This window comes from Lipophrys pholis (genome assembly GCF_963383615.2).
Source record: "Lipophrys pholis genome assembly, chromosome: 10".
Lineage (NCBI taxonomy): Eukaryota > Metazoa > Chordata > Actinopteri > Blenniiformes > Blenniidae > Lipophrys > Lipophrys pholis.
Window position 1 is genome coordinate 27297132 of NC_137640.1, and position 72089 is coordinate 27369220.

The 72089-nt window shown below is 42.9% G+C and overlaps 2 protein-coding genes across 4 annotated transcripts; one reads left to right on the forward strand and one right to left on the reverse strand.

The window, feature by feature from the left end:
- The first annotated feature begins 4506 nt into the window (after positions 1 to 4506).
- Positions 4507 to 36962, forward strand: tp63 (tumor protein p63). 3 transcript variants are annotated; one of them, XM_080472895.1, is made up of 14 exons: positions 4507 to 4790; positions 9489 to 9620; positions 9724 to 9853; positions 20303 to 20560; positions 27815 to 28001; positions 28113 to 28228; positions 29801 to 29910; positions 30019 to 30143; positions 30390 to 30472; positions 30581 to 30705; positions 33039 to 33184; positions 33522 to 33669; positions 35516 to 35609; positions 35733 to 36962. In XM_080472895.1, exons 1-14 carry the CDS (start codon positions 4738 to 4740, stop codon positions 36015 to 36017), a joined length of 1992 nt encoding a protein of 663 aa, XP_080329021.1. In that variant the 5' UTR covers positions 4507 to 4737; the 3' UTR covers positions 36018 to 36962. The 3 variants fall into 3 exon arrangements, with proteins under 3 accessions (XP_080329021.1, XP_080329019.1, XP_080329020.1); XM_080472893.1 differs by lacking the exons at positions 4507 to 4790; positions 9489 to 9620; positions 9724 to 9853 and adding an exon at positions 16051 to 16248; XM_080472894.1 differs by lacking the exons at positions 4507 to 4790; positions 9489 to 9620; positions 9724 to 9853; positions 33522 to 33669 and adding an exon at positions 16051 to 16248.
- A 4452-nt stretch (positions 36963 to 41414) lies between these two features.
- On the reverse strand, positions 41415 to 51395 carry zbtb11 (zinc finger and BTB domain containing 11). Its single transcript, XM_080472891.1, has 10 exons — positions 50872 to 51395; positions 47438 to 47685; positions 47119 to 47350; positions 46043 to 47037; positions 45579 to 45878; positions 45082 to 45499; positions 44318 to 44435; positions 44066 to 44224; positions 42655 to 42830; positions 41415 to 42560 (listed from the first exon to the last, which is right to left on the reverse strand). Exons 1-10 carry the CDS (start codon positions 51179 to 51181, stop codon positions 42031 to 42033), a joined length of 3486 nt encoding a protein of 1161 aa, XP_080329017.1. The 5' UTR covers positions 51182 to 51395; the 3' UTR covers positions 41415 to 42030.
- Positions 51396 to 72089: the final 20694 nt, after the last annotated feature.

Consider the following 72089-nt stretch of genomic DNA (forward strand, 5'->3'; position numbering starts at 1 on the left):
TAAATATCAGATTTAATGACATGTTGAGGTCAGTTTGTCCTTGTTATGTGGAGCGGTGGACGCGTTCAATGCTATATTGTGTGTAAAAGGTTTATTAGAGAGAATTTATATGTCTACATATAATAAACACCACAAGATTTTACAGGAGACTTTTTATTGTAGTCCATCTTCAGTCTTCGCTTTATATGCTGGCAATCATAATATAACATAACTTTTAACCAAGCGATTAACAATTACTTGTATTTCAAGTGAAGCATTAAGTATTTTGGAATTGTTCCTTAGTCATGTGGAAATTTACTGTTGTTGTGATATATTTTGGTCTCTACTTTGATTTTTCTGGAGTATTGCCAAAGAATGTTGTGAAGTCTAATATTATTTATGATAAAATAGATATTAGATTTATTATTCAAAGACAACAATCAGAAGAAATAAATTTAATTTTTAACAATTCCACTCAAATTCATAAGTGTTGGTTGGTTGGCTGGTTGGATTCCATTTAATTTTTTGATAGATACTATTGTGCCTGAAATGCCATTGTATCTACAGAAGGGATTATAATAGCAACCCCAAGAGCTACAGATTTGACCCGAGCTTTTTCAGTTTATTGTTGTTAATATGATCGTATCTCAGGAACATCTTGAGTGAACTTGACAAAACAAATGTTTCTAACTGAAGTAGGATTTCATAAGCATGTAATTCAGTCAACATCCCCGGCTGGCTCAGTTGGTAGAGCATGAACATGTGATCTCAAGGTAGTGGGTTCATGTCCCGCGCTGGGCGCCACCTTCCCGTGGGCTCACCACCTGCAGGAAAGGTTCTTAATCGGTGCAATCGGTGATCTGGGTGACGGTGCTCAGACTGCGACCCGGAAATGGATAAGTGGGAGAAAATGGATTGTAATTCAGTCAAACTTTTCATTTTTAAATAAAAAAAAAACATATAAAGGGAGCTTTTTATTTTTTTATACCAGTCTTTCTCTATATACTCTATACTATAGAGTACTATACTTTATCTCTACCTCGGTGCTTTTTGAGAGTTCCTCCCAGTACTAGAGAGGATTTTTTTTTCCTTAACTACGTTGTTCTCGAGGGAAGCGCTGAATTATGGTTCTCCATTTAACTTTACTGTAAAGTCTACGACAATGTAAAAGACTCTGGGATGTTCTGGTTTGACAATATTCCAAAGCCGGAATATATGAAACCACAAGGCTGTGGTTCCTTTCCAAAAAAAGAAAACAATAAACTAATGCTGTCAAACGATTGAAACGCAGCATGGCGCACTGGTAAGTCTACTTGCAAAAACTTCCCAAAATGCATTGCCAGATGCTTTTCCGGGATTTTGAGTTAGAATTGTTAATGAGGTTAATCATGATGATAAATTAAACCACAGGATAACATCATGTTTTGAGAGGACAAAGACGTTTGGTTCAGGATTTTGTTTTGTTTTGTTATGATGATATTTAGCTCATTGGCTCCTAACCAGCAATCCGCCCACCTGAGACCACAAGGGGGCTTTGATGCTTTCATTTTTTTTAAGATTCAGATCAGCAACATTTTACGACTCACTGTAAAATCTAGACCTGTCCATTGCGCTTTTGTTTGTTTGTGAGTGTCGGCCATTCAGAAATTAGAGCGATTGGTCTGCAACTGTTTTTTTAAAAAGTAAAACTAAGGAGCTCCATGAGGAAAAAAAGGGTTGGTGGCACTGCTATAGAGTATTGGTGAGTTTGTAGCATTTGAAAACAATTTGAGACGGTTTAGCTGTTTTGATTCACTCATCATTGTTCTGTTTCACTGAAGAAGACAAAAAATTTGCTGAGTTAATTGAGGATTAACACTGATTAATAAATAAGATTGGACAACAATTACTAAAATGTAAGTGTGTGTGTGTTGCTCCAGTCAAGGCAGATTCAAAGGCTCTTTTCTTTCTCAGTGAGCATTAGAGAAATCTGTTTTCTTAGATGAAGATTAGCACTAAAACTAGTTCACAAAAATGATAAGAAAATATATACTTCAAATAGCCTTAATTAGCATTTATAATACATGTCCTATAATCCAAAATTTAATTTTTAATACGAAGATGTTCTAGGTAAGATTTCCTTTTATATTGTTAATGTGCATAGATTACAAAAATAACAAGTTTTCTTTAATAAGAGGTGATTTACAGCCTTTTCTTACCACGATTCAATAATAAATGAGTGATTGAGACGGCAGTGAATTCACCATGTGACTGATTAAGTATGATTACATCACTACAATACATAATTGACAGCTGTGTGGAAGTTAACAAAATAATTGAAGTTGGTATTTAAAAGTGACACAAAAGTGAGTCTCACAAAGAACTTTATTCACAGTTTAGTACGACGAGCAAATTGATGGTCAGGCGGCGGTGGACGGACGATTCTTAACCCAGAGAAGGAGCTGGTCTAACGGGGAGGGTCAGAATCACTTGGGGTGGAAAGTAGCCGCTGCTGTCTCTCTCTCTCTCTCTCTCTCTCTCTCTCTCTCTCTCTCTCTCTCTCTCTCTCTCTCTCTCTCTCTCTCTCTCTCTCTCTCTCTCTCTCTCTCTCTCTCAACTAGGGCCCAAAAGATTGAAGCAGTGATCAAATGGAAGTTGTCTTTGCCAAGTTACCACTGTGGTACAGTGGTTATGTTTGTTGCCTGCTTTGGGGGAGTCCGGAGTCGAATCCTAATTAATCTATTTAGACATGGTTAGTTCATTCTAAAGACAAAGTCTTGTTCATTCCTTTTATTTTTGATCTGCCGTTCCCTAGTTTCTTTTATATATAGTAAAAGACATATATGAAGGAATATAAAACATTATTCATCAATTACAGGGTTTTTTTTTTTTTTTTTTTTAAAAGTCGCACAAAATTACTTTTTCTTGAGAAATTTTGCATTGCAGGTAAAAAGAAATCAACAAAAATCAAACAGATTTCGGAGCAGACTTCCTGGTGAAGTTGCTGAGGGTGACAATCCCAAAATGAAATCTTAAAAAGATTTTTATTTTTGTACGATGGATCTTAAAAATAGCAGCGGTGTGACCGCAGTGTCTCGTCACTAAGTCGGCAAACAGCGTGCGACTCTGCTGTATCTGCTGCTTCTCACAGGTGCTCAGCTGGCAACCACACAGGGGCGAGAGAGAGAGAGAGAGAGAGAGAGAGAGAGAGAGAGAGAGAGAGAGAGAGATTGTACATCTTTATTAAAGGTACAAGACAGCAGCTTAGAGGTTTGTGTTCCCTGGATACACCACATCTATTTATTATCTTTCCCCCTGCTGTGACCCTTTTATTTTGGCATGCTGATTCATGCACTGCTCATCTCCCTGAAAACCACACAAGACCTCTAGGTTTACATTGCCATACTGCTGGGGTGAGAGGAGAATCTGGGTTGGAGGTACATGCCAGGATGTGGCACGATGTCTGTGCGTGCCTAAATCAGCATTTATGTAGGCTACTGTAAAGATGAAGTATTCCTGTCTGGTGCCTGTTTAAAGAGGCTTCTCCACTTTGGTCTGGCAGTACTCCTCTCTTCCTCACAATCTAATCCTGCAGGACATTTATTTTGTGAGGGCTGCATGGTGGTGTAGTGGTTAACACTCTTGCTTCATCACAAGACGACCTCCTGTTCAAGTCTGAGCTTTGGGGGTTTACATGCTTTCCCTGTGCACTTGTAGGTTTTCTCGGACGTTTCCCAGCTTCCTCCCGCCGCTTGAAGGAAAACAGCCCGTAAATGTGAATCTGTGTGTCTCCGTCTTTTCCTTTGCTCTGTGTCTGCTGACCTGTCCAGGTTGTAGCTTAACATCATCCACGAGTTCGACAAAGCTGTATAGGAGATGGATGGATGGACAGATGGACACATTTCTGCTGACTCTCTGTTTTACTTTTCCCGCTGAATCAGAACAGAATCAGCTATTGATGCTTTTTCGGGGGATATTTTTAGCACGCCCTGTCCCTCCTGGAGTCTCAGCGAGAAACTTTATGTAACACATGAGCCCTCAAACCCTAAAATCCACTCAGGTGGAAATATTAGCACAACCACAACACAAGTTGTGTGTCTGTGTGTTTGTTTTACCTACATTGTGGGTTCCTAACTATGTTAATGTACAATATGGGGACCTGCGTGAAATTAGGGGACAAATGCAGACATATTTTAAAAGTGTCACTGTGTTTAGGTTAAGGTCAATGTTAGAGTCAAAGTTAGAGTCCGTTATTGTCAAAGCAGAGGTACAATGTCCCCCAAACTGATGAAAACACAGCTGTGTGTATGTGTGTGTGTGTGTGTGTGTGTGTGTGTGTGTGTGTGTGTGTGTGTGTGTGTGTGTGTGTGTGTGTGTGTGTGTGTGTGTGTTTTGGATCGGAGGGTGGGTGGGTCGGAGGGAGTGCAGGGTCAAATGTAGTTGCTTGATATCTATATCCTAGCAACTAAGACTGAATGACATCTTGTACAACTGGCAGGTGATTGGTTTGAGAGCCGGCCTGAAGCTCCTCCCATTTGTTGGGTAGCCATAGAAAAAATACCGAAATTCAAAACATCTCTCAAACTTGCTCCACTCTGCACTGTACCCTCTGGCACTTTAATTAAGGCCTGTTTGTTTATTTATTTGTTTGTATTTATATGTTTTGTTCTTTTGAGTTGTATTTATTTTTGTAGCTCAAGCACGGTCATCGATACATGCCTGTTTATGTCAAACCCATCAGTTTGAAGACTTCAAGAGAGTGAAGTTTGGCATGACAACATGAATTCACCCTACACAGCTGTGCAGTGTTACCCCGAGTTTCCCTTTCACCGGTAAGTACATCAAAGTTGTACAAACTGATTACTTACAGCAAGAGTTCTTCTGTGATTGTTCTAGTTGTCGTTCCCATCTCAGTTTGTGGTGCCGTTGCTGAGCGTTTTGTGCAACGGTATTTCTCAATGTGTTTGGATTGACTCTGAGGGGCTGGAAATCTCCCTACTCTTGTCTGACCGGCACTTTTATTCTGCAATCTGGGGGTCCAGAGTGACCCGACAACAGTTGTGTCTGCCTGGATCCTCAGCTGCTGCTGGCTCTCAATATATTTATAAGCCTGGCATGCTTCGGGCAACAAAGCCTGTTGAGGGGGCAAACGGGTCTGATGGTAGACACGTTACATGACATCCCACGGTCATCTTCTGACCCTTGCTGTTAAGGAATATGTCTTTAGATAATAAGTTCCAGTTTTTACTTTGTTAGAGAACTCGCTTTGGGAAGATGAATATCTCTGAGTTGCTGCATGACATTTTACCTCCTGTCTGTCTGACCCATAAATACTCATTACATTACATTACATTAGTCGTGGTTGTAACATCAAGTTTCTTTAATGCTTTTAGCATGCAGAATAGATAATGAAACACACAAAACAAAGAACATTAAAAGATTAAGCCCCAAACGTGCAGCTCCACCGTTTGACAACGCAAACCCTGAATCATTTACTGTCATTGCAAAAATGTGGAAGGACTGGGTTGGGATGGGTTATGCAAAACACACAAACTAAAGAGTGGCTCAACTCTTTGAGGACTGTTGTTGGTCATTTTTGACAAATAGTTTTTAAATACATTTTCAAACAACAACAAAATTAGTACCCAAACAAATCAAATCCAATTAATAAGGAAGTCTTTCAGAAAATAAACATCTATCTATCTATCTATCTATCTATCTATCTATCTATCTATCTATCTATCTATCTATCTATCTATCTATCTATCTATCTATCTATCTATCTATCTATCTATCTCTCTATCGTTTTCTTGTCACACCATCCTAGGTGTTTTGTGTAAAATCATTGCTAAATTGTGTTTTTGGTGGTTTTGCAAACAAAGTGGTATCAAAGATGTATTTTATTTGATCGATTTCATAATTCTATTGTTGATTTTCCATTTTAAAAAATGTGCTTAAGGGAAAAAAGAAGTTCTAGAATAGAATAGAATAGAATAGTCCTGTATTGTCCCTCTGAAGCAACGTTGAAACGCAGTGTCAGCAGCGGTGAAATGTTGTGACAGCAACCTCCGCCTTCTAACCTTCTAATATTGTATTTCAACAGTTTTCAGCATCCTCTGAGATCTTTCTAGAAGTGTGGGTTCATATGGAAATGAAACAATTCTCTTGTTTTTTAAAAGTTAGAATTGGTTAAATTAGATTTGCAGGTGATCACGTTGAGGCTATTTGCTGCAGGTTGAAATCAAAATGGTTCTCGTGGTTCTCTCGACGCTTTGTGAACTTTTAAAGTCTTATTAAGCTCACGTGTATCAAGGTTTCCTTTTTCATCCTCTAATTCTCTCCTCCTGCCTCATTAGGGGTGCATTCCAACCCTTAAAAGAATCAGTGATCGTCCTTTTGCCCCAGAGGCTTCAGACTGTTTCACGTCTATAAAAGTAAGGTGGGGATAAGAGAAGGAGGAGAAACTGTGGGGCTTTCTATTGTTTGGCAGTCATGTCCCTCTTGCAGCCGGGGCTGACAGATGTGGGGGGATAGAGGAGGGCTTAGGCCTTTGAACGAGTGATTAATAAAGACACTGGAGAAGGGCCCCGATCGGCCGGAGCTGTTTGTTTTGATTGCATTTTCATCGGCCGGTGTGCCCAACCTGCGAAGAGACAATGGGCGTCCCTGTTTAGTGCTGACCTCTGCCCCAGTCTCGTCTGGAGGCCCTGTGCTGTGTTTAAGTGGATGCAGAACAGCCTTCGCCTCGGGCTGACTGAAACACTCTCTGAGTAATCAGACACCCACTAACAGCCAAGCAACAGGCAGGAAAAGAACAAACCCAGGGAGCTGAGGGCATGTTCTGTAAAAGCAAAAAAAAAAACTAAAAACTGAAAATGATGATGAAGTTTCAGGGATTTAAATCAATCACATGTAAAACATGTGCGTTTTCATCTTATCATCAGAAAACACTAATAAACCGAAATCAAACTGTTGTTTAAGAACGTCAAATGTCAGTTTCCTACTTCATTGTTAAAATTATGACAAGTATTAAAGGCTCAGTCAGCAGTAAACACTGAACCTGATATACAGCTTTGGAGGTTAAACTCTTGTTACTGATTGGTCAACCAAGCTCACTTGCTGAGTTGTCCGTTAAACTAGTTGTGCCTATTTAAAGAGGAAAATCTGTGCCAGAATCAAGAGCAATGAAATGAGGCACAGATCACTTAAAAGGCCACACCTCAGTCTAAATCCTGCCTCCTCTTTAGAAAGGAGAAACGCCACACCTTCTCTACCTGCAGTCTTTACGCGCCATTTCTATCCAAGATTTATTGTTTCTCCTTTTGTCTGTGCATTTCTTTTAATGTCATGATGTACTCATGCAGGACTTCTGCAAGCCACTATTTTTTGATTGATTTTCTCCCAGTACGCCGCTAAATGGATTTGAAAAAAACAGCTGCAGACGCACTTACTACAGATGATGCTTAATAATAGTTTTAAGTAATATGTCTTCATTTTCAGGATTAATATGAAGTTGAAATAGGCTGTAGAATGAATATAATATAATGACAGAACAACAAAGGAAAGCCTTCCCTTCTGTATTTCCTAAAATGTCTTGTATCGACTGTATAGAATAGAATAGAATAGAATTTATTAATATAGCACCTTTCCCAGACATGAGTCACAAGGTGCTTAACAGCACTAAAAACAGAAAAAATTAAAATAAAAAAATTTAATTAAATCATCATTAAAAGTGTAGAAGCAAGAAAAAAGAAAAACATACATGGTTATACAACAAGAGCAACATCGAGCAGCTACAAGACGAAGGCCTGCCTGAATAAAAACGTCTTTAACTGCTTCATAAAAACACCACAGGAGTCGACACATCTCAGCTGAAGTGGAAGAGCATAGGTGTATACATGGACAGACAGACAGACAGACAGACAGACAGACAGACAGACAGACAGACAGACGGACAGACAGACAGACAGACAGACAGACAGACAGACAGACAGACAGACAGACAGACAGACAGACAGACCTAAACCTAACCTTTCAAAAAAGGAAAAAATAAACTAAAAAGTTGAATCAATACTCACCTGCCATATCAGTTGATGAAGGAGCTTCAGCTTCACGAACCTCAACATTTAGGATAAATGCTTCTTATTCGTTTCCGTTTTTAGGAAAGTTGAAAGTACAAACAAACCAGTTACAGCTACAAACGCTGAGGTGATACACAGTGAAGACAGAGATTTAAGAAAATAGAGGAGCTGTTTCCAGATGAAAAGCTGCATCTGTAACTAATCTCTTATAGATATGAAAGTAATTTGGTTATTTACTTTCAGGACAATGTGAATATATTCACTTGTTCTAACCTCTCTGTGACCTTAATGGAATTTGATCATATTTTCTTAACCAGAGCTGCTGTTGTTCATTACTAACCAACGTGTGCTCACACAAGTTACTTTTGTTTTGTGTGGCTTTAACGTCGGTATCACAGAAATGTTTTTAAAAGCATATAATGGATTTTTCTTGAGTTTCTGTATTTAGCTTCACTCACTATATATAAATGTGATGTAACCATCCTGGTCTGCAACAGCTTTTATTAATGTGGTTGACATGAATGATTGGCAGCTGTTAAGGTGTAAAACAACAGCAAATCACAGGAACAAGCTTGACTGTAACTGTAATGCCTTTTGTTGTAAGTCTTTACTCCTCCTCATTACAAAAGATAAATAAGATCGGAAGATAGGCTTGATGTCATTAATCAGTAGTACTAATCCTTGACATCACATTCGTAACATTTCCAGAGCATCTTTGTGGCAGCTCATCTTTATTCCCCGGTTTCTTGCGCTCCCTCTGGTGAGACTCCCACATAAGTTGAATTATTTGCCTCATTAGATATGCCTGTGTTTGTAAGTCAAGTATTAATATCATTCATCACGCAGAGTTGGGGAATTCCAAAACCTAAAATAGTGCCAGCTTCAGATTATGGCCGCCCCATCAACCAGCCTGCCACCACCACCACCACCACCTCCTCCTCCTCCTCCTCCTCCTCCCGAGCTCGTCCAGCTGTACACATACCAGGAGTCGTAGCGGTGCTATCATATAGACTGCGGGGGGAATTCCGCCGGTCTCAGACTGCAGCGTGCGCCACTTCAGCAGGAACAATGGCAGGCTGGGCTGTGGAGCAGGTGTAATGTTTCAAGGGAGCAGGTCAAAGTGCCCCTGTCTGAATGGTGCATAATCACCATTATGTGTAGTACAAATATTCAGTATTATGCAGGCTGACTTCTTCACAATGGAAGTGCTCCCCATGAATGGCTGCCAGCAGGACTCCTCCTCCTCCTCCTCCTCCTCTGCCGGCTGGGTGGCCAAACCTCAGCTCTGCACATCAACATTTATGTTGAAAGTTTGCTGACGTTGATGCTTTTAAAACTACCCATTAAAAACACTTGTGCAATCTTTTCACCCCCCCCAACAAATAAAAATAAAATGCCTGCTCTAAATGATCTGGTGCCTATTGGGAATATGTGCAATCAACTTTGCAGGCTCAGGGACCCCTCATCTCGTTTGTCCTGGAGAGAGAGCGCATTCCGCTCCATGGCCCAGAATCAGTCGCCGCCAGCACCCGACTTCTTCAGCCAAGAAGTATTCAACCAGCTGTTCGACATCCTCGACCAGTAAGTGAATACGACGACCAAAAGCAAGGCTGAAACTTCCGCGAATCTCAAAAATGTGCATTACCAATATTTTTCAGTCTTGCTTGTTTTACTCGGCTTTCAGATCGAGCCTTCACTCAGTGCAGCCCATCGAGCTGGACTTTAAAGAGAGTCCAAGAGATGGGTCAGCAGGAAACACCATTCAGATCAGCATGGACTGCTTAACCATGCACGAGCCAGCGGACAATGTCTCTGTGAGTACAAGACAAAAATATTTACATACACGTATATATATAAGCTTTTGATATACATTGTTTAAAAACATGTTTATTTTTTTTATTTACATTTTATGACTTGTATCAGGCTCCTATAAAGTTTTTAGGGCCTTTTCAACCAAAACAATTGAAACAGGAAAAACTATCACAAGACTGCTCTACGAAAAACAACATGTCAACAATCACAAGGAATTTGGGCATATAATGCTGGTTTAGTGTTTCACTGTCCTGCCTGAGCTGCATATATTCTAGAGTCATAAAATAATAAGTCAAAGTTAAGCATAAGGTCTGGATTGTTTGACTTACATAACCTAACTTATTTCACCATGAACTACATATAAAATACAAGTTTTCTTTCTTTGTCATAAGTCAGAAATATCATCCCATTACTTGCTTTTCACCCCAAAGCTGCACTCAAGACAAACCGGTGAAGACATTCAGAGTGAATGATCCAACAATGTGTCTCTGAATCACATACAAGCTGGAAATCCAACAGCGATTTAAATCTGTTTTTCCTCATTCAATAGTTGTAACCTCTGACATTACTTTCATTCTGAGTTTCTGAGTCTTCCAGGGATAAATTTGATATGTTAAAAAAAAAAAACGCAAATCTAGTTTCAGTTTGTATCCGAACAGTGGAATTTCCCTGGGACAGTGGTAAAATGTGGTGCTGAGCACTCCAACGTGCCAGTCAAGGAGGCCTGTTTTCAGTTTTTTTGTCTGAGATGTTGTCTGTGAGGTGATGATATCATCTCATTTTAGCCTGAGCTGCGCTTGACCCGGACGGCCCTGCAAGACTTCACTTTCCAGTCTGGTCCCGTGTGGCGTCAGCTCTGGGGTTTCACATTAGAAATAGCATGGAGGACCTTTGCCAGTGCAGCGAGTTTTGCTTCCTTTAAGTGTTAATAACACACTGGAGGACAATCCCTTTACTTTGTTGGCATGAGGAATCAGTTACTAGGTGACCAAGTCAGTTCAGACACTAAAAATGATGCTGCGCTGTTAGAAATGAGCAGCCTGACCTCTCTGGCGTTCTGAGCGACGCGTCTCCGTCAGTGCTGCTGCTGAAATGATGTGCACGCTCCCCTCCCAGCGGAGGAATGTCGTTGTCCAGCCAGGGTGGAAAAAAATAGCAAATAAAAATTGGGTTCAAGGAGCTGAGTAATGCTACCCTGCGCATCCCCCCAGGGGGGCCTGTGCTCTCTTGAACTGGTGATTAATGGCCCCACCCCCCACCTCCACCACCCACTTTCCTCTGCACCAGGGAGGGGCGTGCCACGGTGATTGGCACGCCAGCAGCTCAGGCCGAAGCTCCTGCAATGGCCACTTGCCAATCACCAAGCCCTAGTCGTTAAGCGCAACGTCAAAAGCATGTTTTGATGAAAAGCTGCGGTGGGCAAACGGCCCCCTCACCCTGCTTCCCTCTCCTGCCCCCCCCCCCCCCCCCCCCCCCATGTTGAGGTGTGCTCTTTCATGAGTCATGAGAATGTAGCTCACTGTTTGGTGCCCCGGGGGACTTATTTGTATTGTGTAGGGTTTATGTTTAATCTGAAATTCCTTTTTCTTCTGGATTTTTTTTTCTTTTTCTTGTAGCTGCAGGGCAGCAATTTACTGCAGCACCTGCCTCTCTCGCAGAGGTCCCAGCTCTCATCTATCAGTGCATGTCTTCTCTGTGTAAAGGTGTGTGTGTGTGTGTGTGGGGGGGGGGGGGGGGGGGGGGGGGGTGCTAGAATAACATGAAGGAATGCAGCAGGAATAGTACCAGGAGAAACGCTATATCCCACCCCAAACAGCTGATTTTACACCTGATCAGCTCTGATCAGCTGAGCCTGAAAGACTCGGGGACTTGTGTTGTGCGCAGAGCACCTGAGGTGGTTTTTAGTCCCAGGTTTGTTCTAAAGACTCCGCTGTGGCGTAGCTCCATCGGCACTCAGCTTCTCTGATTACCTGTTTGTGTTTGGATTGGTAGTTTGTTTGGGTTTTTTGCACACTCTTCATCCAATGTGTGAGTTCTCTGTTGTTCAGCGTTTGCGCAGTGAATAATTGTCTCATCAGGTTTGTAAAGTTAACGTCGTCATGCTGCCCACAAAAAAAAAAAATAAAAACCCTGTTTGCCTCATGTAAATACCTCTTTTTTTTTTTTTGGTCTTTTTGAGCACAAACAGTAGCAGCTTAGCTTAGCATTTGAGTCATCTGGGTTTTTATTAACTCTGCATGCTGACTTTTTAAGAGTTCTCTTACTCATTTTGAGTCATTCTACAACACTGGTTTTACTTTTTTTGAAACAACCGATATGATCTTAAGCTTTAACTTTGATTATTCTCCACTACCTGTTGCTTTAGTCACTTCAAAGCACGCCCGTGAACGAAATACCAAAACATAATAAGCTCTTCTTTTATTTTTCACTGCTCCACCAATGTGCCTCCAGCACATGAAGTGATTTGAAGTGTCTGAATAACTGTTGAGTCAGTAGGTGAATTAAAAGCTCCTCTTCTGAACAAAGACTTAACTTTTACACCTCAGCACTCGACTGAAAAACTGGCCATGGCCACACGAATTAAATGGTCAGTAAGAGCGCCTCAAATATCTTCTGTGATAATGATTATTAACAGACTTTTCAAAAGATGCGCTTGAATGCAGATGTTGTGACCTTGTGAAAAGGTCTCCCTCTGTTGTGAAGCACTGTGGCTCACATGGCATCACAGAGGCACTTAATATGGAACATGGAACATCTGATTACACTATTTACTGCTGTTTCTGTTGGATCTTTCATCAGGTGGCTGAAGAAACTAAACTTGGGAATTAGCAGCTGAAAGTTTCTTCCGTACGTTAAATGAAATTGCGGCGATCAATAAAAACGTTATCTTTTTGAGATTCAAGTTTAACTGGATGTTTTATAGCAGTTGCACTGACTGAATTGGAGATGATGTGTTTTACAGTATTCATTGTTTCATCTTTTAATGGAGAGAAAAGTCATATTTAAATCCTCTTTATCTCTTCTCTATTGTGTTTTGTAGATCAACTTTCCTGCTATTTTTAAGTCCCATAAAAGTATCAACATGAGTGTATTATGTACATTGAGTATAATAGATACACTGCATAGTTATTCTATAAATAAATAAATATTTATTTAATTTAATAAAAAAAAGAAATCGATAAATAAATGAATAAATAATTAAATAAATAATTAAATAAATAAATACATTTTATATATGATATAATATATTTTATTTATAATTTATTATTTTATTATTTTATTAATTTATTAACTTATTTATGTCACTAATTCATGACAGAGGGAATAACATGCACATACAAACGCAGTTCCAGCCTGCTAACCTAATGAAAATGAGTTTGGACCGAGGGCGGAAGCTGGGAAAAACAAAATCCTCCACAGGAGCAGGAAGAACATAGAAACTCCCCCATCTATCCTCTCTCCATCTTCCATTCATGTTTTCCAGGTCAGTGAGCTGATCTCTACGGATGAAGGGAGGTTACACTCTGAATAGATCGCCAGCACAATCAGACACACTCACATTAAAACCTACGGGCAATTCAGGGTCACAAATTTACCGCACATGCAAATTTTATGGGGAGAAACTAGATTACCTGGAGAACGCCCAAACATCCCCACAGAAAGCCCAGAGTAGAAGTTCAAGAAGCTGCTGAAAACTTTTAAAGCAAAATGTTCACAAGAATAAAGTGTAATCTGAAGCCATACTTGCCAGTGTTTATCAACATTTGGGCAAAATTCTGTCCTCTTGCAGGATTTCTGCAGCATTCAGCATTGCCTACTTTCACAAACTCACCCTCATCATAGTACTTCGACGCAGAATATATCTTGATAACAGCTTCTTTTATAGTGTTACACTGTGTTTGTTTTTCTTATTAAGACGGAGCGCCTGTGGAAATGATAAGAAACAGAAGTCCTTTTTATTAAAAAAGTTAATATCTGTTAAATTCTTAAACACATCCTAGTCATCAGGCAGGCCAGGGTAAACTCTCTTATGAGTCAGTTTTCACTCCTGGGCCACATGTTTCACATCCCTGCTAACTTCTGGATCTTCACACCTTCTTGTATTACAAAGTTTTCTGATGAAGTCATAGAAGAGAAAATAGAACTGCATGTGAAGTTGTGTATTTCATGATTATCGGCGGATTTAAGAGCTACTGGTTCACAGTTGTGATTCAGTCATGCAGTCATTAGTAGGAACCGGGCTGCATACCTCACTCTGTCGTTGATAAATCACTCATTTCCTCTGGAGGTTTGAGGAGTTGCCACCCAGGTGATGCTCTCTGTCGCTCCATTGACTGCTTGCGTCTGTCAGTGTGGATGGGAGCCTCCTCTGCTTTTAGGTCAGGTGTCTGTGCCTTCCCAGCCACTGCAGCCTGACACCTGATACTAAACTAATCTAGAGGACTTTAGGAACAAAGTCTTTAAAAGGAAAAACTTTAGCAAAGCCTCTTTTGTCTGAGCCCCTGGATCTGCAGACCTTGAGCTGCAGCCTGGCCGGGCTCAGTTTCTCAGCGCTGTGGTGCTTTGGGAAACAAAGTTAATAGAGATGTGAGTTTTCTCACTGGGTTCACAGTCTGGGATAGCTGAGTTTTCTGTTACGCCTGTAAATGTCTTTTTCTGCAGCACTTTTGCTTGAATCAGCGAATTTGTTGGTACAGATTTTCTAGATTTTCTCTTTTGATTACCAGACCCTCTTCAGGACTCCCTTGAAAAAGAGGTTTTTAATCTCAACGGGACTTTCCTGGTTAACTAAAAAGGTTAATTAAAAATGGAATATTAAAACCACTTCTCAGTGAGACCGTGACACCGAGTACTCAAACTTTTTTGATGTCAGTGTTGTTTAAACATAATTAGACGTTTGTTTAGCTGAACTAATTATCACCCTGAAGAGGTTGGGCCTTGCCCTGGCTGAAGCCGCGCTCCTCGGGAGGCCTTTGGACTGAGCTCTTTCAAGTGTTGATTTGCTTCTTCTTCTTTTTTTTTTTGCCAGAATGTCCTGTGGGCCGCGGTCTACTCAGGGTGTGGCTGGTGTTGGGAGATACTGGCTTCATGGTGGAGTTGTGCTCAGGGCAGACCTTTACGTACTGTAGGGAGGTCGGTGCGTCCTGCTCACCAGTCTGGTTCCTTGTCATGCAGCAGTGCAACCAGAAACATCTTATTATTCTCACATCTGCAGGATGATGTGATCCTGTATTTATTTCTGTTTAAATCTCTGATCCCTCATATTTTATTTCCATAGACCCATGTTTTTTTGTTTTTTTTTTCCGTTCGGCATAATTTGAGGGCCACAAGACGAAAGAAATGTAAACGATCTTTATTTCTCACCTTCATCCCAAACAACTCAGCACGGCCATGCAGGGAGCTCTGTTTGCTCACCAAAATATTGCAAAATAAATTGCAGGTGGTGTGAGTACAAGAAAATTAACAGTCGCCCCATCATTCCCTCTGTTTCCAAAACAAACCTGGAACAGTGGCCTCTGATAGATACGAGCAATCAACAGGAGTCACATTGTTCTTGTGGGGCTTTAGAAGGTGAGGAGACGAACAATTCTCATGCAAACTAGTGGCTGGAGGTAAACCTTGCCAACGTCACACAGTAACTCTCACTTTGCAGCCTGCCTGCCTCAGTGTTTTATTAATCCCCTACGAATCAGGTTTTTGCCGTCAACTTATCCTCGTCATCATCGTTCACATCATTTTTCCACTCCGTAAAGCAGCAGTCATCATTTACTTGAAGTCGTCAACTCTTCTTTTTTTACTGGCAGAAATGAAATTGCAACATTTGTTGTAATTTTTTTCCAAAGTATTACCATTATATATATATAGAACAAACATATTTGTGAGTTTGTAAATATTGTTTTTTTTTTGTTGTTTTTTTCGCTTCACTTGATTAAGAAATTCTGCAAATTTTCGTAAAACATTAGAAAGACGGAAAAAAACCAAAAACAAACATCCAATGCCAGCATGCAAGAAAATGACCAATTTCTTTTATTGAGCTAATCTGTGGGGGTTGCTGAAGTATTTTCTTTTTTCCTGATCAACTTCTACCTCCGAGTAGTTCTGCAGAAGAAGAGTAAGCAGAAGCTGCTTCTTCTGGTGATGGGTGTGGACTCACCTATTGGCCAGGTAGCTCGGTAGAGCCCTCCCCTCTCTTCCACGTATATATGATCTTACCAAAGATTCCTGGAGAAGCCCCTGCTTGTCCACTCTGCATCTGTAGCCTATATCACTCATTTTAGAGTGAGAAAAAGAGATTTGTGAAATCCTGGAGCCAGTGGAGCAAACAGCGGCAGCTCTGCTCAATCTCAGCGCCAACATGTTGTACCTGGAGACGGGGAGCACAACATCCTACAGCGAGGTAAGACCAGCCGAGGTCCTGGTAATGGGGGCACCAGCAGTCCCTCACATTCCTTCGGTTGGCCCATCAGACGCTCCGAGATTTAAAAGACACATGAGTATCGAAAGGCCTCGCACTCTGAAACATACATATATAGTTAGCGGTTAAATCAGAAGCTGAATATTTGTTTTGGTTGAGAGAGTAACAGCTCCTGGCGGTCAATGAAAATCGGTATTAAAAAATACACTACTTTTTCCATTTTAAGTCATGCGACAATGCATAAGTATGATTTATCTGGAGGGGATTATTTAGCGTACGTTTGGTTGTTTTGACTCTCACATTAAGCGTGTGTCTTTGTTTATTCGACGTGTGACAGTCCAGAGAGCAGCGGAATTCAAACACCTGGACAGTCTGTCTTCCAATATTTCTCTGTTGAGCTACGCTTGTACAACCTGACCAAACACAGATTCAGTCCGAGGCTGTGATTTGCTTTCAGTCTGGTTGTTGTTCAACATGGGTTGACAAAAAAAAAAAGGAAATCTTAAAAAATAAAGTGATCAAAACGTTAAGAGAAGTAAGCTTTAGTTTATCTGTGAGTTTTTGTTCTTTGCAACAAGTATTGAAATGAAATGGTAGGACAACACGTGAGAATATGTTTCTATTCCTGTTACAATCTGTTATGTTAAAAATGTAATCGTGAGAATCTAAACTCAAGCTACAATGCATACGAATAGAAGACTTTCCATCTGCATATTGTGAGCTGAATTCTTTTTTTGCATGTAACATGGTTTAAACCAATCGCTCTCTCTTGGAAAATATCTTTTAATGCACCAAACTGTTGTGGAAACAAGGAGCTTAAAAACATTTTTCTCACTGTGAGACTGCCTCTGTAATGAAGGTTTACCAGATGAAGACGATGACATTGATGGTTTTAAAAGATAACGAATCAGATCTATTCACTTTTCAGTAAAAAACAAAAACAAAAAACAAACACAGCGTCCGTGTCGTTTCACTGAATGTCTCTTGCACATGCTCTCATAGTGAGAAGAAAATCATAGAATTGGGGTGTTAAAGTATTTTGAAACTGTCGTGGATGAATTGAATGTGAGGTTGTAAATTGTAATGTTTCATTCTAAAGCTCTCGTTTTCACCAGCCGTACGTCTTGAGGTTTGTTTTTCACACCAACTAAATTCTTCATTCAAACTTAAAGGCGCGCAGCTGATAGATTGTTTGCAGGTTGCAGATAGCAGGTGTGTCACTGGCTTTCAAAGTTTTTTGAGAAGGGGGGGGGGGTCTTTAAGTGATGTCCAGCTCCAGTGTGTAAGCAGTATCAGGTTGCCCCCCCCCCCCCCCCCCCCCCTCCTTTACACCCCGAGCTCCCCTCTGTCACCGTCCTCAGTCTCCTGGGAGCCGCTGCAGCCATTAGAATGTGGCTGACCAGGCGTTGCTGTTCAGTGCCGAGTCGTAATTGCTTTAATGGCATGTTGATGTAGATACAATCACCTGCTCTGCCCACCCCAGCAGGTATAAGCTGCAGATAGACCACAACTCTGCCCCACCTCAACCCCAACAACCCCCCCAAGCCCTGTTGAGCCTTTAACGCCTTCCTCCCCCATCCTGTGGTCACTCATCATGGCCCTTCTAAACGCTCATTGAGCAGGTCACCAGAGAGCCTGGAATGGGAGCCGCCAAGCCCCCACCACCCCCGACCCTCAGGCCAGGTCTGCTGTGGTTCCTGTCGTCTCTCCGTCGTTCATGTCCAGGTCTTATCAGTGGTGTCACTCCGTGACAACACGACAGTGACAGCAGAATCTGTGTGGGACTAGATAGAAATGATCGCATTCCTTAGTGTGAAACCGTTTGTAAACAGAGCGGTGTCCATTGCTCGCAAAGAAAACAGTTTGTCCTTCTCTGTGTGGCGCTGCTGTTAATGATACCCCAACCCATTAATCACTCCGTTTATTTTGTCATTAGCTGTGGAATAAACACATGACACAGTCATTTGAATATGTTAGTATTGCATACCAAATGCCATTGAATGATTCCTGCCATGAAACTATCTCTGACTATGTGATGTAGATAAATCTCATTCTTGCATTAAATTGGCAATGAAATCAGCTCGCCTAAAATGGCAACCGCAGCATTTATGTTGCACAAAGAGAGGCTGGCAGACCTGAGACACACAGCATAGCCTTTCCAGAGCTTTATTAAAGGCTGTCGAGGATGTCAAGGCGACTGATTTACTGTGGCTGTGCTCCGCGGCGTGACATCCCAAAGGCCTAAACCCGGTCTGCTATAAACAGAAGGAATTTTTAGGAGCTGCTAAAGTGGTTATTAAATGGTTGATGTATTATAGTGGAATAAGAGCTGATTAAAGGAAATGGGGAGAAAACCTGAAACTCCCTCGCACAAATCCCTGCCCCAACTCCCTTTTTTCAGTTGTTAAAGCTGATATCCCACTTCCAGCCAATTAAACATTAAGACACGATGAGCTGAGATGAGACCCTGCTTGAGCCTCGCTATCTGGTCGATTACAGCTTCGTACTTAAGTCGTCATCCTTGATCCTTTTATTCATTTAGTCGATGAGAACTATTATGCCTGGGCCCTGTACTTATTGTTAAATCGTCTATGTCACCCATTTCCTTTGTGTCCCCGCTTCTTTTTTTTTTTTTTTACCTGTGTTTGGTCGCTGGCCAGCATCAACCTTTTGTCCAGAATAGTAATCTGGCTTTGGTAATTGGTGCCTGTCACTTCCAGCACAGCAGCCACCAACACCAGGTACTGGGGAAGCTGTGTGTCTCAGACGAATTGCACCATAGTTGGAACGAAACAGTCCGATGTCACGATTGCTCACCCGTCACTTACAGAAAATACCTTCAAACTATTTGTTCTCACAGCAAATGTCGTTTTTTTTCTCTTTTCTTTAAATCCAACTTTCCCACCAGTGGAAGTCATACCCATGTCTTCCTCCTCTGAGATCTGATGCACAGGGCCCCTCTTCAGCCCATTGACTTTAGACCTTCATAATACATGTGTGTAATTAGCCCTTTGTGAGTGAACGTATGTTTTGGGGAGGCCTTTCTCAGCTGAAGGCCAAAAGATCTCCACCACCAACGTTCCTTCTTTTTCACTGTGCACGCGCGTGTCTGGTCCCTTCACAAAACACTTGTCTCCTAACACCTGCGTGCACGCCATAATTGTTCTCCAGACAAGCTCTTGTAATCTCTGGTGTCAATGTTTCCGGGGGGTTAAGCAGCCTTGCCCCGACACACACAGTGACCCTCATCCGAGTCGCTCGGTCCCCTGTGGCGCTGCTCTTGCACAAAGAATGTGGAGGTTGACTCGGATGACCTACCTCAGGGTTGTCTGTGTGTGTCTGTGTGTGTGTGTGTGTGTGTGTGTGTGTGTGTGTGTGTGTGTGTGTGTGTGTGTGTGTGTGTGTGTGTGTGTGTGTGTGTGTGTGTGTGTGTGTGTGTGTAAAATAACGCTTCCCTATTGATTCATAAGTCATTACCTTGACTACTAGTTTTATAACATACCTCGGTGGTGTTTTTGTCGCTCATCTGGCACAACACACACACCTGGCGGTGTCGCGGGTGTGAGTCGGACAGCTGTGGTCAGCCGTGCTTGAAATAAACAAGAGGCCCTGAGGAGATTAATAGCCGTCTAAAGAGCGAGAGCCATGGCACCTCGTCCAGGAATGTGCCGTTTATAAATGGAAAGGAATGGGGTGAATGGCAATGCGGAGCAAGCAGGAAGGAGCTGGCCGTGACCCAGCCGTGTTATAAAGACAGATCATTTAAATCCCTTCGATCTGCCTGAGCAGTTTTATCTGCCAGAAAGGATAATATAGTTAAATTGGATTCTATGTTTGCTTTCTTTTTTCATTGCAACTGAGAGCAAGAGTTTTCCACTCAAACACTAATCCTTCGGGTCTGTTATAAGCTTCCAGAAATGTAATAAATCACCAGATTTTCCTTTCTCATGAGTGCATTACATGTTTGTCATATTGAAATTCTCAGTGAGTTATCATTGTTTCCCTTTCGCCCCATTTCCTCCACGTCTGTCTGCAGTCACAGTATACAAACCTGGGGCTCCTGAACAGCATGGATCAGAACATCCAGAATGGCGGTTCAACTTCAACCAGCCCCTACAACAATGACCATGCACAGAACAACGTCACAGCTCCATCGCCCTATGCCCAGCCCAGCTCCACCTTCGACGCCCTGTCTCCCTCACCGGCCATCCCATCCAACACAGACTACGCCGGGCCCCACACCTTCGACGTGTCCTTTCAGCAGTCCAGCACAGCAAAGTCTGCCACCTGGACGGTAAGCTCTTCTCTCGTAGTTTGTTTTGTGGGTCATGCCTATGGTTCGTTTGATTCCTCCTCTGTACTGCATGACAGGGGGCCCAACTCATGACCCTGATGCACACCTCCCTGTGTACCAGGCCACATTTATAGTTCAGTGGGTTCTTTCAATAAGTTCAATTATGTCCACGATGGTTTCTATATTTACTAAGAAAGATAAGTGTGATAAGAAAAATCAGTTTATTGACAGTAAATCACAGCTACACTGGTTCATATGAGGCAACAGCAGGTCAGCATTGCCGAGTTTCACATGAGTCTTATTCAGTTACAGAAGTGTAACCACAAACCTACATGGTTTGTTGTAGGTTTGTGGTTACACTTCTGTCATGTTGTCCTGCATTTTGATGCAAAGTTGGAGTAAATACGTACAGAATGAGGATCTATGTGATCAGAGTGGACGCTGGACGTGTCAGAAAGAGCAAATTGACACGAATACTCAGCATTGGTGTAAATGTAAAAATGGAGTCAGGTTTGATCATTATGTTGTTCATTTCTGATCCTTGATTCAAAGCTGCGTTGGGTTTTGGTGATTAGTTACAACTTTTTGGAGATTTTTACATTTGTCCACTGACTAAATTCAACCTCATAAAATCTGGACCCACAGACATTTTAACGTGCTACTTGTCATCATAACAGGTTATCATATGAGGCAGTGATTTGTCAGTCAGAGAATTTAAGGAGACACTTTGACCCGTGAACCTCTTATCTGAATGTCTTATGCTGCAGGCCTATCTAGGTGTATATTACCTAAAACTCCTGCGTTGCACAACTACATCTGGCAGTGAAGAATGTCACACGAGATGTAGAGCTTTAAATCATGTCCAAACCTCAGGCGATTTTTAACCTCTTTAACACGACGCAACATCAATCCATCCGCCTTCTATACCGCTTTATCCTGTTCAGTTCAGATTCTAACACTTCATATATATAAATATAACATGGAGGAAGTGTTCGGATCAGTTACAATGTCCGCGGTAATCCTTTTCAGCTCATAAGCTTCCAGTTTGCAAACTACCTGTCCAGTGTTTACTGGCACCCTGTTGATGACAGAGGTAAACACATTGAGTCGTTGCTCCAGGTGTGGTGATGCCCCGCGCAGCGAGATGTCACCATGTGTTGCTCAGTAAACCTACACAACCAGCTCCCCGTGCTCTATCATTATGCATGACAGAGCTGAGGGACAGCTGTTGCATCAATGCCCCACCTGCTCAACTGTTGTGTATGTGTCTGATGTGCACGGCTCGGTACAGACACTGTCACAAGCCCTGCCAGTTCAGTCTGTTAATGCACCCTGGCGGACAACGCAGGTGACGAAGTTCTGGTCCCTATTTGTGTGACGCTGCGCCGTTGAGAGCACAGTTTTGAGAGGACATGAGAAATGAGCAAGCTGGAGTATAAAGAGCAACAGCAAACATGAACTAAATCAATATGAGTATGTCAAAATCACAATTTGAGCTATTTTTATGTTAAAAAAAAAAAAAAATCGAAAAACTATCCAAGAATCCTTTGTCAAATATATATATATATATATAGATATATAGATATAAAAAGTCTGAGCCTGAAGCAGTGATTTTATAGCGTCATGATTTTATAGCGTCATGATTTTATAGCGTTATGATTTCCTAGTAAAGTCAGGGAGTGCTCGGCGATCTCGTCTTATTTCCTCGTCCCACCAAGTGTGGGATTGTGACATTTACCCAATTCCCACACCGCCTCACTCATCCCTCTCATTTTCACAGTCCCAAAAAACAAAAGTGTTTGTCTGGTGTGCAACTGTGAGACGGCTAAGAGTGTGGTTTGTGAGCGGCACGCCCCAGAGCCAGCTTTAGGACGCATCCCATCATAGACACATGTAGTGAAACAGACTCACAGTCACAACATATGATGCAAGACTGGTTTGATTGGTTGGACTTAGCGTGGAATAGTAGTGGATTGCTACTTATTGTTTTTGGCACTCGGGTAATTGTCTGTTTACCACTTTATAATTACAGATTTTTTTTTAAAATTTCATAATTGAACTAAAATTTTCAGAAACAAATATAGACGCAAAAATTTTCCTTTCTAATTATGTTATAAAGAATAAAACAGTTGACAACATGAGGCAAAATATAAATGGACTGCACTTTTTCACAGCTTCAGCAGTCTCAAACACACTGTTATTCACTTTCGCCTGCATAGACACACACACACACCCACACACACACACACACACACACACACACACACACACACAGAGGGAACTCTTGATTGTGAGCAATCAGAGTGAATGAAGCCGAACAGACTATTAAACAAGGTAAAGGCTGTTTCCAATAAAAAACAAGGCTGTTTGCACCTCGACTGAACAGCCAGTGTGGATACTCACACACACAGGTGAATGCATATGGCACATTTTCACCTACCTTCAAATCCACGCAACACCATCCTCAACCCTAACTTTAAAAACAATCTAAATGAACAGTTGACTACACTGTGGATCTGTTGTAAATAGGCTCTGCTGTGTTACTACCTGGGTACAAACAGACACTTTTGGAGATAAGCTGGATTCATCTTCAATAAATCAAGAAGAGGTTTTATCTGAAGCTCAACCTCTCAATGTTTTTTCTGGGTTTCTTTTTAAAGTCCACGGCCTAACCAGGTAAGCAGCATATTGCCAGTGTCAATGAGTTATTTTCCTCACTTCAAGGTTGCTCAAATGTCAGTTGTGTTTGCCAGCGCCTCGTCTTAGAGAGAGACATTTCCATTGGTCTGCAGCAGCGTTCAACCCGATCCCAAAAAAAACAGCGATCATAGCGTTGCTTCTCATGTGAAATGAGGCGCCCTCACATGATCTCAGGAGATCTCCTGTAAAGCTTCCTCTAATCACAGCCCAATAGCTGAGCTGCCGGACCGCTGGCCTGATGGCAGAGACCACTAAAGATGTCACCACCACAACTTTGCTTGGTGCATAGACCTGATAATGCCCCTTCTTTTATGAAGGCCTGTGGGATCTTCCTCAGGACTTAGTGGACTGTGTACTGTATTTTTTTGATGACTGTTCTTACAGAGACACACCTAATCCCTAACCCACACCTTAACCTCTTCCTGTCTGGGATGACACACAAGTCAACGTTTCCCAGAACTGCTCCCGCTCAGCTTCCTTGTTGCCACTCCCGTAGTCTGCACTGTGTTTCCCTCCATTTTCTTTTTGTTTTTGTAGTGAAAAACACTCACTGGGGTCACTCGTGTTAGTGTTTTACTTTCTCTGCTTCACGAAATGAATGGCGTGTTGCAAATGGGGCAGTCGCTGATGGCCACTGATGTGAGCATTGTGAGGCTGAAGATGGGTTGTGTTTGCCATGTGTATTAACTGCCACCACCTATATAGCCCAACGAGAGGAATGCCACGGTTCGCGACATCATTGGGACACTGTTGTGCTCAGGAGGGATTACAGTAATGGATTGAGGGCCTGTAGGTAATACTTGTGTAAATACTGTGTGCCTCTTTCCTGAACCCTGTGCTCTTGGAGTGGGCTCTGTCTCTTTGAGAGAGTTAAGCTTGATGGCTGCATCTCACATTGCGCCGGAGGAGGAGGAGAGACCGTGAATGCTCAAAGAGAAGAGTGTTCCAGCGAAAGGCAGCAAGACACAGCTTGCCCCTGAAACATCTGCGGGCCCGTCCCACGCCTCACGAGATGGGGCTGAGACTTGTTTGTGTCAAGAAGCTTGTCAGGACTCGCCCATCGCAGAGAGACAAGCCCCAAAAGCTACAGATGGGAAAAGGTAGAGGGGGAAACTTTTTTTTTTTTAAGGCAGGGTTGAAAAGGTTTTTTTATTTATGATATGGGCTGTGGGATTTCTTCATAATCTCCATGGAAAAGCCCATTCTCTTCCAGTTTAGATTACAAGATTGTTTTTCTTTGTCTCCAACAAACAACGCCACACAGATATCTGCAGCAATGATGGACTTCAACAGACTCCAGGACAGCACTGTCCAACTACAGACACAGAAAGCACATTTATCAGTCCTGTCAGGAGAAGATAGAGCGATAAAGATAAACTTTAAGTTTGTGGGAGCCCACAGCATAAACAAATGAAATTGCACACAGCTTATTCAGCTTCAGTACGGAACTTGAATTCTGGAAATTATTTCTACAATGTTTAGAAAGTTAGTGCTTTTCTTCTGCTTCACAACTCTTTGTCAAGAGTGCCCGTCGCTCCAGACACATTATTACTCTGCACATCATGAACGTTTAGCCACATAATTATCTCAAATCTTGAAAGCAACATAATGCCTTGTGCTTACCTCCTTTACCTCAACTTTTAAAAATGCCAGTAAGAATGCAAAAGACTAAACTGCGGCCTTCCCTTCAAAAAAAACCCCCCAAAAAATACATAAATCTGCTTTCATCCAAAACACCGAAGGTCAACACGAATGTGAGCGCAGCACTCGAGTGCTGCTGAATACAAACATTTGACTGACGAATCCCAGGACAGACGTGTGTTTGACTCCTGCAGCAGCAGCAGCAGCGACATGATGCCACATGTCAGGGCACAGGTTTGCCGTGTGACAGGAGTCGTACTTCAATTCAGGCGGACACTGTTAGTGTCGATACAGACATATTTATTCAAACACAATGTGTAAAAACAAAACTTCTGGGGTGTTCCTTAAAATGTTCAGTTTTACCTCAAAAAGCAGGCGCTTTGCTTCAGTGTCAGACAGAAGACGAGAGGGAGGAAAAAGAAAAAAAGAAAAAAAAAAAACAACCTTTGGATGATTGTTGAATTAAACAGGTTTGGGAGAAGCTGTAGGCATGACATGACTTGTCAGGTATGGCGAAGACAAGACCAGAGGCGCCAAACAGCGCTTGTTTAAGGCCTGATGTTTGTCAGGACTTGACTTTTGCATGCGCCCGCAGCGCCTGTCAGGGAGAAAGGAACGCTACAGCTGCGGGCCTGCCTCAACCTGCACTGCACAGGAAGCGTGTGTTTGTGTGTTGAGGTGCTCCGTGCGGTAGAAAGTAATTGCACACATGCAGCCTTGTCCATGAATCAGTCCGAATTGTGTTGCTGTATTTGGCCGGATTGTTCTACGGCTGTACTTCTGTCATCCATACTTTGTCGCCACACTGTGGTGAGCAGCACTCCCGCGGGGTGCAACAGCAGCTTTTATTGCACACTGTGTTTGTAAATACGGCCACTCCAAGTCATTAATTATTTTTTTCTGCCTCACTGCAACATGTGCACGTTGGACCATGCGTCATGTGTGGCTCCCGCAAACAGTGTGGTTCTCCTTTGATTAAGCGGCCCGGTATTGTGTGCGCTGTGTGTTCCCGGGCTGTGCAATCCACTCTGTGACCAATGAAAGGCTCATAATTACATGTTAACACCTGAGCACCGCACCCTGTGTGAGCCACTGAATCCCATCAGTCAACTGGCTGCTCCTCCACCCTCAGCGGTGTTGGCTTTAGCCTCATGCTGCAGCTCCTGCTCTCACTGCTGAGCAAACAGCACCAGCAGCACATAGTTGTGTTCTCAAAAGTTTGTAGCTCCAGGGCTGGGATGGTCCTCTCCTGCGTGCGGTACTTGGGAGACAGCGGGGTGTGAGGGAGACAAACTTTTAAGTTTTTCTGCTGATCAACGATCTCAGATCAGATCTTGGTGCTCTGGGTTGTTTTGTGGCGACACAAAAATCAGCGTTCTGACCTTTTCCACCACGCGTCTCTCTTTCCCTTTTTGTTCTTTCTCTTAAATTTCTCTCCAGCTCATTTAGCTGACTGACAGACACGTACGGGGAGTATCAGGTTAGGAGTGAGGGGACAACCGCTGCCATTTATCTTTTGCTGGGAAGTACTATTTAGAAAGCTGCTTTGATTTTTGGAAGTCAGTTCAGTCACTGTGTTGACATACATGTCCTGAAGCTGGTGCTTATCATTCAGAGAGTCATTAGTTGCATTTCTAGACAAAAGAGAAAAAAAAAAAATAAATCTAAGTACAACATTTTTTTTGTCTTTTTTTTTTTTTAGTCTTACAACTTGCTGTAACTTTCAAGCAGCAGTATTAGCAGCACTACACCACTTATCATTATAATAGGAGCACTTGAGGAAAGGAGTGCAGCTGAGGCTTTTGGGATATTATTAGGCAAGTGTAACATGCAGCAGTATTGCGTGCAGTTTGTGAGCGAGAATATGGGAAAGAGGTGCAGCTCTGGGTTTGTTCTGATGAAAGTAAAGGTTGCGCCTAGGGATCAGAGCAGAAAATGTCCGTGCCAAGCTTGTGTAATACTTAAAGTCTGCGTGGACGGGTACTGGATGAGTTTCTTTTCATTGGAACAGCACTTAATAGAGGTGGAATTTTATGTTGCATTGTTCTCCTGCAGAGCCCCAAGCGGTTTTCACAATGTACGCTTTTCTTTGCTCCGGAGTAAACCTGACAAGAAAAAATTCCCCGCCCCCCCACTACCCCCCCCCCCTCCATCTCCTCCACCCCCCACCTGGTTGTCCTCGGCACAGAGAGGATTTAAAGCTGTGCTTACACAGCAGTGATTTGAATGGTTTGTTTACACAGTTGGGTTGTGCCTGTTAGTAACAATTCCGTCTTTCTGATGGCTTACTGCTCGTCGATTCTAACTGTGCCAGCGAGCAAGCTGCTTGTGTTTGGTATGACTGCCGGCTCGCAAACCTGAAAGTGAGCCAGCGACCGTCACATTTCCGTCATGGACGGATCCCCTGCAACTCACTTACATCCAACCGGTGTAATGTAGAGTTCTCCATCTGCATCAGAAGCCACGTCCTGTAGGATCAGATGTTTCAGCAGAATACCCCCACCACCCCCACCCCCCCCACCACCACCCCCACACCCCCTTTTTGAAGATGAAAGCCAGGCCTGGTTTAATTGCTCCTGGAGGGGGTCCATTTTATAGAGCTCCTCGGAAGTCCCAGAGGCTCTCGTGAGACATCTTTGAGGTTACGCACTTGTAGCTCCAGAACCTGTGTGTGTTTTTATTAAAGTAGGGCATAATCACAGTCTTGTATTTAACCCCCTTCGCTTTAGGGTAAAACCAGAAGTGCACAGTGAAGGCAACAGGTGTTACCTGGATCAATCTGCACTCACAAAAATTGAGAAAGAATTGTTCAGAGGCCTCAGAGAAACACTCTTGATACCAAATGCTGTTAACTGCACGTTGTACGATGTTTGACGTAACCCTTTGTGTTCTCTCTTTTTCTTCCATCTTCAGTACTCAACAGACCTGAAGAAGCTATACTGCCAAATTGCCAAGACGTGTCCCATCCAGATCAAGGTCCTGACCACCCCGCCGCAGGGCGCCGTTATCAGGGCAATGCCTGTTTACAAGAAAGCCGAACACGTGACCGAAGTGGTGAAACGCTGCCCGAACCATGAGCTCAGCCGCGAGTTCAATGACGGTCAGTTCGTCTTGACTGGGAAAAATAAAAAACAACTCTTCTCTTATTTCATTCTGGTAATCAGTGTTTGGTATCAGCATTTGCTGACACAGCCTGTGTCGCTGCTTTCAGGCCAGATCGCTCCTCCGAGCCACCTGATCCGAGTGGAGGGAAACAACCACTCCCAGTATGTGGAGGACTCCATCACCGGGAGACAGAGCGTCTTAGTCCCCTACGAGCCTCCTCAGGTGAGCCGTCTGTCATCCCCCCGGGGGCGAGGCCAGCTGAACGCGCCGTCAGCGACAGCTCACCACCTCAGCCTGACTCTGACAGATAGAGCGGCGACAGACTCTCATGTCCAGCCGCTCAGCTTTGACATTCAGCAACCACAGGGCCCCCGAAGGCCCCCAGCAGGTTCACTGCTCCCCCCCCCCCAAGAAGGAAATAGTCCAGTCTAAAGACAGCCGCCTAAAATCAGGATGTCAGAGAAAAGAGCACAGGACGCATAGCAGACTGAAAATCAATTCTTTTAATGAGGCTGATTTTTGATGGCTTATGAAAGCAGGATTTTAACTATGATTAACTGTGAAGTATTAACGTCACATTAATATTTTCAAGTTTGGCTGAGAAAATACTTTGGTTGCACTTAGTTGTGTAGGTGATGCATATATATTCACTTGTGATCTTTTGATAATCAATCTGTGATATTATAAAACTTACTTTAACTTCAAACATTAATTTCTTGATCAGAGATTGTCAGTGTGTCGTCTCATGGCAACATGGAGCCGTCAATAGTGTTACTATGATATTCTACATTGTCTCAGCAGATATAGTCAGATAGTATTTTATTGGAATTTTGATCATGTAGAACTGTATTGTGAAGAAACCTAACACAATACTTGTCTCTGTTTCCAAAATAACAAAAACTATGTTGTAACTGAACCTTCAGACAGGAGTTTGAGTAAAGTATTTTAATCCAGTGGTTCTCAAAGTGTGCGGTGGACGGGCCCCTCATAGAAATCTGGGGATCAGGTGGTGGTTTTTCCAAACTGGATTTTAGTCCCATTAAGGTCTGAGAAGAATTCCTTATGAAAATACATAATTAGAGGGTAAAACTATGAATACATTCATTAAAACACACATTCCTATAATGGAATGTGGGATAGGTGTAATAGATAAAGAAATACTATACAGACTATGTATAAAGACTTAACAGGCGTTTCACAATTGAAATACTTTAACAGGCACAAGAAGAGTTATCCTATATTTTGTCTATTGATCAGAAGTTGATAATAACTTCTTAAAGTGTGACAAAGACGAGATAATTCATCATTCAACAGCTAAACTCTGATTTGGTCTGAGAGTTGGGTTGGAGCTCGCAACTTTTTTAATTCAGAATGTTTTGTAACTTAATGGAGACTAAAATGATAAAGTAAGCTTTAGTGCAAAAGCGTGAGTGTGACAACAGACGAATTATAAAGAACATTCTTTACTGATTAAGAAATCCAAGAAAACCTTCAATCTAAAATCACCACTTGGCATCGGACAAGACTTGCATCATGGGAGTTGGAGGGTTACGGAGTGGTTTAGGCTCATCTTCCCACACTTTCAGAACTCCTGTTTAAACCCTTGTTCTGGAGAATTTCGAGGAGTTTACTGTTTAACAAAACCTAAGATTTCCAGAAATGCATGTGAGGAAAAATATGAAATTACGCAGCATTTAAAACCAAAGCAAAAACCAGAAACACGAGATTGATGCGGACGTTAACCTGGTGTCAGCTGCCACTGCGTCTCACGCTCGCTGTCGTTCTCCTCCCCAGGTCGGGACAGAATTCACGACAATTTTGTACAACTTCATGTGCAACTCGAGCTGTGTGGGCGGCATGAACAGGCGCCCAATCCTGATCATTGTCACTCTGGAAACCCGAGAGTAAGAAAAGACACCGTTGTCTTCCGTCCGCTTCAGCCGCCTGTCATGCTCCAAGTGATGCGTGCTGGATTGTCTCTGAACGCTGTGTCCCGTGTCGCTCTCCCCCAGCGGTCAGGTGTTAGGCCGCCGCTGCTTCGAGGCCAGGATCTGCGCCTGCCCGGGCCGAGACCGCAAGGCAGACGAGGACAGCATCCGCAAGCAGCATGTAACGGACGCCACAAAGAGCAGTGAGGGTACGAAACGCCGTAAGTAGCGCTGGGGGGGCTGGTGATGGGCTGTTGAGCTTCCGTCTCGCCATGACATGCTGCCAGTGTCGAGGACCGACGACCGCGGCGCCCACTAACACTCTCCGCCACATGCCTGCCTTTACCCCTCGCTGGTTTCTTTCTTTCTTTCTTTTTTTTTTTTTGCCCCTCCAGCTCAGGTTATCACTTCAGCGTTTGACCAGTTGGATTCATTCTTTCCTTTCCTCTTTTCAGCCTTCCGCCAGGTTTCCCACGGCATACAGATGTCCGCCATCAAGAAGAGAAGATCGACGGATGAGGAGGTTTTTTGTTTGCCTGTAAGTGTTACCTTGCTGTTGGTTTCAGGGTGTTGCTTAAAAGCCTCGCTCTGAGTGTGTCTGCGCTGCTCGCTGACCGCCCTTTATCTATTCTCCTTTCCCTCGCAGATCAAAGGCCGTGAAATTTATGAGATTTTGGTAAAAATCAAGGAGTCTCTGGAGCTCATGCAGTTTCTGCCACAGCACACAATAGAGTCGTACAGACAGCAGCAGCAAAATCTCCTTCAAAAACAGTGAGTACAAATACAGGCTGTTCGTGGGTCGGGGCTGCATCTTCTGCAAGGATCACTGCCGAACTGAAGTGGAGGAGGATTGCTTTTCCTTCAGGATTTGTTTCAGTCTGACTAATTTGCTTGTCGGGGATGTTTGGAATATAGTGCACAGATGACTAACTGACTTAACATGACTGACTTGTTGCTGGGAAAGACAATGGCCCTGAAGAAAATATGCAAACGACTCCTGGTTTGTCCAAAAAAGTTGAGAATAATAGCTCCGAAATGCCTGTTTTCATTGGTTACCCGCAGCAGAGACTCTACCCAGCATTTGTACTCGGTGCTGGCAAACTTGACAGAGCGAGTCGTACATCAAGTAGATCTGTTTTTTGTTTTTTTTTTCTCTTTTCTTTTCTTCCTCCTGTTCTCTCATGGGATATGAGCCAAAACTGATGAATCGTGACAAATGTACCTGGCTGCGCTTTGTTAAGGGAGAAGCTTCCAAAGGTTCACGGTAACGCCTTTAGGTGCTTTGCCAGGTTTTTTTCTTTTTTTTTTTTTTTCTTTTTGCACAAACAGCACCAAACAAAATCTGTGCCTCTATCTCATCTATTGGCTTCAGCATAATTAAATCCAGCTTCAGACACACACACACACACACACACACACACACACACACACACACACACACACACACACACGCGCTCACACACACACACGCACACGCACACTTGACACGCCTATTTCACCATGAGCTATGAAAACCAGGAGAAGGAGGTGTAAGTGATAGTTTGACAGTGCTGGGATGATAATTACTGCTTATGGTATATTTTCCCATTAAGAAACTGGCAGACGGCCTCACAGTGAGGTAGTGTTTGCTTGCGCTGTTTCTTTTTCAGACCTTTGTTTGTGTTCTTTGGCTAAAAGAACACTTTGCTATTCCAAATATTTAGAAAACTAACTGTTTCCAGAATATTTTTGTTTTCCTTAATATCTTGAACATTGTAGACATTGCTTTTATGGATTTTATTTTAAGGGTGGGATGTATTTGACTTTCCTGATGTGTTAATTTTGCATGTTTTCTGTGCACTACAAGCTTCTGTGAGCAGACCTTTTCACCTCCTTCCTTGTTAAGTGAAGGGCTGTGAACTGTGTGTGCACACTGCCACCTTGTGGCCAGTTGTCTCAGTGTGCAACGTTTTAACAGTTCTCTCAAACTTTGTTGACTTCCAAACACATCTCTCTCTCTCCCTGTTTACATTTGGTTGTGGTGTGGCCTTTACTTGCTCCCCTTGTCCTCCTCTATCGGCGAGCCCTTATTTCTGCTCTCTCTCTCTCTCTTTCTCTTTCTTTGTTTTCTTTCTGGTTCCTTCCTGCAGTCTGATAAAAACCCGCCTTGGTAGCCAGCTCCTGGAGCCTGCAGGAGAGCAGAGGCGCCGCTGCAGCTCCTCCTGAAACTCTGCCCCACATTCCACCTCCTCCTCCTCCTCCTCCTCCTCCTCCTCCAAGTTACACGGACCTCCTCTCTGCCTCCTTTTCATCAGCTCTCTCTGATGTACTTCCTGCTGTCTGTCGAGGGATTCTGCACTGAGGATACAAACTCTGTTTCTGCTGCAACATCCTGGAGTATCACTTTGAACAATGAGGGTGTTCACGTCTGCTGACGGCTGGAACTGCTCAAAGCATTGATAAATGCTGGACTGATTTGCATGCATTATTTGGCATTATTTGTGTCTGGCTTGCCTCCCGTGGTGACGAGTCACCACTGCCCTCTGCACTGAGGCTGTTCTGTTCAAATGCTGAGCCTTTGGTTTGATGTTAAATGTGGACAGGAACCAAGCTTCTACTTGTTTGTGTTTCATACTTGACTTTAAGAGAAGTGAAAGTGTTGTGCCGTTGGATTGTCACTAGAGCTGGACTCAAACTCTTTGAGGGTTGTTGTTGGGTTGTTTTTTGGGGGGGAGTAAGGGTGGGGGTCGGGGTGGGGGGACTTTATTAATGAGAGAACTTTTTGCCAATGCTGGTCATGTTTTTCTAAAGTCACTGCAGGACAGTTTGTGTCTTTCGTTTCAGACTTTTCTCAATAAAATGTGGTTGAATAGCTGCAGATGTGCACTACGTGATCCTCTGTGACCATTCTGTTTGAAACAGAGTATTGTACTTGGCCAGCTGCTGCACTTTTCTATGTCAGGATGTAATAAATGGCTTCTGTTTTTGGCTTGAACTTGGTCATTTCCATTACTCAATGAACCACGGAGTCAGTATGAGATATTATCTTGTTATGTAGAGACACAGGAGGCCTGCAACCTTTGATACCAACAGCCTGTCTCGTCCTTTCTCCTTGCGCCCTCCAGAACCTCAATGCCATCTCAGCCCTCCTTCGGCTCCAGCTCCCCGACCCACGGAAAAGTCAACAAGCTGCCCTCTGTCAGCCAGCTCATCAACCCCCAGCAGCGCAACTCCCTCACCCCGTCCAGCATGTCTGGAGGCCTCACTGACAGTAAGTGTGCCCCCTTTGTTTCCCCCCCGTCTGTCTCAGGCCGTACCTTCCACCGGTTGCCGCGTCCCTCCCGGGTGTATTGTACATATGCAAAAGAGCAGCGTGTCCGGGCAGGCAGCAGGGGGACCTGAACAGCTTCCTCCTAAAAAAAAAGAAAAAAGAATGTGATCCCTGTGAGATTCTCCCGCAGGACCTGCTCTGATGCATCATGTGTCACATCAAGAGTAACCTCGGCACGTTCGCCCCCCGTCCCCCCCGCCCGCCTTTGTCCCATAATCTGTGAATCTGAGCATGCCAGCCCATCCAAGGCTCACAGTAGCTCCTTTTGTCTTCGCAGTGACTCCCATGATGGGCTCTCACATCCCCATGAACGCCGACATGAGTTCACTGAGCCCCACACACGCACTGCAGCCACAGCTGCCCCTGGTGCCCTCCTCCCACTGTACCCCCCCTCCTCCATACCCCATGGACAGCAGCATCTCCAGGTACCTCCTCAAACCACAGCTCGTCTCTGCTTACTGGTCTGAGAGCAATCACCTCCAAATGTGTGCTGGTCCATCGTGGTCCTTATGAGCCTCGGTGCAATCGCAAACAATGTCTGCTTCAATTTCGCTCCGTAACCTGGAATAACTGACATCGTGACAAGCTGCATACACTTTCCCTTCACCTCTCATCCAACAACAATCCCTCAGTCTGGCCGAGTAATCTCAACAAGGCCGTCAAATTTAGCTTCCACTGTCTGGAGCGATGGAACAGCAATCCTTAATCAACCACTTTGACGCTTCTTAGTCGTTGGTAAACATCATGATCCATCTACAAAACTCCCAGTGGCTTCTCAAAGCGCGGCAACCACAGAGGACTGAGCCACCACACCGCCAGAGCACATTTACTGCTGCTGTCATATGTGAAGTTAAACCGGACGCACAAGAGACACACAGTGAAAAACGGCTGCGGTCATAACGACTGAAGCTGCAAATGATCACAGTAAATGATCATGATCTTTTTTAAATGTAAGTCTTTGTTTTTAATCATTAAAAGCTCATCAAGCATGGCTCGGCCAGGTTTTAACAAACTCTGGATTTGTGGTTATTTATCCAGTCGGCACCTCTGAACCCTGATCTCCTCCCAGTGTTGAAATCTTTCAGTGTAACAGAGGAAGACGGAGCTCTCGAATGCCCTCACTGTCACAGAGCAACATGTCTTTAAATTCCAAACATTACCAGTTACACAGTAGTTATGACTCTAAAAACTCACAGTAAATATATGAACAGCATTGTTTACACTAAAACATGGAGGGAGATGATTCTGTTTTCTCCTCAGCGTTACGTTGACACTGCACACTGAGAGGAAAAACTACTTTTGTACCACGTGATCACAGTCCGATTCTACAACTTCCTTGTGTCTCCTTCAACCTAAAAGCTCTGAAACACTGAGTTGATCTCAATCATTTTATTTTCATTCCACATTCGCTTACTTTTATTCGGGTCCAGGTTTTTCACTCCTGAAGGAAAAGGTACCCAACATGTACCTTCACAACAACAACAATAATAATAATAATAATATAATAATTATAATAATAATAATAATAAATGTTGACAGCTAACACCTTGCACTTCATGAGATATTATAATTTTACAAACAAAGGTGCTTGTAGTGTTTTTGAACATAACTTCTGGTAAATACAGTGTTTAAAAACACTTTATAACAATACAGTAATAATAATAATAATAATATCAAATGGGCTCAGGGGTTCTGGGTATTTTGTAAAAAAAAAATAAAAATGGCAAGAACAAATAAAAAAAGTAGCTGTATTTCCATAAGAGGGGTTAACCTTTTGAACAACCTGGACTATAACTTAAAAAAATCGGATACCCTCAAAATATTTAAAAGGCGATTAAAGCTCACCACTCCTGAAAGATCTGGAGCTCAGAATGGACTAGACGTTCCCTGAGAGGACAGTTTTCCTTTGGTAACTTTGGAATGACAAAGAAAATGCCACTTTTTGTTGTTGTTTTGGTTTCTGTCACACCAATTGCAGAAGTTTTATATTCATCATGTACAGGGTTAGGCAATATAAGTTAAACTTCAGCCTCAACCCTTCGGTCTTCCTCTGCTTGGTTTCCCTTTTCTTTTTATTGTCGCATTTTCTGTTGCTGCATTTTGGATTTGGTTGACCAAATAAACTATTACTACTACTACTAATTTGGCTCTGTAACCGTGATGTGAGGCTTTCCTAAGTCGCACTGTATTGAACGGTGGCTCCTGGTGAACAGCTGCAGACTGACCTGGTCCTCTCTCCTCCTCCTCCTCCTCCTCCTCCTCCTCCTGCAGCTTCCTCATTCGGCTGGGCTGCGCTGGCTGCCTGGACTACTTCACAGCACAGGGCCTAACCAACATCTACCAGATAGAGAACTATAACATGGAGGTGAGCCCTTGCCTATCCAACACGAGTCATTTGATGGGTTAGAGAGAAGAGTGGCTCCCCCTGCGAATACTAATGCTCCCCCCCCTCCCCCTCCCCCTCCCCCTCCTGTGTAATGACCATTAGGACCTGTCCAGGCTCAAGATCCCCGCTGAGTTCCAGCACATCATCTGGAAGGGCATCATGGAGCACCGTCAGGCCATGGATTTTTCCCCTCCTCCCCACATAGTGCGCACCGCCAGCGGCGCCTCCACAGTCAGCGAGGCCCGCGGCGAGCGCGTCATCGACGCCGTGCGCTTCACCCTGCGCCAGACCATCTCTTTTCCTCCGCGCGATGACTGGTCCGACTTCTCCTTCGACCTGGATTCACGCCGCAACAAACAGCAGCGCATCAAGGAGGAGGGCGAATAAGATGACCCCCAAACCACCCCCCCCCCCAAAAAGATCCCACTCCCTCCCCCGCCATCCCCACCCCCCCAATTCTCACCCGACGCCTCCGATCACGTCAGTCATTTCACACCGGCCGACGGAACATTTCACGAGCAAGCCCAAGAACAAACCCACAAACAAAGTCCACACCGCTCAGACGTGCACTTACTCCCGGTTCTGTCGTCGGTGGCGTGCGATCATTCAAGGCGCGTGTGCTGTCGCTACGGTGAAATTTCTTGAGAGCACTTAAGAAATGCCGAGAATTCGTCGAACACGTTTCATTCCCACGTTAACGCTGGACTGGAAATCCAAACTTCCTAGGGTTGTATGAGGGCTTCTTCTCCTTTGTAATGTTCTCCATCACTGTGGCTGTACCAGTTAGTCAAATACACTGTTGTTGTTGTTGTTGTTGTTTTTGTTTTCCGCGTGTGTGTGGCATATGTCAGCGTTGATTGTAAACATTTCAAACATTTCCTCTGAGAAGTATTAATGATGTCAGCTGATGGGCGATGTGTTTTCCTGCTGGAGTTTCTTCGTCGTGCTTTTGTCGTGTGGCGAGAGCGGCGCCTCGCCGCTTCCCGTCCGCTGTCGTGAAGTATGCGTGTGTTTAAAGTGACATATGGTCGTTCATTTGATGTAGCCACGTATAGGCCTAATGCTCTTGACCCAGTGTTTTACAGTTAAGTGATTCTATGACTGATGACGTTTTCTTTCTTCTTGTTTACTGCTGACTGCCTTTTCGAGGACGGGCTCCTGCTCCTGCAGCGGATGCCTGAGCACAAGTATTTTCTATTTTTTATTCCAAGTCATAAACCATGTTTTGGTAGAGGTATATTTCAAGTGATGTCAAACTGGCTGTAAATGTATATAAATTTGTATAGCTTTTTTTTTTTTTTTTTTTTAAAGAAACAAGCAATTGTAAAGGAACTGCATGACTTCCATCAAATGTGTCCATGTGACGAATTTGCAGGAGCAACAACAGCATTAGCCAAGAGTTCAGCTTTGCTTTGAGTTAGAAAGCAGCAACCTGCGGCAGTTTCATATTTTTGTAAAATGTATTGTAAATATTGAGGGTATTTTGATATAAATCTGAAATAAATATCCATACTTACTACCTTGCGTGTTACCTTTCTTTTGTGTCGGCTCATTTAATGCAGGATTGTCAGTAAAATAAGCAACATTCCAACATCGTGCCATCATCGTGAATCATCTCAGACCCTGAGTTGCATGAAATTCATGATTTATTGAGTATTAAAGACCGACTCCAACCTTTAAAAAGCCCCTTCGTCTGAGTTGGCCGTGGCGCCAGTGCTGAGGTATCATTAGCAGCCACATTGGAACTCCCAAACAGAGACGACGGCAAAAAGGAAGCACATGAAATAAACCTTAAGTGCATAAAAGGTCACCATATTTTCATGTACTGTTTGAACATATATTTATTCCATTTTAAAATATATCTTCTCACTTTGCTATATTTTAAAACCATATTTAAGTTATGATCTGTATTCAAACATTATTAGTGTTTTAGTACTTCGTCTGGTCCATCTCAAACAGTTATCCAATCAACTTTAAAAGGTCATTTAATTAGGTTTACTCAGTTTTAACCAAATCTGCAAAGTTTACTTTTTCAGCTCTGGACTCAATTTTCACTGCAGGAGAAAATGAAGATGTAGCATGAAAGCCCGAGTCTCACAGTCACTGCAGAGTTTGTTTGACGTCATCAGACTGGAGTCGTCAGTATTTGTCCAGCAGATCTGGGCAGTTGTCTCCCGCCAGTATCAAGAGTTCAGTATGAAGGGATTACTGGTGGAAAAGGTTGGAGCAGCTGTAACAGTGGAAGTTGTGGTTGTGTACAGTCATTTGTGTGTATCAGTAAATCTGAGGTCACACACTCTACGAGTTGTGTTTTTGCAGATTTTTTATATATTTTTTAGCCTCTCCACAAATACAACACAAATTCCTAATTACAGGTTTGGCGCAAAACACATTTGTGCTTCGGAATCAAACAATGTGAACTTGTGCAATAAATGTTCAATGTATGTCAAACAATTTTTCAAAAAAAATATGTGTTTCTTTTTAGTGCTGTCAAAAATAACGCGTTAATTTAATTAATCGATTTGAAACGTTTAACTCGTTACATAAAAAAAAAAGTTTTTTTAACGAGTTAAACGTTTCAAATCGATTAATTAAATTAACGCGTTATTTTTGACAGCACTAAAAAGAAACACATATTTTTTTTGAAAAATTGTTTGACATACATTGAACATTTATTGCACAAGTTCACATTGTATTTTTTTTTACTCCCTTACCCGAGCAGCGGCGTCTCTGGATGCAGCACTGTGACTACAGAGCAGCATAGGACCAAGTGGAATAATATTAAGGCAGAAAGTTTCACTTTAAAAAGTTTCCTGACGGCTGATTGAGAAAGTAAAAGTCATCAGCTTTACTTTGTAAAGCCGAATTTAACGACCACAGAAGTGATTCTGCAGCAAAACAGCAGGTTGCCATGTCGGCTGACCAGGAGCCACCAAACTGCTAAAACTGGAGGTGAAATATTAATTTCTCCTCTTTCTCTCTTTCCCTGGCTCTACTGTACTGTGTGTGTGTGTGTGTGTGTGTGTGTGTGTGTGTGTGTGTGTGTGTGTGTGTGTGTGTGTGTGTGTGTGTGTGTGTGGATATTACAGTATTTCATTGGCACTTTGTTCATGTAATAACTTTACAACTTTGTTTGTAGAAATATTCAAATCCTCAAAGTGGTGGATCTGCACTCTAACAAAACCCAGACTGATGTTAGATGTTTATTAATTAATTTATGTTTTTATTATTTTGCTAATCTTGGAGAGAAACAATTTAATGCAAAGCTAAAAGGACGTTATAGAAATAGTCTTTTAATTCAAATATAGTCTGTGTGCTGAATCGACACACACACACACACACACACACACACACACACACACACACACACACACACACACACACACACACACACACACACAGAAGGGTTTGAACCTATAACCTTCCACTGTGAGGGGAGAGAACTAACCACTGCTCCACTGTGCTGGACTACTTTAATAAACCCAGAGTGGAATTTTTCACTGTTGCTCCAGACAGAATAGAATAGGATGTTAATAGAATATTAAAATAGCAAATCGAAATAAAATACTATGTAATTATTACATAGTATGTGTGTACAAAATATAAATACAATACAATACAATATAAATATTTACAAGGCAAATGGTTAATAAATAAATACGCAATGAAGAGCTTGACATTAAAAACTATTTACAAAGAAGAGATCAGCTGATCACTGTTAAACATACAACAACAACAACAACAACAACAACAATGAGGACCCTTGTCTGTCAAGTGCAAAACAAAAACCGTCATGTTGGACAGAGCAAAGTAAAACTCACTAACACACCAAGAAGAATGAAAACACAAGTGATGAAGAAAATAAATAAATAGTGGACGAAATCAGAGGAAACAACAGGCAGCATCAACTAATTGTAGATCACGTGACGTAGATTCGTTTAGAAAATGTTATAATGCATATCTTACCTTTACTTGTGAAAGACCTTCATGTGCAGATTCTTCCGGACAAACGCTCCTTTAATTATTTCCTCGTGCTTGGATGGAAAGTCCAGTTCAGGGTTAGTTTGATTTATAAAATCCTCCATAGTGACGGCAGGAGGACTTAACCAGCCGCGTTGTCTCTTATTCTGCAGATGTGGAATCACACAAGTCATAAGTCTCTCAGCAGACGAGCGCCCCCTACCACGAGGCAGAAGAACTGCCGTCCTCACCTGCCGCCTCTCCTCGGGTTTCAACAAACAAACATTATAGACACCAGTGAAACTGTGGAAAGTCAAGGGGGAGATACTAAATGGTTATAGTACGCTCACAAAAACAATCAAAACTGTTTAATTTATATGGAAAATCAATTTATGGTTCAAACAATTAAACATATACTGTATAACTATTCAATTTATTTGTTTATTATTATATATTCGATTCTTCCCATGATGAGAGCAGAGGCTCTGCCTCTAAAGCCTGCAGGTCACTGCTGTCGCGAGCTGTAAGTTAAGTTAAGACACCCCTGGACTAAACTGTTCGTCTAAATGCTGCACTTCGTCTCTGCTGTGAAACAGAAATCTGGAAAGTGGAAACGGATTAAATAAGTTGCTGTGTGGTTTTGAACTTTGATCGATTTAGAAAACTCTCAGTCGCTTCTCAAAGCGTGAAAACCACTGGAGATTTACTCAACCACAGTTATACTTTAAATTAATTCCCTAAAAATCTGCAGTCATGACCGCTTAAGGATTACCTCCTACATTGTACGTTAACTTTCCTTTGTATTGCTGCATTTATTTAATTCCATTTGTAACAACCAATAACCTAATACCTGCCAATAAAGTAATATTTAAGTAATATTAAATGAACAAAGTAGCATTTCAAACTAATCTGATAATCTGACTGCAGCCAATAATGTAATAACACACGAAGAGCGATGCATTTCTTGGAAATATAAACATTTTTGCAGGTTCATTGCAGCGGTTGTCTTTTTTTTGTTAAGTAATTAATCGCAGTATCGGACTGTTATGTCACTGGCTTTATCACAGCTTATTAAAGAGACACTTGTTTTCTCCACGTCGGCGGTCACTCACACAAATGGCGGGGAACGTAAAGACGACCCAACACCTTCCAGTGGAGTCGCCATGTTCTGCCTGTGCGTGCGTGGAGTTCTCTCACACACGTGAACGTGTGGTTGTTAAAGTGTCTCTCTGTTTGACTCAGCAGCAGCTTCCTGAAGCCGACAGTCTGTACGCTTGAGGTTTTCTGTTTCATAAACTGTCAGCATCTTTGTGTCGGTGGAACTGGAGGTCTGTGGTCTGAACCTCCTGCATCCATCACGACTGCATTTATGTCTGTTTGCTGGTTTTCTCTCTTTCTATTCTCCAACTCCAGCAGTAACGGCAGAATAGCTCCACCTCAGTCTGCTTCTGAAGGTTTCTGCCTGATAGAATGTTTATATAAAGTTTCACATTTCCACTGTCTCAACTTCCACAGTCTTGTTTTTCTCTGTAAAAGTGCCTTGACATGACTTTCTGCCTTTTAGACTTCAACACAAATTTAATGAATACAAATTAAAAACTTTTCACTTTGTTTTACTGATCCAGGCCTGCTAATAAACACTGTTTTGTGCTTTTTTCCTTATTTATTATCCATCACTGTTGTTTCTGATGTCATTAAATGACATGAACTTTCATTAGTCGTATTGCTCTTTTCAAATGTGGGTGTTAGTTGTTGTTGTTTTTGTTTAACTTGAACGTGATAAAAAAAAAAAAAAGGAAAAGATGAGGGTCCACATTAAGTATTAAAGAAAGATGTTTAAAAAGTGTTGAAGTGGGGGATACAACACTTTACAAATGGTCCAAACAAATACCCAAGTTGTTTCTATACGAGGCACAAAACTTTATATTTTAGGAAAAGTTGAAAGAAAAAACACAATATCAAAAGGTTTGCTTCAAACTTTATGTAACGTTATGTTGAGCTGGCACTACACGGTTGCTTCTCAGCGTCTACCTTTGCTGCGATGTTGAGGAAATAATATAAGTGCCTGTGTGGTTCAACTTCACCACAAACTACAAGCCTAATATCTAAAAACTGTTGATGGGGCCGTTGTGTTGGTCGGTGAGTAGAAGTTCCTCTCTACTGTTGGAACAATGACGGCACCGGTTGCCAAATACATAAAGCTTTTATTTCACTCCTTGAATGTGACCCGCCATGGCTACAGGATCGACATTTTGCAACAGTCAAGTCTCACAGCTTCTGTTCACCAGGTGAAACACGTTCGCTCCATCCCCACATGACAACTAAACTCATGAGTCACTTAAAAATATTTACATCCTGAGAAAAATAGGCATTTTCAGGGAGTTTCTCTTTTACATTTTATACACACTGAAAGGAAACAACTGCAATTAGTCCGTGCAGATTACTCCACCTCGGCCACGTGGGCCACCTCCACCTCCATGGTCTGGATGACCTCGGGACCGTCCTCCATCTTGGCTTGCTGCGCCAGGACGTAGTTCACCACCTGCATGATGCCCTGATCCGAGAGCGTGGCCACCGAGCCGTCGCTCGCTGCCTGCACCGCCTCCACCGCCTCCACGGCTTCCACCGTCTCCTCCGTGATCAGCACCGTCTCGATCTCCTCCGAGGCGGGCTGCTGGGCCGGTCGGAGCTCGGGGGGCAGGTCGGAGGCCAGGATGCTGACGGCGTGCTCCACCTGGGTGCCCTGGTTGTGGAACTGCAGAGTGTCCTTCTCCAGCATGATCTTCCCGGGCAGGTTGTCCACGTGGTACTTGGCCATGTGCTTGCGGAGCGTGCGCGCGTCGATGTGGGCCTCCTGGCAGATGGGGCAGACGTACGGCCGCTCCCCCGTGTGGGTGCGCACGTGGCGCTTCAGGGAGCGCGCGTCGGCCCAGGCCACGCCGCAGGTCAGGCATTCGAACGGCTTCACCCCTAATGAGAGATTAGGAGACGAGGCGTCATCAGCGCGGTGAGAAGACGACGGTTCAAGCGGCGCGGCGCCGACGAGCGCCGGCTGCAGGCTCACCTTGGTGGTTGTTGACGTGGCGCCTGTACTCGCGTAGCTGCATGAACTTCCTGCCGCACTGCTCGCACTCCCTCTCCAAGTTCTGCTTGACTCGGCCTTTCTTGCCATGCGTGGCCTTCTTCACGTGCCTCCTGAACAAGGCTTTCTCGAAGAACTCCTTCCCGCACACGTTACACCTGGGGACCAACACACACAGTCACATCTCCACTCCCAACAGGCGCCGTTGGCCTTGATATGCTGGGGGGTGACCTTCCACACTAAATTACTTTGCTATAAACACAATATTAAGTTCATCTTTAGGACTGAAGAGAATTCTTCAGTCTTACATCAAACAGATATCAGAGTCACTTTGCTGCTTTACTGGCTCGTAGTTATTCTACAACAAAGTCATGAAGTGATTAATTCACAGCTGTTCTACAGATAACAAGAGCAGATTGTCTCAATAATCTGTACGACTGCTGCACCTTCAGAAACCACAGAGAGCAGTCAGCGATCAGCGATCAGTGCAGACTACAGTGAAAATGATGTGACGTTAAAGTTGTTTGAGCTGCATTTGCTGGCAAGTAAATGTTGCTACTCCGTCACCCTAACTTCTGATTTATCACCGCCGAGCAGGGATTCTAAAAGCCGGCAGCAGATTTAGACATGGCGAGAAAGCTCGTCTACACATTTAGGTAGCTGCACACAGCGTAAGAGGTAAGTTCCTCAAGCAACTTAACTACTTTTATATAGTTGACGAGCCAAAACAGTTCAGTGTGGGGTTTTATAATAAATAATAAGCTAATAAATATGTTTGTACTCTCAGGTCCCATTTACACAACGTATTAAAGTAAAAACACATCGTTTATGCTTCAGAAACGTTTCACGTTCACACGGAAATTGCAGAAATGCTGAAAACATGTAGTTTTCATGTCTGACCACCAGAGAGTGCCGTTTGTTTTGTGTGATGAAACCACACACATGCAGCAGAGAACAAGACCCTATAAACAATAACAAAGGGAGAACAAGGACGTGTGAATGGACTGACGACCAAGTTGGATTGTTACTACGGTGACTGGTGATTTATAAAAGTCTCAGGAGAATCTGGACTGGGAGTCGTGACACTCTGGAGGTTAACATTGCTGTTATTGTCCATCTACTGAGCATGTGCAGGAGAGGTATTTACTCCAGCCGTGGTGTGAATACGCAGTAGCAGCATTCTCTAAAAGTAACGGTACTTTACCGTTTACAATTGAACACGTCGTGTAAACGGGTCTGAATGTTTTCAATACTTGAGAATAAAACAATTGTTGTTAGATTCAACACCGTGAGCAGTAAACTGTAAACAGCTTCATGTGGACCGAAGCGAGGATCCTGGGGAGGCGGAGGCTTGTGGTGCATTCAGGGACCCCTTCCCTCCTGCAGCACTTACTTGAAGGGCTCGGCCACGCTGTGGGACTTGACGTGGGAGTACCAGTCTTTCTTCCAGCTGTAGCACTTCCCACACACCTGGCACTGGAAGGGCTTCAGGCCCATGTGCTTGTTCATGTGCTGCTGCAGGTCTTTGGCTTCAAAGAACCTCTTGTCACAGCTGTGGGGGAGGGAGGAGGTGGAAGACGGTTGAATACATCAAACGAGCCTTAAAGGGTGGAGCTCAGAGGCGTGAGGAGGAGGAGGCACTCACTGGCTGCAGGCGAAGGGCCGCACGTCTGGCTTGGGCTGGTGCTTCTTCAGGTGTTTGCTGAGGGCCGAGGCTCGGTGGAAGGTGGCGCCGCACGTGTTGCACAGGTACTTTGATTCACCTGAATGCAAGTTTAAAGGAACATTTGAGAAGTCCAAAAAGAAATAAAACCTTCAATATAATCGAAACTCCCGTTACAGACTTTTAATGGACGTTTTATTGTTTAGCACCATCATGTTGGTTTTATTTGTCTTTTAGTGTGTTGTGGTCTTTCCCTCCCTCCTCAGGATCCCCCCGTTACTACTTCCTCTACTCCATCCAGCCCTCTCCTTCCCCTTATACTCCCCTCATCACTCACTGGAAGCCTGCTTGAAAAACAAAAATCAATAAACAAAAGAGGTTTGCGTTTCTCAACTTCTCTTGCCGAGGTTCAAAGATCTAAATGTTCCATTTTATTATTAGCTTCACTATTGTAGAGGATATAACGTGTGATTATGAAATAATTAACCATTTCGTTAATGTTCTGAAGAAATACATCCAAGGAAATATCAAAATATTAATACTTTAGGCCACGGGTGTTCTACTTGATCGAACACAATACATACCAATTACAGTCCCTATTATGTAAATGATGGCGACTAATTGATTTAAATGGACCAACTGGATGTTTCCAAGGTACGAACATACATGCGTTTGATTTCATTTTAACTTGAATGATACGGCGGGTAAATTAGTGAACCCCTCGTGGTGAGAGAGTGAACTCTGACCTGTGTGGAGGCTGGTGTGCTCCTCCATGCTGCGCTTGCTCACAAACGACTTCTTGCAGAATTCGCACTGGAACTGCTTGGAGACGTCGTGCAGCGCCCGGTGCATCTTCAGGCTGTGCTTGTGGGCGAACGTCTTGCCGCACACCTTGCAGGAGTGCGGCCGCACGCCGGTGTGGCTCAGCATGTGTATTCGTAGGGAGTACAGCTTGGGCAGGGTCTTCCCGCAGATGTCGCACACGAATTCCCTCCTGGTGTGCGGCGGCGCCGATGTCTTGTCGTCCAGGTCGCCGTCTGCTCTGCCCTCGGCGGGCGGCTCAGCCGGCGGTCTGGAGATGGGCGCCCGCTGGCTGCTCTGCTGCTTGTGTCGGGCGAGGTGGGCACGGAGCGAGGCGGCGTACTGGAACTCCTTGCTGCACAGCTGCAACGACACGGGAACGGGGCCGTTAAAAGCGTCACGCTCATCTTAACAATCAAAATCCACGGGCGCAAACACTCACGCTGCACTTGTATCCGCGGGATTTCTCGTGCTTCAACGTGTGCATGATGAGGGAGTAGCGTCTCGGGAAGGACATGCCGCACTCGGAGCAGGTGTGTTCTCCATCGACCGCGCTCTCCTGTTTAGCCCCGCCCTCTGGCTCCACCTCCTGGACGCCAGCGTCCTCTGAGCCGAGCTCCCCTGTCGCCGTCGTCTCTGTGGCGATGACCTCTGAATCCGCGTCCAGTTCAGACACAGGCTCTACTTGAGGCTCGTCTCTCTGCTTCGGTGGTCTCCCCCTCCTCCCGGGCTTCGTAGCCGCCTGTCGCACACGTGTTCATATTAAAGCTTCTGCAAACTACAGTCATGCAGCAGCTAATGTATGGAATCAATTGTCTTTGTATGATAATGACGTCTACTCTAGTAACCGTGTCTTACACTAGAATCAATGAACAAAGCAGGAGGTGTTATGTGAGAGTTGGGAACCTTTGGGGTGGCAGCACGTGGCGGCGTCAGGCCTTTCTTTCCCTCCTCTTCATTTTCAAGTCCCATGTGCAGACGAGCGTAGCCCCCTTCTGCAATGGAGCGCTGGCGAAGGCGCCTCCTGCTGGGGTCGTCGGACGCCGCGTCCCGCTTGTCTGTGTGGCTTTCGTCGGAATACGGTTCATCTTCCTCCATCGGCAAGATTTCCTCCACCTCCACTTCCTTCTTCAGCTTGGCTGGACGTCCTCGTTTGCGTTTCTGTGGTGCAGGCTCCACCTCAACGCTGTGGATTTCGGTGCTTCCCTCCAGAGTTGGCGCCACTGGTGGGCCGGTGACCTCCGGGGGACTTGGTTTGTCTGTATCCACATTTATGACGAAAGCTTCCGTTTCCGTGGTCATCTGGGGCTGCTCCATCGCCAAGCAGGCCGACACCACGGCGAGGGACTCGCTGGCTCCAGCCTGTCCGCTGTGGGTGACCACCGTCATCGTCTCCTCCTCCATTTCCTCGGCGCGTCCTGAGATGAGTGTAACAGTTTCTCCCGGTTCGGCTTGGCTGCTGTGAGCGATGAGAGCCACGGTCTCGCCGCCCTGCAGGCTGCTTCCCTCCACGGTCTGAGTGACCACTGCCACCGGCGGGTGGAGGTACGCCTCCTTGGAAGGCTCCACAAAAGCCAATCCGTCCTCAGACAACGTGACGGCGCCGTGCGTGACTACACTGCCATCGCTTCCGATGGTCACCACGTAGGCGTCGGACTCCTCCCTGGACTCGTCCTGAGAGGAGGGCTGGCTCGACACCACCGTGTGCACGTCACCCTGCTGGTACACCGTCAGTCTCTGCTCCTCCACCTGCTTGTGCACCGACTCGCATATCTGCAGCACCTCGTTCATCAGCAGGTGTCGCGCCAGGTTGGCGATCTCCGCCATGATGGAGAAGTTAAATGTGAGCGTTGACGTGTAGGCGAAGTCGAGCAGCGGGAGGAAGCCGGATTTGGTGAAACCTGCAGGAGGAAATAGCGAGAGTCAAAGACAAGCCGCCGCGGAAAACGTTTGAAAATGCAACAGACGTGCAAAAGCCTCACCGGAGAGGTCGACCACAGCTTCGTGAGTGGACGCCGCCCCCTTCTCGAAGAAGAGCTCATTGAAGTATTCGCTGCACGCGGCCAGCACGGCTTTATGGGCGCGGAACTCCTCCCCCTCGATAAGCAGCGTGATGTCACAAAACTGGTTGCAGAGGCGCTGCTGGTTGAGTTTGTCCAACATGGTCTGGCTGTGTTTCGGCAGGAACTGGTTCACTTTGCCTTTACTGTCCACCTGCAAACAAACACATTAAAAAAAAACAAAAAAAAACACACACAACATAAACACAACTCGTCTCTAACCAGTCGGTCTGGTACTCACAAAGACCAACTCGTGCTTTGCAATGCCTTTGGTCAGCTTGGACGCCATCTGGGAGGAAGAATCGCAGAACAATAAGCTCTCATCGCCGTCTTCCTCCTCCTCCTCCTCCATGTCCCCGTCGTCGTTGGCGACCGCTTTGCGTCGCCACGGCCGAGAAAATGGCCGAGTACCAGAGCCGTCGTCCGCGCCACGTCTGTTCTGACATTGCACACACTCCCGGATGTGGTCTTTGACGTGCTTCAGGATTCCTGCCAGAGTCAAAGAGAACATGAGTGACTACGCCGGGTCAGGGTGCAGGCGTGTGAAGACCCAATCCAAGAAAATACTGCTATTGTGGACTGGCCTACGAACGATTTCCAACCCAAACAGTGAGAAAAAGATGTGCTGCGACTGGACGTTTTGGTATTCCCGTGTGATACAATGCAATAGAGCAAGCCAGTGAACCTGAGAGGGATTCCCTGAGACATACGAGACTCCAGGCAAGACGAAGAGCGACTGGAAGACCTCAAAGGAGAAATGATGAAAACAAGACTGTAAAAGGTGGAGACCAGAATTCTGAACGATGGATTGATAAATGAGCTGATATGATAAAACTACATGAGCTACTCCGGCTAAAGCCAGCAGGTCAAGAGGGACAGGCACGGACGCAAAGTACAATGATTGATGGGGTTCCTCAGGGAGCTGAAGGGGATCCTAGAAATGTGCTTCACTTTGTAAAGAGACTGCTCAAAAAGGACCTCGAGATCCCCGACAGGAAAGATGTACAAACAGAGTGTAGAAAGACCCAGAGCAGCTTCCTCCTTGTGACCTCACGGCACCTCTGGCCATGAGTTTTCCAATCTGCAGTAGCATAAAGTTCACTGCAATAAATAATGTATGTGCTTCATATAAACCATACAGGACAGCTCCTTTACATGAGAGCCTCTCAAGACCCTCTAAAGTATTTCAAGTAAACTATGAACCGCGAGATGAAATCAGACCGACACAGATGGAGCCGAATCCCTTTCACTGGCCTCCACACAAGGACTGCCGCCACCAAAACAAACGTTTCACCTCAGGAAGGAGAAGCTCTTTCAGTTTTCATTGATATACTTGAAGCTCACCTGTATATAGGTTAAACACCCTCCACTTCTTCTTGAACCTCTTTCTTCTAAAGTTTATATTCTCTTTTATTTAGTGTGAGAGATGCTCTAAAACTTAAGTGTGCTACTCCATGAACTACAAAATGTGTAAATTAAGTTAAAAAAAATACTGAAGAGTTATGTGGGAAAGTGTGTAAATGCTGGTGATATAATGTGAAAATAAATGTGTGAAATCTTCAAAAATAATGCAAATAGAAGCCAAAATAGGAAATAGGTGAATCCAACAAAGGAGATGGTGAGCAGTTTTGAAGGAAGAGCATGACACTGGGTCCAGTCAGAGAAAGGCTCAGGGGTGGAGGTTGTTTGTAGCTGAATCTGGATGATAATCCGGGCAGGACCAGCCACACGGAGACAGGTTAAAGCAAACTGGACTTCCTGAGGAAGTTAAAATCCCTCAACATCTGCTTAACATCTACCTGTGAGGCTACTGCACTTAGTGTGAGGATGCAATGATTCTCACCGCCACCTGGAGGCGCTCAGGAAAAGCACTTTCCGCTACAGACAGGATAGAAACCAGCAGGAAGTCTCTTCTGACAGCAGCAATCAGACTATTTAACCAACAATAACAGCTGTTTACATGTGTTATTCATACACGATGTTTCATGAGTAATTCATAACTGCTTATTAATGAGCCCTGAGGTTTGTGGGAACGTTTGGTGAAGTGCTGCTATAACAAAGCAATTTTCTGTCAAGACTCAAAGTTTTCTATTCTGCTCAATGTCCAAACAAAATAACATAATGAGTAAAAAAAAGTGTTATTACTACAAATAATTGAGGAAAAATAAGTCAAAGACTAAAATAATAATAATGTGCATGTAAGTGTACGAGCTCCTACGTAAGCAAATGTGCTAATAATACCAAACATAAATGCGCAAATAAATATTCAAATAGTAAAATTAAATATTATGCAAACAAATATCAATGATACCCGTTTAAAATCCCTGTTACACAACGATTCATGTGACAACGCATCGTCTTTGTGTTTTCGTTTCAGAAAAGCTTCGCATTTACAAGGGAACATTTTGAAAACTGTGTCCGTGTTTCCATGAAAACGGCAGAAACACTGAAAACAACGTAGTTAGCACGATGAGCCACGAGTGACTGCTGAAAACAGATTGGGAGTCACGACACTCCGGGGGCCGTCATTGTTGTTATTCTCCATCTACTCCCGCTTGTGCAGAAGAACTATTTTACTCTGAAAAGTTTACTTAAAAAAGGTCAAAAAGTTGAATTTTCAGTAGCTCTGACCGCCGTTGCTGCACACACAGTACATGGACAAATAATAGAAAACCATGAAAGTAAAGCTGCAGTGCAGGCAGACTCTTAATGTGTGGGAAAATGTGCAGAAGCAATCAATAAAATATGAAAATGAACTTGCGAGGATGAGGCACTTTGTTTTATATTAAAAATGTGTTAAGAAAGTTCAACCACCCGAAAAGACTGACAATGCACAAAAACAAAAGATAAATGCACAAATACTATACATGTGTTGTGTGCAAATAGACAAAACAAATGACATGAACAACTACTACAAAGTACAACTACAAAAAAGTACTTAAAAATTGGTTAATAGAACTTTTTTTTTATAAAAAAATAAAATAAAATGTTCAAATAATAAAGGTGAATGTTGAAAGCGAGCTAGAAATACTGAAATGTAATGTGGAGAAATGTACAGATAAAGAAGTTTTATTTTTAAAGTAAGACAAATTATGTATCTAAATATGTGCATACTGTAAAGCGCACAAATAAAGTAAACGTGAAAATACAAAAACAATTAACAACTATTAAAGATAAATATGCAAATACTGAAGAAATACCAAAACATTTGATCATACTGAAAAAGGTAAAATCAGTAATGGCCAAGTACTGAAATGTGCAAATACTACAAGAAAAAAAGTGAAAATAAATGCGGAATGTTAAGTTATAGCTAGAAATAGTGAAACTTAATGTGTAAATCCGATACATCTGTTGAAAATGTAGTAGAAATATGCTAAGAATGTAGAAATACCAGGGGAAAGGGTTTAAATAAATCGAAATGCTGAAGCTGAATGTGTATTTAAGTGTAGTAAAGGTGTGTTATGTGAAACATTGTGAGTGAAGAAACTCCCAGGAGACGATCAAAACATGCAGTACTGCGGGCGGCCGCTGGGTGGGGATAGAACGCGCCTGTGTTGAAGGCGGGTTGCGGACCTTAATAATCAACCTCTCGGCTGCCGGTTGAACCGTGTCCGTTAACGGGCAGACGGTAACCGGCTGACTCGCCCGGCCGCGGCCCGGGTGTCGCTTCCTTACCTCTCCACCAGTATTTCTGGGAGATGAGCTCCCAGGTGAGCTGCTGGTTGAAGTGCTCCCCTCCCTCCGCGATGTGCGCCTCGCTGATAAGTTCCCTCCTCCGGCCGTCCTGCAGCACCACCTCCAGCTCCGTGAAGTCATTCTGCCCCTTCAGCCGCCGCTGGTAGAACAAAGTCCCGCTGCGCACCACGTAGCAGGCGGCCGCTTTGCGGATCTTCCTCTTGGTGTTCCCGGGCGTCCCCGGTGCGTACGGGTTCCGCTCATTGGTCAGGTAGCGAATGATAGCCAAGTAGCTTTCTTCACACGACATGTCTCTGCGGACCCGCGCTTTCACCGCTCGACCGCGAGGCCTTCTCGAAGAGGAGGGCCCTCCCCAAAGCCCGGGCGGATTTTTTCACGCCGCTCGGAGGGTACGAAAGACGAATCGGGGGCGAAAATAACAGATTTCAGAATTGTTTTCCAGGGTGGAACTGCAGTTCACATCCGTCAGGGGAGACCCGAACAGGCAAAATGGCTGCTGCACCACCGGATTTTGCGTAGTGTGGAGCTTAAATAAGTCAGAACCGGAGACCGCCACGAGGGGGCGCACGTCTCCAAGGTATAAACCTCACAGGGCCTCGTTCAAGCGTCTTTTTAAAACAGGACTCAAACTTTTAAAACAGGGGACTCAAACTAAATCATCTTTTTCAAACAGGGGACTCAAACTAAATCATCTTTTTAAAACAGGGGACTCAAACTAAAACTTTTAAAACATTGGACTCAATCTAAAACGTTTAAAACAGGGGACTCAAATTAAGTCATATTTTTAAAACGGGGGACTCAAACTAAATTATTCAAAACAGGTGACTCAAACAAAACCATCTTTTTAAAACATGGGACTCAAGCTCAATCATTTAAATCACAGGTCTCAAACTAAATTATTTACCATTTAAACCAGGGTTCTCTGCTAAATTATTGTCGTCCATTACACATCATGTAATCTTTCCAAACATCTGGACAGCTTCAAATCTCAATTTACTTTGGAATACAGCAACACATTACAGCAACAGGTACAAATTGATAGCAACCTCAACATGAAGCCAATTTTATCAACGATAGCTAATGAAAAACAATGTCAAACACATTTAATTTGCAATTATTGCATTGGGCAGACTTCAGTATTTTATCTTACATAGATCGACCCTCAACGTGTCTTTGTACCATAAAAGGGAGATCATGCCGCCGTGTTACTGATCTCTCAGCTCAAGTTCCGCTGTTGTGTTGTGTCCACGTCTCGATTACAACAGTATTTTTATTGAAAAATTAAATATTGTTTTTAGCACATAAATTATCTCTATTAAAAAAATTCAACGATATAGTCAATCTGTTGTGATGTAACTAGAATTAGCATATTTCACTCTTTCCTCTCAAATAAAGACAAAAATGACACAGGATGAGGTAGAAAACCAATTAACTTGGTGTTAAATGTTCATGTAAGATATACATGGACCAAAGACCATATCAGACAAGAAATAAATCATTTAAATTAGACAAGAATTGTCTGAAAATGGGAGACTATATAGAAGCCATAAATTACATCTTCAAGGTCTGTGGTTGCTTTTTATGTTTATTCTTCACTCCGAGCCCCCCCCCCCCCCCCCCCCCCAGTCATGGTCACTAATTCAAAGACACATTTTATTGTAAATCCATTTCTTTGGACAGGCTATTGCAGATCAGCGGCCCAAACCAAAAGATTTATGACATAATTGTTATTGGAAAAGTGACATTTATCTGCATTCAAATAATGATTCATGTCAGTCGAAATGAGAAGTGGATTAGTTGCTTCATTTTCTTTATTTCCATTTTAAACTCTGACCATAATTACTCAAAACAACATCATCAGATCACTGTCTTATCTGTTCAGTGACTGAGGAGGAGCGAGTGTGAATCAGAAACTAGTTACTGTAACAGCACACTCTGAGGTAGTAACATGTTACTAACTCATTGCCACAAAACACATTCACTTATTGACGTCTCAGTGAACTCATCTAATGTTTTACCTCTATTCAGGGATGTTTCCCTTCTCGGTGAGGCGGCTGTTAGTTTTAGCATTTGAGGTGTCAGACTGAAAGAAGCAATAACATTTGCCCGTGTTCACAGTCTGCATTTGCTTCACAAGTTGTTGATTTATTCAGTTTTGTCATTGCTGCTTCTTTTTGTCATTAGCTCATAAATCTATTGGTATCATCCAGATTCTGCTTTTAGTTAAATGAATCAACCTGCCGACGAGTATTCTTTCTACAAACGTCATTGTCAAGAGGCAACAAAGAAATGATCCATCAAATACGCACCTTGTGAAGTTCAGTTACATTTAATCGACACCAGTGGTTCTCACACTCTTCACCTTGTGAGAAAATGAAGTTCTCCAGCGTTGTGGTCGATCTGAACAAGCAGGCTTACACTGTTATCTATGGATGTATTACTTATTCTAAATATACATTTCATAGGTTTTTATTATTTTTTCATTTAAAGATTTGTGCTATTTTGATCATTTCAAATATTTGCAAATACATTTTATTAAAAAAAAAAAAAAAAAAAAAAGTAAAGTTATGACTTGCCCCCCCCCCCCCCCAAGTACTGCAGTACACATACCACAGTTTGGGAATCACAGATCTACACTATATAGTAAAATGACACCTTTGGATTTCATAGAACTCCATAATGCCCTGATCTACACGTCCGTCAGTCCTTGTTTCATTCATTAGTCGCACACAGGAGGAAGTGGTGGACATAAATCAGCGTCTGTCAGTGAAGCAGCGGCGCCGAGGCGTCACTGCCGTGTATTTTCCTCAGAGGAAAAGCAATAATGAAGGAGCTTGGTGTTTGGAAGGGAGGCAGCGTTCGCTTACTGCGGCTGAATCATCTCAGCACCTCACTACACTGTCACAGTTTCACAGAATTACACTGACCAGGAGAGGAGGGGCCCGCACATAATATGTTGCTCATCCAAGTGTCACATACCGAGCACTGACATCAAACCGCAGCCGGCGATGTGTCTCATCACTGCATTCCTGCGTTACACCGACCGGACATTTACAGCAGCTACAAACAAACAAAGATGGAAAACCATTACTGACGTTCTCCACTCGGGGGGAAAAACAAAAGTACAGACGCTCGTGATCAAAATAAAGTGCTTACTCAAACGAAACAAAGTATAGATTTGGAAATGTCTGAATGTTAAATGTAAAACTTACTTTTCATCTTTTGAGGCACATCCGGGGAATTCATGTGCAAATGCAAACACACACATATAGTCACACAACATATCGTTTAACCAGAGTTTTGCCAGCTGCAGCGTCAGCTGCAGCACAGATTGTAAATGAGCTTGCATAATTTAATGGGAAATATAAAACAGCTGGTAATAAACTGAATGTAAATCACGACTGGTACAGTTCTGAACTTTCCTTTTTAAGGTCTTTTGTTACATCAGGTGAAACGTGAGCTGGTGGCCATGATGACAACTTGGTGCTTTAAAATACACCAGGATACGAAGCCGTGAGTGTAACAGATCATACAGTGTCAAATGACAAATAATTACCTCTAACATTACTTTAACAGTGACCTTGAATATTTCACTTTCAGATTGCCATGCCCAGTTTAAATAAACATCTCTTATTGTGAAACACGGCTGACCCATCCATACGGCTGGCGTTTATCTGCACAAAGCACAGTTATTTAAATCAAAGCCAGAAGCGTCCAAAATGTAATCACTCGCTTGAGTTACAAAAAATACATTAACTACCGTAAGTATTTGTACCAAGTTACTCCCCAGCTATTCAAATAAGATGCTATTTTTACTTGTGGTTTGCCCTGGCGGTCAGAGCGCTTGGTCTTTACCGCCGCCTGTCAAACACAAACAAGTCGTTGTGGACGGGGTGTCGGTGCGACAAAGACAAAATGTCAAGAGCTGCCGCCGCCACTTGGGTCGCTACCATCTCGATTCCCAACCCGTACCGAGCCCAGATGACATATTAGGTTTCCTCCCTGCAGAGGCAGGGATTTCATATATTTGTTCTCGGTTGCTGCTGGCAGACGCTTCGACACGTGTTGCTGTGTGTTTATACTAGTGCTGGGGAGGAGGTTATTTGCGTCCTGTCAGTGTGTTTCTGTGTCAGAGAGGACATTTGTTTTTGCCCCTTCTCAGAGTGTCGGAGGCCCACTGCAGGCCTGCTGCAAATGTTAAACTCCACGTGTGAAACATTTCCAGTCCAACAGAGCTGCCTTTGTTTAGTTTGTGCATCTAGTCATTCTTGCTGTTGCGTAGACAAGCTGCACATTTCACAGCTTTGTCTTAGTGAGGTATGTGTCCTCCACCGTTTGTTCCCTTGTATTTACTCTTTTCAAGCAGCATTGCTGCTACGAAGGAAAATGAATCTGAAGTTTAAAATGAGGTGTCTGTTTCAGTCCAAGTCGAGAAACAACAAGCTCAGTTCAGAGAAGTGCTTTGTTTAGTCAGAGTCCAACTGTAAGTGTGACGCAAGTGGCTGACCGCAGGTCCTTGAGTCAAAATCTGAATTACAAAATCACTTTTCCTATAATTCAGATTAAAAGTGACCAAAAATAAATAAATGCTACGGAAGAATTCTTGGGGAAAAGTTAAGATGTCAAAAGCAAAGCCACGATATAGCCACACCAAACAACTGAAATGAGCTGCAAATGAATCAAAATGTTCCCCAAAATGAAAAAATATAAACGACATAACAAGAATATATATATATAATCAATATAAATATCCACAAATAAAGTAACCAGAATTACAAGAGAATTGTGGTTGAACATACATTTAAGAAATAAAATAGCCACAAGTCACATGAAGACATTTAAGATGTCCCAAATATAAACAAAATGTACATAAAGATTCATATGAATCTCGTCTGGGGCTTTTTATAGAATTCCGGTTTGTAATAAAGTGTCATTCAGTTAGAAAAACAAACAAACAATGGTCTCATTTTAAAAAGGCTTCAGCTTTATGTTGGTGATCTAATCAGCATAGTGCAGGAAACAACTTTCTGCACAGGCATTTTTTGAGATGTTGAGTTTTTGATTCCAACAAAACAGGACTTTTCATTTAGGAAACAGAGAATCAAACCTGCCGGTCCCCTTTTAATGGGGTCACCCCACCGAGTTATTGCACCTTGCACCATAGACTTGGGTAGTTGTTGCATTTCCTGCCAAAACTGGGATTTGAAACCGGCGTCTCCAACCCTCAAGGTGAAAACCGAACCCGACGCACCACCAGGGGGACTGTGTATGTAGGTTCTATTAAATCTCCCCTGTGCACACAAATCAGGCTGTGATTTACAGACAGAAACACAACAGCAGTGAACTGAGGTTCAATCTGGCCTGATTGATATCATGAAGTGACTGTTTCAGGGTTATGTTTTGAGAAAACATACATTCTGGGTAAAGACTTTTGGCATTTATTATTATTCAACATCTTTCCATGACATTTTCTCATGAGAGCTGCACACTTCCCTGATATCGTCCAAATAAAACTGACATTGTCGGAAAATCAAGAGCAGGACGGACAGGCTTGGTTAGACATGCAGTTGTTTGTGTTTATATTTGATAAATGACTACAATTAAAATAGAAAAAAAAAAAGACATGATGGTATCAAATCTGTTCAAGTTCCTAAACTGTACAAGCTTAACTTTCCCAGGAGAGAGATGGATAAGTAAAGGTACACTTTGTCATTTTTAAAGATTGTAAAATCCACAAGATTTACAACGTTGATGATGGATATTCTACGACTCAGGGTTCAATGTGGTTGTACTTAATCTCTTTCTTTAGCAGATTTTGGGCTTTTTATTAAAGAGCTGGGAGCTCTTCCACTGTTGTGCACTGATGACGAGAAAACAACATTTATTTGGTTGAAAACTCAGTAGCACAATTGGAGCCCGAATTCATCATTGTTCAGCCAATATACTTCATTTCTGGGGCCAACAGGGCGCATACACTCCAAAACTATGCAGCTTTTCAGTTTACATGTCAGAAATATGTTTGATTAACGTGAGGAGATTGAGTTTCTTGTTGTTAAATGGTTCGTTCTAATACATGTTGTTCAGATAATAAGAATAAATGGGATTCAATCTACTTAATACGAATAGATGGAAATGTGTGACATGATTAAATTACATTAATTCAACAAATTATTTTTGTGTTTGTGGAAATGACTGAGAATAATTTCTTTCAGTGTAGGCAGGTGTAATTATATTTTTAACACAGTGGGGGCACCAGAAGGAAATCGACTAAGTGTACAGCAGTTGTACAGTACTTGCGGTTGACCCAAACATGCTGGCAGAAGTCTCAGGTTTAATTATTCCATACTGAAGTGAGGGACAGTTATAGAAACTCATCATCTCACGTAACAGCACATTTTGGAAAGACTTTTCCCGGAGTCAACCTGAACCTGTTTGTTATTTCCAAACACAAGCACAGACTGACAGCACACGTTGATTAACAGTTTGGATGTCGTGCAGGTGCCTATATTACTCAAACATTAACAGAACGTTTCCCTCTCTACTGAATACACTTCGCTTGAAAAATGTCCTCTCGTGACTGCTCTTTATCGGGGAAGTCTGTGTCCCACAATCTCTTCAAGGTTTAGACAAGGATGTGGCTGAAATAGGTCAGATTTTTATCTGAAAGCTAATCACCGAGGAGATTTGTCCATTTCTGATTAAACATGGAATCCATTTTTAACTTGGAAAACCTGATCTGATAGCTGCTATTTAACCTATGGCTTTATAGGTTGCCCTTTTTTGGCATCATCAAACTCACAGCACATAAGAGCAAGGAGCCTCACTCTTGAAAAGCATCCCAGTGGAGCAGTTTCCCCTTTTAAAATCAAAAATCTGATTCTCCAACACATATGAAGTCAATTTTACGGTTTTATGATTGGACCAGAGATGCACCCAGCCGCGGCCTGTCTGCTCCATCTCATGTGATGTGCAAATGGTTCACGCTGCAAACGTTTAACGCATTCTTTAACCTTGAAATCAGAGAGTGAACATAGCCTCTGGCACTGGCGGGCAGATGAAAAGTACTGATCAGTGCCCCTATTTCCTGCATGGTTGGCCCTTTAGCCTGTGGTTGTGTATTTGCTGTTGAATCTTCTCCATTCTCGAAGCAAGCCAGTGTTGACTGTATACACACCTTTGTTCAAGAATGAAGACCTCAAATTCTCCTTTGTGTATCCATTGTTAAAGCTGACATTGATGTAAAAAAATAAATAAATAAATAAATCAGTAAGTAGGAATTAGAAATTCAAGATTACTTTCCTTTATGAAAAACTTTTTTATTATTATTAAGGAATGACAGATACTTAAAAAAAGCAGGATTAACAGTGCTTCTTGTATATAATCAATACAGAGGAATCACAGTCTTGTGATTATTGGTTGAAGCACTCCAGACCCTGAGTATTTCAATGCAGTTACATGACAAACCACAGGCAGATATTATTTGATAACTACAAAGACCAGTGGAAGCTGGAACTGTTAAATAAACCTAAACCGAGAAGTTACGTTGAGTTTAAAGATTGTTTTTACACAGAGCTTTATGTTAATTGTAATTTAAAAAGAGGACAGAGTTCTCTGTGCGCTCAGCTCGGAGCAGGAGTGCTGCCCCTAGAGGTGGAGGTGGGTCATTACAAAGGGGTTTCTGAAGAGAACAGGCTATGTAATGTGTCTGACTTATGTTTGGTGGAGGATGAGTTTCATTTCGTGTTCTACTGTCCAGTGTAAAAAGATTTAAGAATTGCTTTGTTTGAAAAAAAATAATAATCCTGATCTCTTTTGCTTGGCAGAAGGTGATATGCTGAGTTTTTTATTTAGAAATGACATTTTCTGCTTGACAATATATGTGGAAAAAGCATGAACAATGAGACTGAAAGCTTTGCATCCAGACTTTTGACTCTGATGAAATGTTTATGTTATACTGAACATATACCATGACTGCCGTCTTCCTATTGATGTTTATAGTGTCATATAAGCCCATGTGTGCGTGACACTTAAATAAAAATATTAATTCATTCATTCCTATACATGAAGTTAGTAATTATGAAAATGGTGATGCACAATAAGGTGAACTTAATTTTTCACATATTAAGTAAAAGGGGCACAAATATTCACCAAAGCAAATACTTCTGATGAGACTTTCTGTCAGTCTTCACATGTAAAGATTGCTTGATTTTTGTTTTGTGAGGAAACCAAAGTAGCTGGAGAAACGTTCACACATGCGCGGGGAGAATATTCAGCCTTTGCACAGAAATGCTAACCAATACCCCGTCACATTGCTTAAGCCTGGGATATTCTTTAAAGTCTATGAGGACTTCTTTGGTTGGACGATTGTCCGTCGTCTTCTACATTCATATAGTTATTCTGTTTCCAGGACGGACTTTGTTCCACAGTTGAAATCAGGAGTAAATAATCTGAAATATGAATAAGAGATTCTTCAGTGACCTTTAACCCACTCAGCAGAAATCAGCACATCAGTTCAATGTTGGGAGGTTTTTGCTGTTTTCAGGATCTAGTATGTGAAGCAGAGCTTGTCAATACTTGATAGCACTAGATATTCTTATTTTGATTGACAAGCGAGTCTAGGTGGTTTTTAGATGTAACTTTAGCAATCCTGCACAGATGTGAGCACTGCAGTCACGTCATCGATTTTCTCTTAAAGGTAAATGTACATCCATTACTGTGATTCCACCCGTTTGGGTTATTCATTCATTTTGACATTGTGAAGCTCCACGTGGAGGTTAGAATGTTCAGCAGAATAATGAATGAACGACAGCGATGAAACTGGACTACCCACATGCAGGCAGCAGCAGACAAGTCCTATAAATGGAGTGTAATGTTTATTTGGGGGCTGCAAATACATGTCTGGCATGGTTGAGGCATGCTAATGTTGGCTAATGTTAAACGTAACTTCAGGGAGAAGAACCAAGAGAGACAGCAGCTTTGCAACAAAAGTAAAGGAGCTCACAGGCGCTCCTGTAGCTGTTACTGCCTTGTTAATTTCTCAGTAGTTACTAGGTACCAGGTTACTGCCAATAGTAGTGGTCCCAAAGCTTGTTACGTCATAATGCTTCTTTTCCCACACTTCTCCTTACAGACTGCAAAGTGAAACTCCGGCCGAATACCACAATGTCTTTGTTACACAGAGGAGTTGAAGAGACAGTTCAGTGAATATTGCAGGTTAGTAATCTAAATTCTGTCTCTGTAATCTATTATCGGTCTAATGTCACACTAATGGCTTTGAACTGGAACTTGAAAGCATTCGAGAAGATCGAGTGTCAGGCCCAGACTGCTCGGCGAGATAGAGGTGTCTGTGTGTCTAAGGGGAAACACAGCTGGAGAGCCGAGTCAATGCCTTATCTTTCATTGTCCTGCTCTTTCTGTGCCCAAGGCCAGACACAGCAATAGAAAGCTCGCTACAGCTCATCTGCCAGTGGAGTACTTTTCCATTACAACACAGCCTGAAGAGGATCGGTGTGCCAGCAGTAAACATCCAACAGAGAGGCTGCGAAAACGTGGGCACACCTGGAGATGAAGTTATAGCAACAGACTATTATCTCAGAGTTTTCTATGAACCCTCTCTGTGTGAGCGAACATAGAAGTGAGGAGCAAGGAGAGAGTTTGATGGAAAGCACGGGTGGGCAGTGGGGCTCAGTTCGTCAAGGAGACGGAGCTTAACAGCGCGGAGGCCATGAATAGATGACGATGACGTAAGAGCCCTCGATCACGGCTCGGCTTATGTCACCACTTTCGCTTATCCTTCAGTGCTTTGTTGTCTGGCTGGCGAAGAGACCAACATTTTACGGGTGTTCACAGTAAACAGGCTGCTGAACAGCCCGACAGCTAGTTCCCTGACAGGCCTTGAAAAGTCCCTGACAGGCCTTGAAAAGTCCCTGACAGGCCTTGAAAAGTCCCTGACAGTCCTTGGGTGTACGCAGAATCGTGTCAGTTTAGTCCTACTGCATGAAGAGTGTGATACAGTTGACATTGTTAAAGAACTTAACATCGCTTGAGTAGAAGACAAGAATGCACACTCAAGCATTGTTGCCCGCCATCAACCAGAATATGACGGATTCATGAATAATATTGTATAAACGTTTTGCATATTATCTGCCCATCGTTTAATGAAAAGCAGCAGTTATTCTTCATGTCCTGGCTTGCTGTATTCGTGAGGAATAAAAAGGTGCTGCACCTTGTTAGGAAGAGTTTAAGAGCCTGTTATAATGCTGCTGCTTTGTACAGTGTGGCTGTGGCTGCCAAAAAGATCAATAAATAACCCTCATGTAAGGGGGAAGCGTGTTTCCTTTGTGACCTCTACATAGCCACTCGAGTAAGCTCCTGCTATGTCACGTTCAGGTTGGTCATATTGGTGGTATTTGGAGGGCTCAGCATTTTCTATGTGGGCACTCATTGTCGAAAGTTTGAGAACCATCGGATTAGACTAATGTAATTAGGAAATCAATACCACGGCTCCACTACTGAGTTCTATATTCTTATAGCTCAGATATTGTGGCTTCATTTTACTAAAGAGAGAGGAAGTGGAGTCAGTCTTTGTAAACAGGATATGATGGCTGATGAACAGCAGTCCCTATAGTCCTGCTATTTATTGCACTCTTTATCCACAAAATAGGCCATTCTTCATTTCATTCTATTAACTTGTTTTCTCAGAGATCTGGCGGATGTAGTCATTGCAGCTCCCGTTTCTGTGACCCTTTTTTTTTAAAAAGGAACAGAGAGGAGGGTCACGACCAAGAACACGATTTTCACTTCAGAAACAGCTATTTGAGTCAATAGTGTCTTTTTTTTTTTACTGAAACGGAACCAGGTACTTTCAGTGTCTCAGTGTTACCAAAATAGAATTTCATCACATCACCAATATGTTACCATTGTAACATTCTTGAATTCAAACGGAGGTTCACGACCCAAAAATAGAACATATACAGCCAGCCATGACCTCGTCAGCCATCAGGTGCAGGTTAGCCCTCCTAACCTGCGTCTATGGGACTGATAAGAGCAGGTGCAACACAAGGGTTGTATGGGTCAATAGAAATCCTTGGTAGGAGCAGCTCTATCAAGACGGGTTGTGTGATTACTCTTTTGTACCCTCTGATGTCTTTTCTATATCCTGAGAAACTCCCGGCGTGGAGTGTATCTAAATCCCTGATCACGGTTGGGTGCCACACAACTAAGATACAAGCACATGCTCTATGGTGTGAGAAGAGTCTGTTCTGTGTAATACAATACTCTTAAGAGTCCTACTCTTCTCACTGCCGGGGCCTCTGATCAACAGACACATTAAACATGCTGTCAAGCCATGCTGCATCTTTCACACTCACTGCCATGACCTTTCACCTGCAGGGACACCCAGTGACAACGCAGAGCGGGATCTGACACCGTATTACAAACTCTCTGCCACGCCATTTATTTGGGTCATTTACAGGCTTTGAGGGAATGTGGCCACTGGCTCATCACGGCTAAAGAGGGAGAGACAAAAACCCCACAGGAAATATGGTGGCGCATCGTTTCCCGCTAAGAGTCCAAGTGACTGGAAACATCCGATTCTGGCCTACTTGCGACGGATCCATTCAGCCTCTCTTCCATAAAGCCTCTAATTTATTCTGTTCCATTTCACTACCGAGAATCCACCAGAGAAGAGTCCAAGAGCAATAATGATGCTTTTGTCTGGAGGTGCGCTGCGAGTGGAGAAAGTGAGAAAACCAAAGGGGAGGCTGGGAACCAGTAGGTCACTGAGCTCGCCTTACACCTCTCGTTCCCACAATGCTTTGGCTGCATTCCCGAATCACACACAATTTAATTTTTTTTTTATTGCCCTGCAGAAGTGAGTAAGCTGTTATTCTTAACTTTAAATCTCAAATAGCCTTTATTACCCGACACCATCATTTAGTGATCGCAGCACGGACACCAGTTGACTGTGTAAACACGAGAGCAGCACTCCCCCCTGAGTCCTCGATGCAAAGGATCTTTCCCAAGAGCCAACGGCTGGTTGGCTGAAACGGTCGGGAAGCGGAGGATTCCCACAAGCTCACTGTTCAGGTTTCTCACCACCGAACCACAGAGTTATGGAGGGACCTGTTTAATGCAGAAGCGTCAGTCGGTGTTGGTTAATCGCAGAGGGTGGATCTCACAGTTATGTCCTGGTTAGTGGTGCAGTATGACTCTATGAACTGCATCAGAACAGAGGACACACCCCACCCTATTAACCTGCGCCCTTCCCAGCCCGTCGCAGGTTCACACACGTTTCCTTTTGTGTTGGACCCTCCCATGGGCAACAGCTCCCGTATTTGCACATCTCACACCACTAAACAAAGTTCTATACTGTACAGACTGTACCGTGCATGCTACCACATGTGGACCAGGTCATACTGAGGTAGCATCGGTCGTGATGCTGGATAGTTCTGGAAAAAAACAAAAAAAAGGGGGCATGACATTTGCTCCTAGTGTCAATTAAATCCCGAAGTTATCTCTGGAATTAAAAATAAGTTGTTCTCTGACTCAGAAACACCCGGGTGAATAACACTGGCACTTCTAAACTGCCGTGTTTATGTTTGACAGCAGCAGGTTTAATCTTGTTTAATTTAGTTTCAGATGAATGTAAGTTGATTACTGTTTTTTGGTTGGTTTTTTTTTTTACTTAAATGCTTATTCATTGTATTTTGGACTCGATTGCACCTTCTGCAGTCTGAATAACAGTGACCTGTAGTAGTTTTAAATAATCCCACTTGGCAGGTAGGAAATAAAGTTTAAAGAAGGCGGGAGGTCTGTTTCAGGAGCAGATTGAACCACAGTTCAGTAGGAAGACATTGTACCAAATATAATTATTGTCAAGTTTTACATCCAACAGAAGTTACAGTATTTGGTTTATACGACAACATTGCTTGGGGCCACTGAAAATGCAGCTTTTTGAGAACGGCTCCCAAGGTGGAAGTTTTCGAATATATTCCAAATCTGTCTCCGTGTAGACAGAGGACAACACAGCGCTCAGACTCTGTCTCTGTGTCCATTGGGGAAAACGCAACTTTTTGAAAATGCTGCTACTGGGCATGTGCACTACGGTCGTAGTGAATAAGTTCTTCTGCACATGCGTCATTAGATGAACAATTAGAACAATGTTTCCTCCAGTCATGACTCTCAGTCCATGTCCTCCTGGGACTTGGTAGTTTTATTGTTGACAGTCACCTTAAAAACAGTGCAACTTTCTGAAAAGACCTTGTAAAACCGATTAGTTTTCACTGACAGGTTGCCATCTAAACAGCGCCTTTACGTAACTGACGTAGCCAAAGGTATCATGTTTTCAGAAAACAAACCTACAAAACAGCAACCGTGCAGCCTTTACATCAATCCATTTTCACGCTGCTTCTCCAAAAACCTGGAGTGGAGCGGCGCTGGATCTGGACTCACCAGTTACCACAAATGTATGTTTTGGATTATGGGAGGACACTGTAGTAGGCGATCACGGGAAGAACATGCAAACTCAACACGGAGAGACCAGCAAACCTGGATTTGAACCATGGGTGTTTTCGTTGTGGGGTAAGAGAGCTTTTGATGGCTTAAACTAAAGAACAAGCATGTCAGTGTTTATTGATGGCTCTATGTCAGAGGTCTGTTTTATGTCTACTGAGCTGATTAGTGGGTCGTTCCCGCTTCTCCGCATTGATGGGACTGATAAGAGTAGACACAAGCATCCGAGTTTTGCTGGTATCATTTAAAAAAAGGTTACCCCGGTCATGAGCTGATTATACTACTACTGCGATAAATCTTGTGAGCGTGACGATTGGTGCTGATTCAGCAAATTTCATCAAAATTTCAAAATCTTGTAATTTTCCTGAAGTCAATGCGCATGCAGCATCATAAGATTACACCAAATAGATTTACAAGTTAAAGAAATTCCCTCATCTGCCAAACGAAACAACTATGAAAGGCTTGGCAAGAGAGGAACTGAGAGGCCACTTTAGCTTGAGTTCAATATTTGCGATTCAGTACAAATCTCTTCTGAACAGACATTTTTCCATTGTTGAGGACCACACAATTGTCCCATTTGGACCAAAACAAATCGATTTGGAAACCTTTGTTGTTGTTTTTTTTTAATGTAAAATGCCATATCTTGATCATGATATTGAATGACTATATGAGTCATGTTAAGAGGTGGCATTATAAAAATATCTCCGTTTTTTCCCCCCTCCTGTGTGGCACTTTCTCTGCTGCTTTCACCTCGTGCTGATGTCTGTCACAGCTGAGGGAATTTAAGAAATTTTCTTGTGCCATAATTCTGTTCCTGTTGTTCAGCAAATGTTCCACCTCATCTCTTTATAGTGAAAGCCAAACCAAAAGAAATCTTGTGAAAAATCCAAATCCAGGGTTTAACCAAACCAAATAAAACACAAAGCCCCATACTTTGGCCGACCCACAGGGGTATCTAGTCATGCAGATGGCCGTTGTGGTGAAATGTTTTCACTTCAGTGACTTTGTACAACAGAAACAGTCCCTATTAACATTCCTGAGAATGGAGTCTGTGGATTATCTACACTAACAGGCATGTGGTTTCTGGAAAAACGGTGTTGAAATTTTCTTTAATCGCTTAAAGGTTTTTTAGTTATATAAGCACTACCTGCAAAGTTCAGTGCACCGCAGTTGTGTTGTGGGAGTTGCTGAAGTCACGAGGATGTTTTGGTGGAACTGATCCTTTAAATTACCTCCAGCAATTCAATATCCTCTATTGTTGGCTCATACTTCGAATTCACACCTTTATGATTTCTGCCTTCTCAGAAAAGCGGGACCCTTTCTTTATTAAAGACTTGCTCAAAGTGAGTGTTGGAGGGTCCGCGCTGCATGCAGTGCGCCTCTTGTTGTCGGACATGAAACGAGGCAGCTGTTTTTGTCCTCGAGTGAGAGCAGTGAGAGCGGGCAGAGGCTCCCTAAAATAAACAGGCTATCTGTGCAGCCCCGGGGCTGGGTCAGGGTCGCACTCCATGGTGCTCACACACTCGGTCTCTCCCTGCCCACACAGAAACACAGCCCCTCTCCTGCAGGCCAGCTGGGAACTGAGCTTTTGCTGGAAATAACTTGAGTTTAGGCACAATTCTAACTCAACTGAGGGCCATTTAATTGAGTTCTCAGCATTTTTCTTGTGTCATTGTGTTTGTGCAGCTCATTTCCATGATTTCGTTTCCTTTTCAGAAATGTGTTTGATGGTTAGAACTGTATACAAACTGTATTTTCAGATTCATGCTGTATTCTCTCTGATGGTACTTTGATGCCAACAATTATAAGAGCAACCTTTAGACACTGATCAACTCTTGTGTTTTTTAGTCCCCGTTTTTGTTTGAAAGCAGTTTGATTCTTTTCCGATGTACGATTGTAGCTGCTTATCTTTGCGGAAGTTTTCCTTTCAGTATGTACCAAGTGTTTTCTATTGGTGAAAGTTCTGCCCTGCAGCTGGACCCCAGACCGAGCTGTTGTGATGGATGCCTAAACCATAGGCACTAATGCAACCATCTACCAGTTGAGGTGTGAACTTGACAGTCAAGACAGACCGGATGGTAACTCTACTTTTCACTCTGCAGGACAGCGCATCCATGGTTTCCCCCAAAATTCATCTGACCACAGAACACTTTTTCATTGTACATCAGTCCAGTTAAATAAACTTTCCACTGGACAAAATGTTTTTTACGTGAGGCTTCCATTCTGCGTGATGCAGCTTTAACTTGCCTCTATGGACTGCACAGTGAACTGTGTTCATAGACAGTGTTCCTGAGCCCTTGAAGTAGTTTCAGAATCATGTTCCTAATGCAGCACCACCTGTGTGCCTGAATCACCAACAGCTAATATTGGTCATTGATCTTTTCCCTATAAAGTGATGCTGGTAACGTGTTAATTAGCAACACATTTCTCTCATATATGACCACTTTTTTGAGGTACTACTAATTCTAAACCAGTGATCAGATTAAAGTTACTTATCCAAATCACTGCATTACTATTGTAGCGTCCTGCGGGATGTTGGAAAGGAAAACGAGTTTCTTGTTTATAAATCTGCTTTAGTACTGATCTTCATTCTCCTCCAATGGACACACACACACGCACGCACGCACGCAGACACGCACACACGCACGCACGCACACACACACACACACACACAAACACACACACACACACACACACACACACACACACACACACACACACACACACACACACACACACACACACACACACACACACAGTGCATGCAGTTGCTGCTTACCTGACCCGCCCCCTTCTCCACTCTCAGCCAATCACAGGCCAAGTCGCTCTAATGGTGCGTTCAGGTGACACAAAAGAATCGGAACCAACAAATCATCGTTAAACCTTATTATTGCAACAAGAACACAACTGCAGAGATGTTACACTATATTGTAATTTTCCTGATTAAAACGATATATTGGCAGCAAGCCCCGCCCCTTTTTTGGGGCAAAACTGGTTGTCGTCTTTATGTTGAGGCCGTGGGGGTGTTGTCGGCTGCTGCTGAAAGTAACTAAAAAGTAACTTGTAATTCAACTTAATAACTTTTAAAAGCAAATAATCAGTAAAGTAAATGTGTTACTTTTTAAAGGAGTAACTAGTAATCAGTAATCAGACTTTTTCAAGGTAACTGTGGCAACACTGTCCCTATAGCACCCTGATTTCTCCTGATTGAGGGTTTGATAGTTTTCATTTCAATGTCTTTTCAGATTTACATTAAAGAGTTCTTTTTTTAAAATAGATCCACAATTCCAGACAGATTTATTTCTAATCGATGAACAGCATCTTTATTTTACACACTTTGCTTCTCTGAAATCCTCCTGTACTCAGGTATGTTATTAACCTGTTGCAGTCAGTTGTTGTAAACTGCTCCTGAAGCTGCTTTTTTTATTTAAATTTTTTTTTTATTACTCTGTAATTTAGTCTTTTGTTGCCACCCAACCTGACCTTGTTTACTGATGTTTGTCACGTGGCTACTTTGGTTTAGAATTTACTTGGTTTGGCAATGTCTGAAATGTGGAGAGGCTAACATTCAATGATCATGATGGTGTATGTTTGATGGTCCACATGTATGCCATATGCCACACTGATCAGCTGTAACATTCTGACCCCTCAAAATTGAGTGTGTGGATTATATTATGAAACAAGAGACTCAATTGATGCTTTAGAAGCAGAGAAATTGACTATAACAAAGATTTGGGCCACATAGTGACGGCGAGACAACTTGGTCAAAGCATTTCCTATGCTGGAGCCCTTGTGGGCTGTTGTTGGTCTGCAGTGGTCAGTTTTTGATCGAAGCTGGTCCATAAAAGGAACAGCAGTCAGATAAGATCATGGGTAATCAAGGCTCATTTCTAAATGTCATGTTTGCTTTCTTTAAGAATTGCAGAGTAACACATTGGCAGTAGACAATATCAGCTCCAGTGGGAATATTGCCATTTTGACTTTGCATTCCATTCTGAGCATATGAATTCAATTTTAGGAAGGATTTCCTGCACCAAAGCAAAAGCCCTTTCCCAGAAACTGTTATGTCTCGTTCTTAGCTCTCGCAGCACAGGAGCCTCCATGGATCACAGCTAATAAACTAAAGGCATTAACTTCGCCAACTCAAGTGCTGAGCAGACCCAAGAACTGGCTGCGAGTATAAAATCTTCAAATGCTCTTTTTTTCAAAGTTTAATGAATATTTCAATATCACTATGATACCATGATAAATGCTGTTGTTGTCATTATATTCAAATTGTATGATTGACATTACTACTTTCATCATGTCACTATTTATAGAGGACAGCCCATAACACAAGGAGACTTTGCTTGTCCAGCAAATTTCTTTCACAAGGCCATTCAAAGTGCCTTACCTTTTTGTTCAGGAAAAAAACTGAATAAGGTCCTTTATATCATCAAACATAATCAGTGACAAAAGCAAAACATATAACAATGTAAATAAGATAGATGAATGAAGAAGGCAAGATAAAAACTGACTGAAAAAGAATAAAAACTTATTTGAATTTAAGAGTTAAAGACACCTGGAATGAACAATTGCTTCATATTGGAAGAGGGCAACAGCAACTATAAAAGTGTCTTCAGCCCAGTCTGAAATAACTCCGAGGTTTGAGTCTTGCCGTTTTCTTGAAGCTTGTTCCAAATATTTAATGCACAAAAACCTAAGAGCAGGTGCTGCATATTTTCACTCTGAGAACACAAAACAGGGTTGAATCAGACCTTAAAAGTATTGATGTTTCATAACATAACAAAAGGTCAGAGATGTATTTTGGGACTAAACCATTCAGATTTTTGGGACCAGAAGTAATATTATGTGGTAAGTACTCTAAGTAATAGGAAGACAGTGCAACGACCCGAGAACTTAAAGGGGACATATCATGCAAAATCCACTTTTTTAGCCCTTAAATGCATGTTGTTGTATATTTAGAGTGTTTAGAAGTACAGAAAAGTTCAAAGTAGTCTCTTCAGGTGCTCCCTTGATATCTTTATATTCTGTTTTGGTCATATTTTGCGATCGGTTTCGATTTTTCTATTCTCTATTACGTTTTTTGAACAATGACGTCACAGTATTCTCAGCGGAACTGCCAAATTAGGACATCGACACTTCGAGCAATCCGCCATTTTTGTTTCTCGCTGCGATTTTGTAGTCCAACCGAAGTTACGAGAGGATAAGTCGAAATGTTCGGTTGTTGGATGTAGTAACCCACAAGCTTCGTTACACCGTCTCCCAGCATCAGAACCTTTTCCAAGTGCCTGGTTGAGTTTTATTTTTCACAGAAATGTACCCACATCTGTGGGTAAGGTCATTTTTGTGTGCGCGAATCACTTCAAGAATGACTGCTTCAGCAACCTCCGCCAGTATAAAGAAGGATTTGCCGAAAGACTTGGTCTGATTGAGCGGTCAGTTCCTTCTATCTATGGAGACGACGAACAGAGCACTTCGGTAAGCTGTATATAACGCTAAAAAGTGTGATGATAAGACGTCCCTGTCATTGTTTTGTTAGCATTAGCAGTTGCACCGTCTTCATATGTTAGCGCTGTGTGCTCGTTTTAGATTATAATGTAACTTCTGTGTTAAATAGTCGTTGTAATACAGGCAGTATTGTAGTAGTGGGCATGGATGGAGAAGTTAGTGTAAATATAGTAACACACCATTGCGTTACATCCATATGAAGACGTTGTTCTGAAGGTGCATCATCGTCATTTTCATCTCGCTCCGCCGGGTCCGACTCTGGCTCCAACATGTATGGCTGGATGGACAAATCTTCCCTTGTTGACATTTTGTAAATAATGTGTGAATATAAAGTTTCTGCGCCGCTAGATAATTGTATCTGTTCTATCAAACTACAAAGATGGCCGAACAGGGTGGCGTTGAACCGAGTGTCACCTCTGCAACCTGGAGAGGAGGCGGGGTATGAAGTGTCTCATTTGCATTTGAAGAGACCGCCCCAAAACGAGTTGCTCTCAGAAGCACATCAGAAAAGGGGTTGAAAAGGGGCCTGTGGAGCTCTAATAATGAGGAATTCAGACCCAAGCATTGCAGTTCCGCGTTGTATAGACCACAACTGTATGATTTATATGTAAAAAGGAAGGATTTAAAAGCATGATATGTCTCCTTTAACTAATGTGGTTCATTTTTGTGAACTTTCAGAGCACTTGAGCGGCAGCCTTCAGAATCAGCTGTAACTCTGGGAGACCAGTGAAAGTAGCATCATAGTGGTGATGAGGATAAAGATGAGTGCATAAATTAGGTCCTGCTGACATCAGGCCTTTTATTTTGCTGTATTCTTCAGGTGATAGTCAGATGTCCTTGTGATTTTGTTTTTAATATGGCTGTTCAAACTTAGGAATCAAAGTTGCACTAAGGTTTCTTGATTTTCTACTTTTTTTATCCTCACTGCTTTTTTTTAGCTCAGTTTTATCTTTGTGTACGCTGAAGGAAGTTCTGGCAGGTCCCAAGAGAGACCTGTCCAACACATTCACTACTGGTTGTGGACTTGTGGAACGCCTCATGGAATTTCATTGAACTCAGACTTGATGTTACCTTTTCACACAAAAAAGTCCAGTGTTTGTCAAATGTCAAATGCACTGTTATGATAAGGGAAAACTAAGACCCACGTTTTTCTTTTTGCTCAGAAAGACCTGAACAAGAACTGCCTCGGTACTGTCATTTGGATAGGAATCCGACTGAAATGCATTGAAGGAGTTGCTCTGAGCAAAAAGATGTCATGTGTTGTACCTTTTCGCTTCGAGGCTATCGATCAAGTCTTTTTTTTTCCAGTACCTGGGCAATAACTTTCCCTGAAAGACTCAAGGCCCATTTATGGGAACGCATCACATTGATGCCGTTGCAAGGGAGAGGCTCTTTGCCACCATTTACTACCCCGACAGAGCCTCTGTGTCTCCCTATGAACCTGTAAAGATTTGTGTAACTCCATGTTGAAATGATGCAGACACCAAGCGCTTGATTGGTCCACTCTACTACACAATATCTGGTACTCCACTTTTTTGGTATGTTCCATATACACAAGAAATAAAGCTCATTTTGTTTGGAAATAGTTTATTTATAACAAATCTCCTTTGAAGCAAATCGCACATGCTTCAAGTTTCATGTGATTTCACGACAAATCCTTCAGAAACTCGACGCCCCCAGTCGTTATGGTGGTGATACAACATCAGCATAGAACTTGTAAAGGTCCAAGACAGCATCAACGCAATGAACTGCATTTTGCGTAATATTGACAGACAAGCATAGCACAGCCTTAAGAAGTGTTTTACCCATATAAAATCCAAACACTCTTTGGTCCCCCTTGGTGAAACTGGGACCACAATGTCTCGCTGCCAGTCCAAGGTAACAGTACCTAAGCTCCATGTAATGCTGCAGAGTCATGTCAACCAGGACAGCCCGACAATATGGAGGGCCTTAAGCATTCATATGCATATCTCAGCCACCCTCTGGGCCTTGCCAACAAGGGGTTTTTGAAAACTCAGATGCCCTCCACCCTGTATATAGATGCTGACACCCTAAAAGCCTCCAGCGCTGTCTGTTGTTAGGAAGTCATGACTCACAGGTCCAAGAGATGCTGAGCGCTCCCTCAACATCCCCATCATGTCCTTCACCTGAGAAAAGAAGATGTCCACTCTTGG

Bases quoted from the DNA above. Each gene is read 5' to 3' on its own strand.
- zbtb11 (XM_080472891.1), bottom strand. From the start codon at position 51,181: ATGTCGTGTGAAGAAAGCTACTTGGCTATCATTCGCTACCTGACCAAT. The intron at 45,879-46,042 runs GTTCCCAACTCT...CGTGTGCGACAG, and splicing joins CACGTGCTGCCACCCCAAAG to GCGGCTACGAAGCCCGGGAG. The intron at 42,561-42,654 runs GTGAGCCTGCAG...ATCTCTCATTAG, and splicing joins CCACGTCAACAACCACCAAG to GGGTGAAGCCGTTCGAATGC.
- tp63 (XM_080472895.1), top strand. From the start codon at position 4,738: ATGAATTCACCCTACACAGCTGTGCAGTGTTACCCCGAGTTTCCCTTT. The intron at 20,561-27,814 runs GTAAGCTCTTCT...TTCCATCTTCAG, and splicing joins CAAAGTCTGCCACCTGGACG to TACTCAACAGACCTGAAGAA. The intron at 28,229-29,800 runs GTGAGCCGTCTG...TCTCCTCCCCAG, and splicing joins TCCCCTACGAGCCTCCTCAG to GTCGGGACAGAATTCACGAC.